The sequence below is a fragment of the Centropristis striata genome, chromosome 20, assembly GCF_030273125.1.
Source record: "Centropristis striata isolate RG_2023a ecotype Rhode Island chromosome 20, C.striata_1.0, whole genome shotgun sequence".
In the NCBI taxonomy this organism is placed as follows: domain Eukaryota; kingdom Metazoa; phylum Chordata; class Actinopteri; order Perciformes; family Serranidae; genus Centropristis; species Centropristis striata.
This window is the reverse complement of record NC_081536.1, coordinates 12868923-12929870: the sequence shown is the minus strand read 5'-3', so window position 1 is coordinate 12929870 and position 60948 is coordinate 12868923. Positions and strand designations below refer to the sequence as shown.

General features: G+C 38.7%; 5 protein-coding genes across 9 annotated transcripts; 3 read left to right on the top strand and 2 right to left on the bottom strand.

The window, feature by feature from the left end:
• Positions 1–466: 466 nt before the first annotated feature.
• On the top strand, positions 467–10820 carry hps1 (HPS1 biogenesis of lysosomal organelles complex 3 subunit 1). 2 transcript variants are annotated; one of them, XM_059359731.1, is made up of 18 exons: positions 467–666; positions 2740–2930; positions 3021–3155; positions 3603–3745; positions 3829–3937; positions 5925–6085; positions 6211–6313; positions 6427–6511; positions 6620–6672; positions 7062–7229; positions 8022–8201; positions 8519–8595; positions 8689–8826; positions 8970–9035; positions 9209–9353; positions 9764–9877; positions 10027–10109; positions 10190–10820. In XM_059359731.1, exons 2-18 carry the CDS (start codon positions 2814–2816, stop codon positions 10350–10352), a joined length of 2040 nt encoding a protein of 679 aa, XP_059215714.1. In that variant the 5' UTR covers positions 467–666; positions 2740–2813; the 3' UTR covers positions 10353–10820. The 2 variants fall into 2 exon arrangements, with proteins under 2 accessions (XP_059215714.1, XP_059215715.1); XM_059359732.1 differs by having other exon boundaries at positions 2725–2930.
• An 81-nt stretch (positions 10821–10901) lies between these two features.
• st3gal7 (ST3 beta-galactoside alpha-2,3-sialyltransferase 7) lies at positions 10902–15793 on the bottom strand. Of its 2 annotated transcripts, XM_059359734.1 has the most exons (9): positions 15656–15721; positions 14949–15050; positions 14181–14345; positions 13974–14100; positions 13305–13642; positions 12447–12633; positions 12169–12309; positions 11756–11905; positions 10902–11318 (listed from the first exon to the last, which is right to left on the bottom strand). In XM_059359734.1, exons 3-9 carry the CDS (start codon positions 14327–14329, stop codon positions 11232–11234), a joined length of 1179 nt encoding a protein of 392 aa, XP_059215717.1. In that variant the 5' UTR covers positions 14330–14345; positions 14949–15050; positions 15656–15721; the 3' UTR covers positions 10902–11231. The 2 variants fall into 2 exon arrangements, with proteins under 2 accessions (XP_059215717.1, XP_059215716.1); XM_059359733.1 differs by lacking the exon at positions 14949–15050 and having other exon boundaries at positions 15656–15793.
• A 1579-nt stretch (positions 15794–17372) lies between these two features.
• Positions 17373–22336, top strand: ankrd2 (ankyrin repeat domain 2 (stretch responsive muscle)). The gene is made up of 8 exons (XM_059359730.1): positions 17373–17662; positions 19068–19214; positions 19359–19466; positions 19557–19655; positions 19796–19894; positions 20379–20477; positions 20556–20654; positions 21881–22336. Exons 1-8 carry the CDS (start codon positions 17594–17596, stop codon positions 21995–21997), a joined length of 837 nt encoding a protein of 278 aa, XP_059215713.1. The 5' UTR covers positions 17373–17593; the 3' UTR covers positions 21998–22336.
• A 1029-nt stretch (positions 22337–23365) lies between these two features.
• On the bottom strand, positions 23366–43281 carry morn4 (MORN repeat containing 4). 2 transcript variants are annotated; one of them, XM_059358872.1, is made up of 5 exons: positions 43270–43281; positions 28622–28695; positions 26398–26512; positions 26205–26314; positions 23366–26106 (listed from the first exon to the last, which is right to left on the bottom strand). In XM_059358872.1, exons 2-5 carry the CDS (start codon positions 28686–28688, stop codon positions 25958–25960), a joined length of 441 nt encoding a protein of 146 aa, XP_059214855.1. In that variant the 5' UTR covers positions 28689–28695; positions 43270–43281; the 3' UTR covers positions 23366–25957. The 2 variants fall into 2 exon arrangements, with proteins under 2 accessions (XP_059214855.1, XP_059214854.1); XM_059358871.1 differs by lacking the exon at positions 43270–43281 and adding an exon at positions 29856–29938.
• Positions 31917–60034, top strand: wu:fc17b08 (ligand-dependent corepressor). 2 transcript variants are annotated; one of them, XM_059358868.1, is made up of 7 exons: positions 31917–32043; positions 40519–40584; positions 41773–41852; positions 42067–42199; positions 42477–42797; positions 42932–43028; positions 52405–60034. In XM_059358868.1, exons 1-7 carry the CDS (start codon positions 31947–31949, stop codon positions 57083–57085), a joined length of 5475 nt encoding a protein of 1824 aa, XP_059214851.1. In that variant the 5' UTR covers positions 31917–31946; the 3' UTR covers positions 57086–60034. The 2 variants fall into 2 exon arrangements, with proteins under 2 accessions (XP_059214851.1, XP_059214853.1); XM_059358870.1 differs by lacking the exon at positions 52405–60034 and adding an exon at positions 44960–51821.
• Positions 60035–60948: the final 914 nt, after the last annotated feature.

The following is a 60948-nucleotide window of genomic DNA, read 5'->3' as shown; positions in this document are numbered from 1 at the left end:
CCAAACCTTCGACTGGTACTTAAGGAAGAGGATTAGGGCCACACAAGAAAAAAATATTTAACTTCTGTCTTTAAAATCAGAATTCTGACTTTATTCTCAGATTTCTGACTTGAAAGTCAGAACTCAAATTTTTTTTTTCTTTTGTGGCCCTAATCCTCTTCCTTAGGTACTGTATTACAATGAATGTTTAAAAAAAATCCTATATATCTTACTGAAAGATTACTTGAATGGCCTATTTTCTTTGCTCTACATAGCAACTCGACCTCTAATCTCAATCTCAACCACTAAACTGCATTCCACAAATACCAGACTATCCTCCACCCTGCAGCCTCTCAGTCATGTGCCCCACTTCAGACACTTCAGGCAGCGGCACGTGGTTTTTTTGCTGCCTCACTGATCACCAGGCTCCTCGTGGAGGACCAGCCCATTGACAAGACCATGCACATTTACTACAAACACTCATCCAGAACAGTGCTACAGGGCGGCTCCTCAGCAGAGCTTAATATCTCTGTTTTCAGATCACCGCCAGCTTCCTGCTGCTGCTGTCACATGACTCCGCTGCTGTAGGAGGAAGCAGCAGCGATCAACACGTCCACGATCTGAGGACAGATCAAGTTTTGGACAACAGAGACAGTAGACTGAGATGCTGGGAGCAGAAAACACGCAGTGAGTTGTGACATGAGTTTATATAACTGTGAGTTGTTCTGTGCAGTGACAGTCTGTGTGCATCGAGGGAGTTACGGGTTTGTTTTGTTAAAGGAAGTAACTTCAGTTTTAGCTAAAACACGGAGCGTAGATTACGGACCGGAGCAGCTACAGATAATGTAACATCGTGAATCGTTGAGTTTAGGATGAAATAAACCACATTACCTACATACAGAAGTGTTGGAATGTAACAAAGAATGTTTACTTAAATACTGTTGCTTAGTTAGTACAATATTTTACTTGAGTATTTCCATTTTATGTAACTTTATATCTCTACTCCACTTCATTTAGTGACTTTAGTTACTTTCCAGGTCAAGATTTAACATAAAAATTTAAAGTGATTACACTCTTTTTTTTCTTCTTTAAAAAAAATCTAAACCTCATAACAGTATATTAAGTAGTTAAAATGAGCCATATCTTGAAAAGATAAAATGCTGTTACAATGCATCAATAATAATAATCCAATAATATATTTGTAATATATTAACAATATTGAGTTGGGCCATTCTGCATAATGAGTACTTTTACTTTTGATACTTTCAATACATGTTGATGCTGATACTTTTTCTTAAGTAAGGGATCTGAATAATTTCCCCACCACTGGTTAATACAGTGTTACAAATAAAAGTCCTCCTTTAAACTTTTCCTTTGATAAAAATGAAAAAGTACTAGCATCAAAAATAAACACTTAAGTACATCAAAGTGTAGAATGGCCCATTTCAGAATAATTTATATTATTGGATTATAATTATTTATGCATTAATGTGTTCATCACTTTAATGTTGCAGGGTTTTTTTTCTTACATATACTGCTGGATATCATGTAAATATCGCATATCCATCATAACTTGTATTTTTGTTTGTTTGTTTTTGTATTATTGATCTATAACTGAACCTTTAAAATAAATGGAGTGGATTAAAAAGTGCAATATTTCTCTTAGAAACGTAGAGGAGTAAAGTATAAACTGGCAAAAAATGATAATTTGATTAAATGTACTTAGTTCAATTCCATCACTGCATATAGTTACATTTGTGATTGTGGGAAAATGTTCATATCATATCTGACTGCACATTTATTTATATATCTATAGTTGATACAGCATATATATCCCACAGCACATTAACATGGTTAAATATATGTGTAACAGGGTCAGCAGGCTCTGTGCACAATTTTTATGATGGTTAGCAGCATTAAGGAAGTGTTGCAATCACATTTTGTTTGCCTTTCTGTGATGGTGATGGTATACTTAGTATTAGTATTTCACAATGATGATCATTATTTAATGACATATCTTTGCAAACAGACCTTTTGTTATGTAGGTGAAGTCCAAGACGTCACAAAGGGTTATGAAAAAGAGGGAGATTTTTACTAAATTTAAAGGATAGTAGATTTAGTTTTATGGCATTTAGTTGTCTTTTTTTGAGGATTTTTTTCTATTTTGAGTAAGACGATTTAAGAGGGAAATGAGTTTCGAAACTCCAGATACCCATTTAAAGCCTTGATACCATGAGAGTTGGTAAAACTGTAATAAAATACACATGCAATTATTTGTAAACCCTTTTGCCACCTACATTCAGTTACAGTTACAGTTTGGTTATACAGTAAAATGATAAGATATTTCACGTTCAAACTTGATAACTTTTCTCTTTTGTCCCAACTTTCTTGGAATCTGGGTTGTATGTTCAAATTAAGGCCGATCTTATTAGCTCTCCAAAGATGACCCTGTAGCACACAACACTTATAAATAATTTTAAAGATCTTTTCTTATCTATAAGAATGAGAATATGTCTGCAAACCAGTGAATAGAAGTACAGTGGACTCTTGTATGCTTCGACTGACATCATCCTGTCGCATTTTTTGCTTCTGACCTTCCTTTTTTTCTCTCCAGAGGTTGTCATTGATAAAATATCAAACACTGTTTATTTTAGATCAAAGTGCATAGGGAGTGTGGGAAAAAAAATCTCCACTGGCTAATGTGTATATACTGTGTACTTCCGCTGTACTTCTTTCCACTTCCAGTCTTTTTCTTTGCAGCATAATGCATGTGGAGTGGTCAGAGTGAATAGCACACCACAGTGAAGCAGGACAGGGGCGTGTCCGTGGACCAGATGAAGTGCCTGCTCATAGCCAGCGAGACCGCAGATATCCTCTTCCACTGGACCGACCCCGAATTTCAGCAGAAAGTCCAAGAGCAGTATGGGGCGTCTCGAGAGGAGGGCCAGGGGGTACGTAGGAATCAACACATACACTTTTTAACTTGTTTCCTGTAGCTGTTAGAATAACTCTTTCTTTCATCTCTTTGCTGTGATGATCAGCTTCCAGCCTTTGAGGACAGCATCAACACTCTGTTTGCGCCCATCATTATCTCCTGCATCACCATGGTGGACAGGCTGGGTGACAGCTACACCTCCTTCACTACAGAAAACAACCATATCTACGTCCTGCACCAGGTATCGCCCGGCTGCCTTCCAAAATAAAAGCTGTCTTCTCCTTTGCATGAAACCCCAGATCAGTTTATCCACCCATGTCCATTAATAACTAAAAGGATGTGATTTTAGTCTTAGGACTCTTTTGACCTCCTTTTGAAATCCGTTCATGTGTGAAGCAGATTCCTGCATTCTTGAACTTTGCCTTGCCAGCAGTAACCGCACTGTGACCTAAATGCAGGCCTCTCTTACAGTGAAGCGGCATGTTTGTCATGTGAGTCTTGTTAAGGAATCAAACCAGGCTTTGTCCTCCTGCAGCACATGATCTACTTCATGCAATGCCAGCGCAGCAGCCATTTGGATCTTTGTTGTGCAAATATTTTCCCCTGAGAGAACAGTTTAATATAACCATCTTTATTGAACTTTCCATTTCATTCGTGAGATAATAAGGTCATTTTGTGTCCTCTTCAGTTCGATGAGTGTCTCTACATTGCTGTGAATGGAGACGGTGAGGAGGGAGAGGGTGATCTGAGGAGGAAGATTTATGTCGTGAAGAAGATGATTGAAGTCATGTTTGGCATGGTCACCCTCAGCAGTAACCTCCTGAAGAAAGAGTAAGACTTTTTGTACATTCCCTCCTAATGCTGGGTTATTTTAACACAGCATCTGTTTATATATGGACTGTGTTTGTCACCAGGCTGCGGCCTCAGGACACGGAGCAGAGAGCGAGGCTGTGGATGCATCTCCAGAGCCTGCTGGAGACCTACAGCCGCCTCCGAGAGAACGACCAGAGCTTCTTAGTGGAGGTGCGGTGCATTGATACTTTATACAGCAGGCCCTAAAGGGAGTTCCTTTTTTATGTGTGGTCATATAAGGTACTTATCTCCAGTCCCCACCTAAAAAAAAGGCCCACTTGAAAGAAATCAGAAATCAGTAGTGGAAGCGTACGCTGTATTTAGAATATTTCCACTGTATTCCTTGCCGTCAGACAGTCCTGTTAAAGTTTACACAGGGGAAACTGGGGCTGTTATATACAGGTGCATCTCAATAAATAAGAACATCATAGACAAGTTTATTGATGTCAGTAATAGATCCATTACACACAGAATGAATCAAGTCATGTTTTAATTTATTTAATTTCTTCTAATTATAAGGATCATGGCTTACATTTAATGAAAACCTAAAATTCAGTGTGTCAAAAAAAAAGAATATTACAAAAGACCAATTTTAGAAAGTATGTTTAATATGGAAATGTTGGCCTCTGAAAAGTATGTCCATCTATATGCACTCAATACTTGGTAGGGGCTATTTGACTTGAACTACTGGAAATGGACTTTTCCATCATATTCTAATTTATTGAGATGCACCTGTATGCTTTTGTCAAAGCTACCCGGACTCCTTTGACAAAAATAGTAATTTTACCTCCAAAGACAGGAGTTACTGGTCTGCTGCTGCCTATATAGTTTAGTTTGTTTGTGTTACTGATTGACTTTGCTGTTTTCAAGGGTTAGTTCACGCTAATGATCCACACATTAAGATAAGTACTATGCCTTTTTCACACAGTAGTATATTGTAATTTTATTCTGTCTTAATTATTTTGTATTAGGTATTTTATTCTGTTTTAAGGAACATGTACCGTATGTTTATTGTCCAAGTTAGTTTTGCACTATATGTTGTTTGTTGAGCCACATCTAAGACGACTTTTTATCAAGACATACAATAAAGTTTTCTAAATCTGAATCTAGTTCAAATTCAAAGTCCACCCCTCCATCTCGTGTAGGTAATACTGACTATGGATAAGTACCTACTGCAACCTCACCTCACTAAATACAAACTATTTCTGTAACGTAAGCGTGTATTATTTTTTGTTTTCTTTCTAGTCTTGTTTCTTTTTCATACATTTGGTACAGATTTCATTCTGAATTGATTCCCTCATTAGAATGTTAATATATAGGGATGAAAACAATACTTTAGAGTGCCGACTTCTGCCACCTTAATATACATTCAAGCTTATATCTTGGTCCCAACAGGAGTCTCATATGCAATAAAGCAAAGCCAGAGGTCTTATTGAGCTGTCAGTCTTTTGATAATACACACATATTATTGTTTGGGGGTCATGTTATGATGTGTAATACATTTACTAATAATTCATATTTGTAGTGTTAGTGTCCTTATTTATTTCTTGCACAAAAATATATTATTTAATATTTATTTATTTATTATTATTACTTTTATTATTACTACTACTACTATTATTATTATTATAATATTGATATTATTATTGCTATTTAGTAATAATGATTTATTTAGTATTATTTAGTATTTATTTTATTTTGTGAGTTTAGCCTTGACTAAAAACTTGAACCACTAGATGGCAGAAACGGCTATAAAGTCCCTTTTTAATGGCTGTTTATAGGTTTTTGTATGCTTTATTTTTTAATTATTCATTGATTAAATTGTTGACAAAATATATCTATGAACCAGTTACAATTTGAGATTTAAGTTACTATTTCTAATGAGATAAATTTATGTTAGATTCCATTTAAAGACTATTATTTCAGAAGTACTTAGTCATTTTTATGTTACCTAGAAAAATGAAAAATGCACATGCCAGCTATCCTTCCATCTACTTTCTCATTAAAGAAAAAGGTAATTTCTGGTCTGTAACATTTGAGAAGCTAGTGTGCACATGTTTAAGGGCAATTAAGTGTTTTTAGTGCTCAAGTTTGGATTGAAGCAATGATTAACATCGTCATCATCACTCTCGTGCCGTCTCCTCTTTCTTTCTCTCAGGCGGTGGAGAGACTCATCCACCCCACGCTGTGTGAGCAGTGTATCGAGTTCCTGGAGCGCCGTTTGGTTCAGCAGCTCAACAGCAGCGTAGAGAGAGCAGGAGAGGAGGTGCTGCACGCCTTCATCCTGGTTCACACCAAACTGCTCGCCTTCTACTCCATGTACACATGTTTTTATATAAAGAGTTCAGATTTATCCCATAACTTTCGCTATTCAGCATTTACAACTTCTCTCAAGAGGTTTTAAGATATCCTTTGACAGTATACCATGTCTTTGCTTATTCTAGCCGCAGTGCGAGCACGCTCCCCACCTCAGACCTCCTTGCCCTCATCATCATGGCACAGAATATGTATCCTAGCAACGTGGAGCTGGATGATCAAAATCCAGAGGTATTTAATGCCAACAGCAACTCACACAGCACCACCACAAGATGTTGCTCACTTTGTTTCTGATTGTTCATCGTCTGTTTGTTTCTATACATGTTGTGTTTGTGTCTGTGAAGGACGTTGAGAGCACCTCCGGTTCTGGTCCTGAAAGTTTTTATACTCCGGAGCCTTCGCCGACAGACAGGGACTCCTGCAGCTCAGGTGGGTTGTGTTGTACAGTCTGTATAGTCGTTTTTAGTCAGTTATTTCTGTAATTACATTTCAACAACAACAGTTGTTGTTTGTGACTTCATTAATGTGTTTCAGCAGACAGGCCAGTGAGAGGAAGCACTCCTGTGTTTGAGTTTGTGGACCCAGACGAGGTGAGAGTTTACCTGAGTTAAATAATCCTGATCTCCATTATTCAATTTAAATCAAATAAAAAATAATAAACTTTATTTGTGTAGCACATTTTAATTCAAAAAACGACATAAATATACATATAATGAATATAAAAAGAGGGATAGAATGTCGTAATTAATGGAGATAAGATTGAAGATAAAATGTACTTGATTACTTTGGGAATAGTTAAAATGAAAAAATATGGGGGGGGAAAGCCCACTCAATAATAAAAAAAATGAATAAAAATTAGTGCCCAAAGTTTAAAATTTTTGGGGGGGAGGTGGGTGTTATTTATTTTCTTATAATAAACTGATTGTTTTATTTTAATAAGATCTACTAAGTGACTAACATTAAATGATGATGTCTTCAGATGGCAGAGGACAGTTTACATACTCTGGAAGTTCCTCCACCCGACCCTTCGACCCCACGCAGAGTCTTCTTAGAGGTCTCCCTCAAAGATGGGCTGTATCCCATGATGCCTCACTCCATGTACTGTTTGCCACTGTGGCCTGGCATAACACTTGTTATGCTAACGAAGGTTTGTTGGCACCAACACATCCATGTATGCAGTAATGGAATGTAACTAAGAACATTTACTCAAATACTGTACTTAAGTAGAGTTTTGAGGTACTTGTACTTTACTTGTGTATTTCCACACATTTTAGGGGCAAATATTGTATGTTTTACTCCACTACATTTAGCTGCCAGCTTCAGTTACTTTTCAGGTCGAGATTTAACATAAAAAACATGATAAAGGTAAAGTGATAAGACCTTTTTTTTATTGTTAAACCTCATTACAGTATATTTAGTAGTTAAAATGAGCCCTATCATCAAACTTAAAACTTAAAACACACATAAGTCAATTTTCAGGTCAAGATTTAACGTAAAAAATGTGATCAATTTAAAATGATTACACATGTTTATATAATATATTTGGAATAAAATAACAATCTGAGCTGGGTCATTCTGCATACTGAGTACTTTTACTTTTGATACTTTAAGTACATTTTGATGCTGATACTTTTGTACTTTTACTGAAGTAAGTTGTGAATACATGACTTTTACTTGTAGTGGAGTAATTTCACAGTGTGGTATTAGTACTTTTACTTAAGTAAGGAATTTGAATACTTTTTCCACCACTGCATGTAAGTACTTACAGTGTATCTTCATGTTTCTGTCATGTTCTTACAGTGACCAGTAGGGGGCACACTCGTGACACATTTATCTGGAGTTATTTAACTACAGATTTTTGCAGTGTTCACAGTGTCTGCACACATCGTTGCTCCTTTGTTGAACCACTTAAGCCTCTATTTTTATCTCTATCTGTCAGATTCCTACCAGTGCAGTGGCCATGTCAGTATATACGTTTTTGGAGGCCTTCGCCAAACTGGAAAAGCGTTTAAATGAAGGCCAAGAAGGTTCTGCTGCTACTAGAGGCCAGCCGACCATACACGACATCCGCAGCAAACTGGATAAATTCATTAAAGCCCTGGGGCAGAGTGAGATTCAAGTATGTGTTTATTACAGGAAACAACATTTTGTATGCAACAGTGACGGCTTTCTGGAATTCATCACGGAATAATTTACTTTAATTTAGCATTTTTTCCTCTGAAACAGTTTAGAGATAGAATTTTATTCTAAATAAGTACAAAATTGTTTTTTTTGTCCAAGGATTTGTTTTATTACCACCATCTAGATTAGAATGAATCAACTGAAAAAGTGACTTTAGCCAAAATTTGGTCACTTCCTTGCATTATTAAAAAAAAGAGTGCTTAAATCTGGACCTCTACAAGTTAAATAGCTTCTGTTCCCTTCATTTCTACCCAGTCTGGACAGTTACAACATGCCTGGACAGAGTTCAAGAACCGAGCCTTTGCCAGAGGAGGACCAGGGTTTAACAGAGAGTAAGTGTGCTGCAGCCCTCTGCTGGCCAATATGTGTCACAGCAAAGCTGTTGAGTGATCCTTGGAATGATTACATTTATGTTTTTGTTTTAGGCTCATTTCCTGCTGTAAGAACATGAAGACCCAGCTGTGTGGAGTATACCGACAGTGTTTCCTCATTGAATCTGGACCAGCAGACAACCCTCGCCGCCTCTCCCCCGGCCTGCAGGAACGAGCTCAGAGCATGGTAAGGTGGGTATCAGTCAGCCGAGCATCTTTTTCCTCTTATATTTTTTAGAAGACGGTCCACACATTATTAATTTCTGTATGTTTTGTATGTTTCTGTCTTTGTCTTTCTGTGCCGCTCTTTTTCTGTCACCATCTCCGTCCCTCAGAGAGAAACTGATGGACTGGAAGGACTTCCTGTTGGTGAAAAGCAAGCGGAATATCACCATGGTTTCATATCCTGTCAGCAAAATAATCCTGCTCGCTGTTCTGCCATGCTGAGTTTGAATTTGTGATATTTCTCAATGTCTATGCATACTTTAACAACATGCGCACACCTAGAAAACTCTTATCTAAATATAACTCACTGCTATGCCGAGCAAATTGATCTTGACCCAGTTAATCTCACTTACCTGGAGGATTTCCCGGGACTCATCCATTTTATTTGCGTGGACCGATCCACTGGCCAAATGATTGCGCCGTCGCTCAACGTCACTGAACGCAACACGTCTGAGCTGGGGAAGGGGCCAGTGGCTCAGTTCATGAAAAGCAAGGTGAGGCGTAATATAAATCCATGTCTTAAAACTAATTAATGTGGAATTAAATTGCTGATTAAAAGATCAAGAGCACACCAGACTCTGTTCATCTTATCAAGTCATTTAAGTCTCATTTAGTCTGTTGCTGCTTATAGTGCAAAGAGTATGCTTAATAATTTAATTATTAGATTTAATGAATAATTTAATATCCCTGATGTGATTTGGTTTGGTTACAACATATTCCACTTTCATCTGTAGAATTTATAAATGGCTTTTCTGCAAAGTTGCAGAATACAACCACATACAAGCCTATATGTTTTATTAATATTTATTTACTTAAAGAATATTTTTTACCAACATTTTGAATATTCCCATGAAATGCTCACTACACTAATAGCTTCATTTCTCTTTACTTATCCATTCTGAAGGTGTGGAACCTCGTCAGCACAACACGGCGATATCTCCAGAAGGGTTACTCCACAGTCACGCTGCGGGACGGAGACTTCTACTTCTGCTACTTCCTCTGGTTTGAAAATGAAACGGTAAGTTCAGAGACAAGATGAGATAAGATATAATAATAAGATATGACGTTTTAGTAACCTGATGATAAATTGATGTAAATAATGAAAATCAGTTTAGCCCCCTGTAACACTAAGAAACAATTTCATAAATTGTCTATCTGGTCAATCAGGGCTTCAAGTTAGAGGCAGGGGACATACCCACCCTCCCTGATGACTCTGCCCCCATCGGGATGCTTGCCTGGGACTACTACAGGTAAATACCACATGGCAAAAAACTGATGTGATTAACCAAAAGAGAGAGCTGCTGACTGTAGCAAGTACTGTGTCCCGTAGGAAGCTGCTGCGATATTACAGCAAGAATCACCAGGGCGAGGTGGTGAAGTGTTACGAGCTGCTGACAGTTCACCTGGGGGTCATCCCCACTGAGATCATCCTCCAGCACTGCAGACAGCTGGCGAGCAAACTGTGGGAGCCTTCGCGCAACCCTCTGCTGTAGACACACCCACACATTTGAACTGAATCACAGTAGCCAAGGTACTCACTTGTCGTACTGCCAAGGACAGAAAAAGACCTCTCACTCTCGATAAACCTATTCTGTGTTTCATGTTTCCACCATTTCACTGAATATAAGATTATATATGCTATAAGTTTATTACAGGCACTTATGTTTATGATTTGCACAGTCAAACACATTGTGCACCGTTATGTGTCTTACATGAAGCATAGTGAGAATATCTCTCCTTAATTTTTGTAATATATTTTTGACAGGCTTTCTATTTATTAGTAATTTTTGACATGTTTTTGTGTTGTTTTTGCTTTTAAAAAGTTGCAGTTTTATGAATATAGATACCGACCAATGTTGCCTTTACTACTGCAAGTGTCTATCAAACATGCAACAGCAATTACTGTATATTTCCCTTAATATAGATTATTTTTCTGGAAAAAATAAATATCGCAATTCTCACATTCACATGTTTATTGAGTCATTTTAAACATAATTTAAATAGCACTGTTTGAACCTTTGACTATTGCATGTTTTTTTTTTAACAAACAGTCAAATACTGAGCATGTTCCCGTGTGTGATGGCACAGTTACTCATCCATATGAAAATGACTGGTAACAGATTCTGATGTAATACACTCACTGAATTTAAACAAGATATGCTGAGGTTAGTCTCACCAATCATGAGCACGTCTAACCTTTAATTTGCTCACTCGTCAGTCACCCCTGCAGACTGTGAGCACTTTAAAGGTCAGTTCATGCTGTGTGGGGTTCTTCCAGCAGAGTACAGTGATGCAGGAGTCCACACAGACTCGCAGTGAGAGAGAGGAGTGCATGTAGAGTTCAGTACATTATCAGTCTCTGCACCGCTGACTCACAGAGCTCCTGTGAGGTCTGTCACAGCTCCTGCAGCCACCAGGTCCCTCAAGAAGAGTTTCTCAGCGCTGATGTCATGCACCACCTGGGTGAGGGTAAATAAAAGCAGGCATAAATGAATCAGAACATGAGGCGTGTGACCCCTAGAATGTGTTCCACTGTTAGGTAACCTCAGTGTTGGAGAGTGGTGAACAACCCAGATTCCAAAATAGTTGGGACACTGTGAAAAATATACATTGAAAAAGAATACAATGATTTGCAAATCATTTTCGAACTATATTAAATTGAAAACTATCAAAAGACAAGATGTTTGCTTTTCAAACTGATACACTCCACTGATACAACTTTTTTGTAAATATGTACAATCGGAAATCAGGGTTGCAATTAAACTTGTAGTTTAACTACATTTTGCAGTGGATTACTGGTTGTTTAACTACATTAATTTTTGCAAAGTGATAGTTCAGCTTCTTCCTGTGTGAAGAAATTGGTTGTGTTCAAAGTCTCTGGATAATCTAAACTCACCTGAGCCTTCATCGCACCCATGCGTATGCTCTCATAGTAGTGAAGCCTGGCCTCTGGGTGCTGCATGTCGTACCCAAACCCTGCCAGGCTCACCTGGTCACACAGCTGCAAAGCCATCACCACTGCACTTGCACCAAGTGTCGGCACCATCTACTTGAGGAGAGAAAGCACCATTTTAAAGGGCAGTGGGTAATAGAGTGAATGCGTAATAGTTAGCTTCTTGAACTGAGGGTTGTGTTTGCTCATCTTTCACTTCATTAATCCCAAGGCTTATAGCAAAGTCAATGCATGTCTGAGCCAGGCATATCCATATATTATTCAAGATAGGGTAGGCCACACAGGCGCACCATTGATCTTTGTTTCCTTTATGCAGTATTGTATGGAAGCCTACAACAAAGCATGTTAGAACTCACGTTTCCCTGTTTCAGAGCATATTTCTGTAGAACTTGTCCTGTCTTGTGAATAATCTCAGGATGGAGGATCCTGAAGCTCTCTGCTCTCAGGGGAATATCCTCCACCACCTCCCTCCAGAACCATATTTTGGACCAAAAGCTCTAATAAAGAAATAACACAGGAGATGTAGAGCATGTGAGGCAGTGAGTGTGAATATCGGTGTTGCTGCATGAGTTGCTGTGACGCTCATGGATTATGTAATGCACTGTTTCTGTGTGCAATAGTTCCTTCGGCTTACCAGGGGCTGTTTGGTGATGACAGAAGTGAGCCAGTCCAGGTCCAGGCTCTTAAAGACCACCAGAGCAACCATGGTGGTCTTTTTGTACTCGTTTGCAGAGTGAGGTGCTCCTTCTGGGTAAATCAGGCGGATGGTGGTGTGTGAACCAGCGTCTTTCTCAAAACCAGGCACTGGAGCGTTATTTAGCCTGGTAACAGAGATGAAAATGTGTGTGTGAAAATGATTGTGTTGCGTCAATGAACACAGACATAAAAAAAAGGCCCACCACCCCTCCTACATAGCAGCGAGACAACCAGACTGACTATTTGTTGTAATATTTCATCCTTTTGTAGCAGATTTGTATATGTTGTCGTCTTTTGTGTCTATGTGGCGATTTTGCATCTTATTGTAGTAATTTTGGGTCTATTTGTGGTCATTTTGAACATATTTTTAGTAGTTTAGTGTCCCTTTGTCTTGGCTTTGCACCTCTTTGTAGTTGTTTTTCATTTTTGTAGTGATTTTGTATCTGTGATCGTTTTGCATATTTTGTGGTTGTTTTGCAACCCTTTGTCGCTGCTCTGTGTCTCTTTGTGGTCATTTTTCATGTCTTTGTTATTGTTTTGCACCTCTTTGTAGGTGTTGAAATGATATTCCAATGAGAAATGTGGAATGTGCATGATAATAATGAACCAACTACCTGTTACCTTCTCTGGGAGCCTTTACCCCCTGCCCCACTCATGAATGCAGTTAATTTTCGATGAGCATTTTCCTTTAATCTTATTCTAATTCTGGCTTCATCAGGATGAGTTAAAAAATAGTCACTATCATCTTTAATGAGACATCCTCCCACTTTTGTCTGTCTGACACTCGTGCACATACCTGATAATGATGTCATACTGATCTATATGGGATCCAAGATGGCTCCCGTGAAGAACCCCTCCATTGCCCACCACCACACATCGCCTGCAGCTGCCTTCACCCTTCAGTGACTGAGGCAGGCCAGGCTGAGGCAGGGATGCTAGAGCCAGGGCCAGATGCTCCTCGCTGCCCTGCAGCCCCAGAGGAGGGTACAGATTCCAGGACACAGGCCTGTCATGCTGCACAAACACAGGGATGTCTAGGAGGCCTGCAGAACACGACAGGGGCTTGAGGTGCTCCAAACACCAGCGAGGCTGACAGGGGCCTGACAGCAGGGAGGCTGACCGATTGAGTAAGACCTAAAGAGAGGGGGACACATAGGAGAGGTTTCTGCCCTACAAAGCAAAAAGGCAGTAACTGCATTTTTGGTCAAAAATGAGTTATTATAATTTTCAGGACTTTCAAGGCATCCTTTGTTATGTGACAAAACATCTTATCTCAAATGTGTGTCGTTTTGGAGAAAAATGGTAATCGTTTGTACAGTAACTAAACGGCTGGATTACAGGATAACTTTAAAGTCATTTTTCTCAGTTCTGCACTCTGCGTAGTTACTGCCTTTTTGCTTTGTAGGGCAGATTTGGTAAGAGTGTAGAAATTATCCCAGATGATCAGTAAGATGTATTTCCATACCAGATCTTTGGGAAGTTGGTTGCCATCACTGAGAGGTGCTGCTTTATCTGAGGGGAGATAAGCAGGAATCAGAATAGCCGAGTAGCATCCAATCAGCAGCACCAAACTGAAGGCAAGGTTCTCACTCCTGTACAGCAAAGAAAAAACAATCATTATAGCATTAAATAACAGGCCCACTGAATAAATACAGTGCCTGCAGAGATGTACCTGCTGAGGAAGAATTCCCTGGAGACAGCGTTCGTGATCACTCTCCGTCTGTGAAAAACAGACGTATGTGTTGCAGCCTCCACAGCCTCAGGCAGCAGCGGAGAGCCATCGTCTGAGTCCTCTACACTCAAGTGATTCAGCGTCACCATGGCACCTGTATTCCACCTGAAACACATTATTAAACTCACAGTCATAATTATAATGGACAAAAACTAACACTTCTTCTCTCTAATAGGAAGTTTTCAGTGCTTTTGTGAATATATTTGGGTACCTGGAGTACCTATCAATGCACAAACTGTGAAAAAAGACAACCAAGTCAGTTTTTGAGGGGCTGTCTTGGTCAGAAAACATGGAATTTACACCCTGAGTGTCAAATCTTTGTCAGAGTTTCCAGCCACCATGCCCATGCCTGGCACCGAGAAGTTTTTTCAATTCATATAATGCCTAATTCAATATGCTTTAAACATTTTCTGGACTGAACTTCTCAGGCTTCCAAATCTGTTCTTGCTTTAAACCCTGGCCTCCCCTCCCCGTGTCATATGAAGGGTCATTAGAGCATTGATTCCCAAACTGGGGTCAGTGGACACCCAGGGGTCTTTGGCACTCTAACAAGCTTTCAAATTCATTCATTTTAATAATAACAAAAAATAATTAAAAAAAAATTCAGAGTTTGAAAAATACTTTTTTACAGTTTTAAATCAGCGATAGATTATAGTTAAGGTCTATAATCTAACTAACCTATGCCTCTTAGACTGGAGATATACTCACTTTTTAACCACGCGTTTGTGGCTGCGTCGTGAACAGAATTGTTCATATACTTATATACGATGTGTGTTACTGAAGGATTCCACTAGAGGGCACACCAGAGAACTGGTGATGTAAAACATAACATGGCAAAAATTAGGGAACTTACTATTAGTTACTATGTTGTTAATTATGCAATCACGGCGGGAAAAATTACAGCAGTGCCTTCATAGATGCTGTTTAATGTCCCTAAATCAAGCATGCATGACAGAGATGAGTTCAGCCCCATCACTGCCCCTACTGTAATCAAAAATAGAGCTGATTAAAAAAAGACAATCTCTGCATTAGTATACACTGTCCCCCATCTGAGTATCTCCACCCACGCTTGAGAGCTTCCTATAAAAAGGCACACTATATTTTTCTCTCAAGCCAGTCAGAACAAAGCAGGGTTTTTTGGGAGGCTGGCTTAAAGAGACAGGCATTAAAACAGAGTGATTCAAAAAGAGGGTGAACACAGGTATATTCAGACAGACAGTATGAGAACATTAAATCATATAAACATGTTCCAGTAGAAACCCTGCATACAAGCATGAACCTGAAAAACAAGCTTAAGACTGCCATGCTGCCTATTTACCTACCAAATGCCAACAAACCTCTCTTTTTAAATTGTGTCTAAACAGTGCAGCATTGAGAGAAACATCAGTTTGAGTAACATGCATGATATTACTCACGGCCGGCCTGGTAGAGACGTAAGCTGAGGGTTAACTGACAGTTCGCCTGTGCTCCATGCTGGAGGGGAAAGCAGTGTCCTGTGCAGATAAAATGGCTGCTGCTGCTTCCTTCTCCTCTGAACTCTGCCACTTTCCTCACCAACACTGGTTAACCATTAACACAACCCTCACTCACACGCTGGCAGGAACGCTTGCACAGTAAATAAGGAAGTGGGTGAACAATTGTCCCATTCTATAAACATCTGCATGTAAATGTCAACAAGAGAAAAGATATCACATTCACTCTGAGAAAAACGCGTTAAAAAAACACTGAATTGTTTGATCCACTAAACAAATAAGAATTGGTATTGGGTAAAGGGGTAATAGTTAGATAATATAGTGTTAATATTAACTAATATCATGTAATAATTGGGTAACAACTTGGTATTAACAATGAGTGTAATAATATTAGACTGAAATGTATGTAACAGGGTAATAAGAGACCAAAAAAACACATTTAAAGTTGGAAACAAGGCAAAACTGTTTATTAATAGTATAGTAATATTTTGATAGCAATAACGTATCCTTCTAACAATAAAGTGTTTATAAAGTGCAATGTTTTGATTAAAGTTTTTTAATATGGTGACATTAATCAGATCATAATGATATACGATATACTACCTCAATATTATATAATCATATGATTACTTTATAATAATAATGAGATTACATAGGTTGATGTTTAAACAGTATTATCAGAATCATCTATACTGGCCAGGTACGTGTGCACATACTAGGAATTTGACTCCGGTTTGCTTGCTCTTGTGAAAAATTACAGAAATGCAAATATACACATATTAAATATTTAAAATAACAAAATAGACATCACAAAAAATATGTACAAGGTCAGGTTTGTAAAAAGAACTAATTAATAAATTACTAAAAACAAATTGTAGGCTATTATCAAAGCAATAGCATCAAAGTCACATAAAATTGGGCTGAAATTGGGCTTTTTGTTCCAAACATTTCCTTTTCTTTCAAGGTAATACTGTATAAACTAAGTTTAATGATCTGACTCATTACCTAGAAACGCTTGCGCTACTTTCTGTGTAATAACAATAAATCAGGGCTGGAAAATGACAAACAACCAGTTGTCGAATTCTGTGAAACTGACTCCATAAAGCTGTGAATATACAAATTATTGCTGCTTTTTGCCTTTTTTAAAGGATTTTTTTGTCTTTAATTACACAGATATCATGATGTATTATAGAATATTGCTTCACAATATACAGAGTATTGCAGGTATCGTGGGCAGCCTATCATGATAGTATTGTATTGTGATTCCCACCCCTAGTATGTATGTGTGTATATCTATAAAATGGATGGAAAAATACCAAAGTTGAGGCTGGACAGTGATTGATTGTTGCAGTGCTATCAAACAGATATTTACAAGGTATCACTTGGCAGTAATGAAACCTTTATAAATAACATAATCCCCCAAAATGGTGTGTTTATGGGTGTTGTACTCCTGTAAAAGAGGAGCAGTTGCAGCAACAGGAGTGAGTAAAACCAGGAGCCTGTGGAATGAATGTTCCCTCCGCTCATGACCCAGGGCATGACATGCCTGAAGGGTTGGATGGACTTGTATATGAATGTGCGTGCGTGTGTGTGTGACCGAGAGGAAAAGAGGGAGAGGGAAAGAGAGAGGGAGATTGTCATTCTGGCACACAAACATACATGTATACACACACCAAAGTGCACACACACCTGTTTGATGGGGTGACACAATGTCCCACCATGAACCCGGCATTCCAGCCAGGAAGCCACTGGGCTTGCAGCGCTTCTGTATAAAGTGACACAGTCCACCAGATTTGACTCCAAATTAAAGTTTAAAAGCTTCAGCTGTTCAAAAGTACTTTATTGACCATTTTATCTTTTTTTCCTTTGTATCAAACAGAGATGGAAGAGGCCGAGGAGTGGGCCGCCAGTGTGATGGACCATAAAACAGGAATAGAAAAGAAAGCTCAGGTAGGTGTGAGTATTAATAATGTTTCTAAAGTGACATTTATGATGATTTTCCATTCATATCACAGTATTTTACATTAAGTATGGCTCATAGCATGGCACTATAGGGGGATTTATTTTCTCAGCACAGCAGATTGTATATAATACTTAATGTTAAACTAGAATATCACATACTTGAAAAGCCCGTACTTGTGGAAAAAAAATATAAAATGTAAATAGCTCTTTTATGTGAAGACGTGTGAAGTAATGAGCCGCTATATTGCAGAAAACATGTCAACATTGAAGTTAAGCCCCGGACATGAGGATAAAATGTCTGTCAGCCGGCTTCAGCATGCATTTACGGATACATTGAAAACACATACGCATGTATAAATCAAGGACCACAATGTTACTATATAAAGACACTATTGCTTAAAATTGGATATTTTTTCTTTCAGTAAAAAGTTTCAGTAAATCCTGTTTTAGTCAAGGGAAGTTTAAATCACAAATAAGGCCTATGTTCATACATTTAAATACAGGCACAGGATATTTCTGGTAGCTCACCCGGAAAGACGTATCAAGACGTTTTGTGAAAAGTTCTCAAAAATGAATGCTTTATTTACCCAAGCCATATAAATGGGACTTTTCTCAAAACAACACAGTCTTTTGTCACAAATTAAGATTCATTTTTATTTCCTTTTATTTGCATCAAACATAATAATTTACTGTCAACAAAAAAAAGTGATTATGGTCAATATATGTTTTATTTATTTATAATAAAAAATGTTTTAATATATATTATATAATGATGATAATACAAATACCATTAAAACCCTAAATAGATCAAAGAAAAGAGCCTTAATAAATAAAAAGACAAAATAAATATTTAATAAGTAGTAGACTGTTGGATATGTAGCATATTTGAAGGAATAAAAACGTGCAGCTTAGAGAGTTGTATTAAACAAGCATGGCTATTATGACTTTATAAATTACGTTATGTATAATCTAATTATTTTGGCCCGAGTAATCTCTCTGAATTCATATGTAAAAAAATAAAAAAAAAAAAAAGGATTCACTTCTCACCAGTATTATATATAATAATCTTTACTATTATTAAATAGGTCAAAAAGAATGTGGGGCAGATAAAGGGTCAATGCACACAAAGACATGCTCCTTCAAACATTATGTCCTTGATAAATAATGTAAAAACATATAATAACAGCACATGAGAGGTCGTTTATTGGGAACGTTACTTTTGTTATGGCCTAGCCTTGCTTGCACTATGCTGTGAATTTATTTTGACATTAACACTACCATTCCCAGCTCTCAACACCCCTTAGTCTACTTGGCATACACCAATACTACCTCTCTCTTGCAGGCTTTTTCATAGTGTTTTTCACACATTTACGCTGTTTCTGTAATTTTCCAGGCGGAGGAGAGAGTGAGGAGGATCTCCACAGACCTCCACTGTGAGATTCTGGACTTGAATGGAGAAGAGAATATCAAAGAGCTGTGCAAAAGGAAAAAGAAGATCAAGAAAACATTCTCACCGAGGGTGTCCGTGGAAATCCCTGTGGTGAGCTACAGATTTCAGAAACCTTATCTTCATGTGCACCACAGAGATATAAAAATTGAATCTCTATCTCTACTATGTCTTGTGTGTGTGTGCGCGTGCATTCGTGCGTGTGTGTGTGCGTGTGTGTGTGGTTCTGTGTGACAGATAGGGCCTGAGGATACTGCAGAATTCATGAATGCAGCCAGTCAAGGCAAACTAAATGTAATAGACAAGTATTTGGCTGATGGTGGCAACCCTAATGTTCATGATGAGGTATGCTCTCCCTGTGTGGCAGTGAATTATATGCATTTACAAAATAATATAACAAGTATTCTCTACTTAAAATATATTTGAATGTTCCAGTTGAAGAGGACAGCGCTGCACCGTGCCTCTCTGGAAGGACACACCACAGTCGTCCAAACGCTTTTGGAAAAAGGAGCCGATTTCAACCTGAAAGATCAAGTGAGACATGCGGGCACGTGGCCTGTTTGTAAAGATGATGATGAGATTGGTTGAGATTATCTTCACTCACTAAAGCTCCAGCCTCTTGTGGCCTGAAGTGAGCGCTATTAATAGAATGGGGCCATCCTTCTGTGTTTCAGCTGGGCTCCAGGGCCATTCACTGGGCCTGCAGAGGGGGAAGCCTGGAAGTTGTCAAAGCCCTGAAAAGCCACGGGGCCGACCTGAATGACAGAGATAAGGTGAATGTGTATTTTGTGTCAAAATCAGAATAAAAAAATACATTATTGAACCCTGGGGAAGAATTAGGTCATGTTACAGTTGCTCCAGGAATAAAAATAATATAGAGAAATCCTAAGAAAAAATGGAAAATATGGGTATGCTACTACAATATACATAAATACACAACAATAAATATAGAAAAATAAGAAATATGCAAATAAAAAAATGTAATGATCTATTTATACTCAAATATATCTAAATACATAGCAGTATAAATTTAAAAAAATGGAACTTTTTAAAACTTTTTTATTATTAGTGTTTTTTTAATGCAAGAATTAAGAATATTAGTTCAAATGTACAGAATAAATGCAACATTCAAGCCAGAGCCAGTTGTGTGTATCTCTACTGGGTTTCATACTTAAGTGTAGGTGGTACATTGATATGCAGTTGGTTCTTTTTACGTGTTTGTCACAGTCACAGTGTATATTAACATCCACATTGCAGTTGTACAGCACTCCTCTGCATGTGGCCACACGAACAGGCCACACGGCCATCGTGGAGTACCTGCTGTCCTGTGGTGCTAAGATCAACTCCAGGGACAGGGTAGGCAGCATCTCAACAGTGTCTTTCATCACCTCTATAATTCATTCCTGCCATTAATGCATTTATTTCTACTCTCAGGAAGGGGACACAGCCCTGCATGATGCCGTGCGTCTCAACAGATACAAAATAGTGAAGCTGCTCATAGCTGCCGAGGCTGACACAAAAATAAAAAATCATGTGAGTTTTTCTACCTGTTGTGCATGACTGAGTTGGCTTGAAGATGATTTTAAAGGAATAGTTTGACATTTGGGGGACACACGCTTACATAAATGACCTTTCTTCCATGCGAGTTAGATTTTAGATCAATTCCTTGCTCTTATCTATATGTCAAATATTATGGTGCAGCTTAGGTTAGTTTAGCATGAAGGTTGGAAACAGCTGAAGCTCAGTTATTCACATCATATCTCTTTTTAAAATCCATGCAAAAACCAAAGAATAATTCTTTACTTTACTGTTTCATGAGGAGTTATGTGCTAATATTTTGGCTGTGCTCATTTACTTGCTGGCATCTCTGTTACGGCATTGCCAGAAACACAATAATTATCTAATTCGTACAATAATTTAGCCCTCTGTACAATGTATGATCAATAGTGCCATAATGTACGATAATTGTACCATTTTTTGATGACGCTCACAATTAGCACTTGGCTTTAGTCTATTTTGTCTCATTTTAATTAATTTCCCGACATGATCAGGAAAGCAAAATATAGATCCTATCTGTGTTTAGATGGCTGGAAAGAGGTCGGGTGACCTCTTTCCAGCCGATCATGCTGGGTGTAGGCTATGATGAGCCAGACTCACAAGCACAACAGCCTGCTTTAAAAAACAATGTGGGTAGATTTGTAGGCCCGTCAAAAAGTTGTCTAAACTGGTGTTTTTGATTTATGTACATTCGTTCTCTTGGTTATGACTCGCATACGAGAATTTTCCTCAAAATTCAATAATGTAAGCCTCTGATATATCAGTTTAACATTTTCCATTTGCAACACTGCGTTTATTGGTGGCAGTTATCAAGAAAAAGTCTTATATAAATAGATTTATGTTGTAATAGTGAACTTTTGAGGTGTTGGAAGGCAGATTTTTTGTTGCCTTTGGACAGAGCCATTGTTGTTGTTTCTCCATGTTTGCAGTCTTTATGCTAAGCTAAGCTAATACTAAGCAATACTATTGATTAAATGAAGAGATATGGTGGTGCCTGTGGCCTCACATTAAATGTAGAAATGGACACAAGAGTGGTATCGACTTTGCCATTCACCTCTCGACAAGGAAACAAACGTATACCTTTAAAGGATATTTATTGATTGCGTATAAGAAGCAAAGATGCCGTGGCCTATATCTCAACACTGACTGTATATTCAGTTTGACCCCTCGTTTATAAACTGACTGTATAAACTGTGTTACAGGAGGGAGTGACCGCAGTGCAGCAGGTAAAACAGTGGCAGTTTGACATCATGGAGACCCTGCAGAGACTGGAGAAGCTGAAGGAGGTGGGGCCTGAAAACACATCGAGAGAGGAGTGAATAATGCAAAAAATCTGTTCACTTTCAGCACTCAAACTGTTTAATATCACCTTGTATGAATATCTGTCTCAGGTTCAAATACATTCAGTAATTCCACTCTGTTTGTGTACATCATATGTGAGTTTCTATGCATTATATGTGCTCACCAGCAAAATCTGCCTCTCCAGGGCGTAGCTGTTAAACCTCTGAGATTAGTCTGAACTCTGACACTAGAAAATGTCAGCTTGGATGTGACAGATTCAAAATGATCTGCTTATCTTTAAAAAAAAAAAAAAACCCGAGACAAAAACATACGAATGAGGAAACAAAGCTGAATTTCTGGAAAAAATGTTTTGCCAAGCTTTGGCTTATGATGTTCACTTCTAAAGCGCTTTATCAGGAGCACTCTCGTGGATGTTTCATATCTAATTTGTGATGCCTTTGGAAGTTGAATGATATTAATAGATAGTGCTGTGCAGAAGCTGCGTTTGAATATACATCAAGAGGTCCTTGTTTTATCGAGGCGACAGACAAGGCCACAGCACACAGTAGCACTGTGTTTGAGACGTCAGCTGACGATAGCAGAGATGGCTGGTATGCCCACGCTAAAGTCAGGGATTCAAGGGGAGCTCAGTGGACATATTTTCCTTCTATCATCAGTGGCTCAAATGTTCCTGAGGGAGGTTGGTCATTCACACTGGGGAAACCGACAGCTTGCTCCACTGCTCGCAATGCAGTTGTTTATGCACAGTTAGTCACTACACACATTCATTTTGTGAGCACATTTTGTTCCACAAATATTATGCTACTGCTGTATTTTTCATATGCAAATGTAAAATGCTGTTTCGAAAAAGTGTGCAGTTGCTGTTCTGTTAAAAACCAATATGTTCACTGTAGACAACTCATCAGATACATTATCAGCCACGCGCAGCATTTCCTGTCCAGGGCAAGGCTGTGCTACTGTCAGGGACTATAGTAGAGATCACGCACAATACAAGGTTATTTAAAAATATGTGACAGCGTCATTATTTACTTTGTCAGACTGACCCTAAATGAGATTTTACAGTATGTCAGTGTCAGTGTAATATAGTTCATGGATCAGAAATATTAAATCTATATGTTTTACAGTGTTGTTTTCAATGCCATGTAAGCTACAAGCAGTTTGCTGTTGTGCTGTGCTGTTGCTGAGGGCTGGAGTGGTGTAGAAGGAGAAGGGGGGGATGGGAAAACTGGAGCCTTCTGTGTCGCAGCCAAAAACCAGAGGAACCTGTTTATCCATGAAACTTCTTCCCTGCAGCTACAAATGTCGCCTTTGTGATAGAACATCAGAAATGGCTGCACAATAATAATAAAAAAATGAACACATTGCTGCATCCAATGAAGAACATGTTTTTTTTTCTCAACACAGAGCTTTATTAAACACAACACCACCTATGTGAAACATACTAGTCCAGGAGAATGAGGGCATACTGTGCAGTAAGAGCACTTAAAGCAACATTATATTGTTACTGAAAAAAAGGTAATGATATTTTCCAGGCAGGCACACTTTAAAAGCACCGTTTGTTTCCAGTTGGAAATAGATCTGGACATTTTGTGAATTCAGTTCCACTCAGGCAGGTGTGTGTAGGCAAAGAAGGCTTGAGTAGGCGACGTCGCAGAAATAGCAGAAAAGAAAAAAAACATGACATGATGTGAAATACTGAATAGTACACCTTTCACATCAGCAAACACTGAAATGTTGTGTGTCTGTAGATAGTGACGCATGCAGTTGTCTTTTCTGTTTCTACTGTAACCCTCAATCTTTCTGATTGTACTTTGCAGCACACTGATGCACCAAAGCAAGCAGCAGTATGGGTTTATGTTATTGAGTATTGATTTTGTTTTGTCCCCATATAATATAACAATAAAAATCAGTAACTGCAATAACCCAGACAAGAGAATTCAAGAATATTTACAATATTTCTCATATCAATTCCCTGTTTAATCTTCGGTCCTTTTGTTTTCTTGCGCATTAAAGCCCCAGGTGGATTTGTCCTTATTGATCGTGTCTTTATTGTCCATCTGTAAGCAGTAACACACGTGACTCCTGTTGACTGTTACAGGCTTCCTTACCTACAATATCATTTGATTGTCTTTGGTTGAATTTCTATGTAGGCAACCCTAGACAAGCCACATCTACAAATGCTTTGTAAGGCCTATTAACTGTTCAAGTACACTGAATTTATCTGTAATCACAGAATAGCTGTGATTGCCTATAATGCTTGAAAAAGTCCTCAAAACACTCAACCACACTGTCTTAAATAAGTCAGTAACACCATTTCCTTTTTGTTGTACAAACACAATCACAATTATTATATATACACCTCACAGAAAAACACAAAATTACATATTCTTAAATCCTAAATATATATATCTAGTTTATAAATGATGTCATTCAGCTGCCTCAATTAAGATCTAGGTCCCTAATTCAATGCATTAATTATGACTATTTAACAAATTTGAGGATGTCCACTCCTCCCTGTCTTTCAGGTTACATAGGGGAAAACATGAGAGAATTATCCAGCAAAGTTAAATCTCCTCTTCTGTGATTTCCACTGGGAGAGGGAGGTTTATTGAAGAGAGGAGAGCTGCTGGACTTGTGAGTGATGGGAGCTGAGACTTAGCACCAGCTTAGCAACGTGTCCCTCAGAGTGAAGGCAATCTTCAAACAGCCCTCAAATTCATTAGGATGACAGACACCTTAGGGCAGATGATGCAGAGGAGAAGGGGAGGAGAGGGAACTGTGCGTCATCTTATTTTCAGAGGAAAACCCTGGAACTACACGCTTGTACCAAAAACGTCTTTAAGGCAAATGTGAATACTGATCTTCCAAAACACCAGCAACAACATGCATTCCTTGAAAGATAAAGTTTGCAGCAGCACTTTACTTAAACTGAGATGGGATTTTAAAGGTGCCCTGCAGAGGGTAGATTTTATGTTTACACTGACCAGTTTTCACAAGAATGTATCTTTGAGGCCGAGTGCATTTCCATCCTCATAAAACATTTGTTAAGCCGTTTTTTTAAATTATTTTTAAATTGAACATTGTTTAGTTTGCCAGCTTGCAGTAGGGCAAAAACTCCACAGGGGACCTTTAAGTATCACTCTGTTGTGATGGATTGCAGCATTTTTTGAGATGAATTGATCTAATAGTGGATGAAGTCTTCACCGTACAGACTCATGGTGTGTTCACACCAAACGCGAAGCAAATTTTTTGCACTACCCGATTGCATACAAAGTCAATGCAAAAACTTTAATGCACAAATGACTAATAGTTGCGTCAATTCGGGTTATTTTCATGCGAGTTGAAATGTTTCAGCTCAAGCTGTAAATTTATGTGACGCTGTGTAGCAAAAGCCAATCAGCTTACTGCATAGCATACCCCTGATCAATCCAAACTCCATTCCGAAAACAAGCACCTTTTAAACTTGCTTGATTTTTATATTGCATACAAACAAGTAACCCAAATAAACACTAACAATCATGCAGTAAAACTCACGCGAGTTACAGGAGGCAAAAATTTGCTTCGCATTTACAGCATTACTTTACACACAGAATGTCTTTAAAAGGTCCAGATGTGCAATAACATGGTATATGAAAGCAAACTATTCTAACCCACTAAGACACTGTTTATGTATAAGAACAAGGGGAAACCAGCAGCATTTGGTGTTTACACGACTTGTGTGATGTTAAAGGTGTGCTTCATTGTGTTGTCCATTTCAAGTCAGTCATTCAGAAAGCCATTGTTGGGTTAGATTGTGTGTGTATTCCAAGCTACGGTGAAGGCTAAGCAAGGAAGATGCAAAAAAAAGAGAAAGACGTTAAAAAAAGGGAGAAAGACACAGATAGAAGAGCTGGAGGGGAGTATACAAGTACACATCCCTGAGGCCCTCTTGGGAGGTGCTGGAACCCTGACTGTGTCTCCTTCAGGGTCCATGACAGTTAAAGTGCCAGACTGCGAGCATTAGAGGCTGAAGCCTGCGCACGATGCACCACTCCTGGACACTTTTCTCTCTTCTGCAGCTTGTGGTTTTGAAACAGGCCCTCATTTCGTGGAACACCATGAGCTCCATCTGGGAAAGTCAATAACCCTGGAGGCACAGACAGACAGAGGACACTATGACCAACCGCAGAGAGACACTGCTGACATCATGATGGACAAAGTGTTCCAGTGGTGTGACAGACTTACCATATCCCTCAACACGTCCATCTTTGAATTCTCCTTCAAACTTCATGCCGTCGTATCGGCTGAAGATTCCTGCACCTTGGAACTTTCCATGTGCAAATTCTCCTTCGTACCTGACACGGTGAAAAGAGAGAGCAGGGTGTCATTTGTGACTTTTGATTGAGGACACAACTTGCTTTCTTTTTGGCTCACACACCTGGATCCATCTGTAAAGAGAAGTACACCCGAGCCATGGAAGAGTCCATTCTCAAACTGGCCAGAGTAACAGGTTCCATCCTGAAACTTGAGCTGGCCAACACCATGCCTCCGACCTGGAAAATCACACATCAGAGTGAGTAAAGGCTCAAACTTCAAACAGATGATGGAAACACAAGAAATCCTGTCAGGGCAAACGACCTTGATACCATTTGTCGATTAACATTTTATCTACGTGGGTATCGTCATGCCTCATGTAACGACTTAGCCTCTTATGGATTACTTTTTCGTAATAGCGCGTAACATACTGTAAGAGACGATCAACCGAGCATGACATTTGAACTTGCAATGCAGCTCAAGGTTTTATTTTCATTTGGTATCGGAGAGCCACTACATATGTCACAAGTCAGTATATGCTTGGATTTAAGAGTCCTCCCCCCTCTCCGTCAGCTAAAGGTTTACTACTGAATTAGGAGTCCCATCTGCCTCCTGCGTGGTGGGAATTACAGCTCTCTAATCCATCAGATTTTTTAGCAGGGATTTCCACTTTAGGAACCAGACTGTGAAAACAGTCAAGGAATGTACTGGTATTCCCTTCCTGGTAGCACATGATCCACTACTGAAGCTTATAATCATGTCAGAGGGCACACACCTACAACTGTCTTATGTCCGCTTTTGCAAACTGGAAAAGTGGGCCAAATTGCCTTTGAAGGGTTTTGTGAGCCCACCAGTTAAAATGTTGTGGACAACATTCGCGTTGACCTAAAAGAAGCTGAAAATCAACATAGAACCAGATGCCAGGATAGAATAAATCCACTCTGGATGATCTACCTCATATTTTGTTTGATTTGGTTTCTCAGTAGCAGCTGACGGAGGACTCACAGATTTCCCAAACAGGTCCAAAGTCTAATCCAGAAGATCTGACGGAGCAAGAGCAGGTAAATCTGGCTCTGTTCGTCATGGGTTTCCAACGCTAGCTAATTGGGATTTGATTAAACAGCTTGAGCTTGCATGCCACTAACATTGCTGTCTGTGTGTGTGGAAAAGAGTTTAAGCAGTGCAAGCATCCTTATAATCTTTGCCCCAGATACAATTTGACAGAAAGATTTCACATTTTGGTGTGCACAAATCCATGCAGATTCATGGACTGAAAACCTGAGATATTTGCCTCCACTGGTACTTGGAGTTGTTTCTGCTAGCTTCTTCATGATATAACAACACTTACATGTCAATGATTTAATGAGCATCAAGCCCATGCTGAGGCAGAGAGGGTTGTTACCTGAGCTAATGATGCTCAAAAGGGTAATCAACAGCACTCTGTTATTCCATCTGCATTTTGTCATTAGTAATAGCTTTGTTAGGACCACAATAAATACTGAATCTAGACTAACACATGGAGAGCGCAGACCTCTGCTAAGGCCAATGGTGCATTTACATGCTCCTTGGATGGTCCCATGCTGTTCTTCTAATTTAGGTGTGTTAACAAGCTTTAAGCTGGAATGTGAAAACAACATGGACAAAGAAAATGTGCTGTATGCTGATAGCCGTTTCCAGTATTTGTGTGACAATAAAGAGCAAAGAAAACATATCAGACAAGCTAGAAATGTGTACCAAAAGTTTTTCTGACCCAGTCAGAAACTCTTTTTTCCCCCTGATTATTCCAACACCACATAAATGCAGCAAATACCCTATCTCGCAATGTTAACTGAAGAGAAAAATGTATCTGCCCCTGATTTGTATCCTCTCCAACATGTAATGGGTCCTCCTTCTGCCCACGCTACACCCTTCAACCAAGTTTCATGAAAATCGGGATGATCCTTTTTCTTCTGCTGACATTCAGACAAACAAACCGAGGCAAAAGGATAACCTCCTTGGCAGAGGTAACTTTAGTGTATGAGTCGAGCTGAACTTTAGCAGGGGAACGTATGGAAGAGATTAGATGCTTTAGAAAATATATAAAAACAACCAACAACTACTGACATTAATATTTTGAGGGTATGTAGACAATGTGTTCAGCTTTTGCAATGAGGCACCTGCATATCAGGTTGTTAATTTCAAACTTGCATCTGCAGTCTGTCAGTGTCTCACATTTCCCTTACACTCAACTAACAAAATGAAGCCTTGGGGAGACATTATGAGGACTAGATGTACAGTACAGAAGGTGCAAGTTAAAACTTGTCTCATCATTAAGTTGTTGATGAAACTGAGAAGCAGGGCTGTCTTGCCTTCTTTCCACTCGCCGTGGTACTCTTCCCCACTGGCATAGGTGAAAGATCCTCGGGTCAGAGTCATGTCACCCCTGTTCAACACACAAATACACTCATTGGCAACACAGCTTAGGAACACATCTATAATGGTGAGATTTACATTTAAAAGAAAAGCACTCTGCTATGAAAGATTTTCATGTGAGTAAGAGACAGCTCTGAGAGGTCGTTCTGTAGCCGACCATGACCTCTGACTTCATTGTGAAGGCAGGAAAGCGAAAAAGAAATTTTCCCTAATGAGATTTTTATTCCCTCTGTACATGAAGCAGAGGGAATAACTGTCTCTTGGGGACATTCAATTGTTTCAGGTGTTAATATTCTGCTCACGTCATTCTCACATCCAGCTGGAAGTTTGTGTTATAGTAATGGAAGCAGATATCCTAAGCTTCCCAAACATACTGTAATTTGACAATATCTTGAATAAGTTAAAAATGAGTAAAGACATACAAAATTATGCATTGAATGCCATACAGCCTTGTGTCGCTGAAATGTGTTATTTCTTACAGTGCAACATTAGTTTGAAGACTGTTTAAGCAGCTTTCATAATTAAATAAAAAAAAATTTCTGTCCTCAGATGTTTAAACTGAGTGGAAATCTTTGTAAGAATTGCTGCGGTGGAAAAGCCCTATTGTAAGTGCATGTTCCTGTAGTTGAACTTTAAGTGTGTGTGGGATCAAAGGATAAAGACAGGTTACACCAAATCCTGTAACTGTCAACCTAAGAGTCTACTTAATGCACAGTGCATGCTGGTGGTGGTGATGGTGCTGGTGTGAGTCGTGTTTAATAGCACACTTTGGGGGCGAAACGCCTTCTGTAAAGAAAGAGGCTGGAAAACGTGACTGTAGCATGACTGCAGATATTAACAAAAGCTTATAGCATGGTGACCATTTCAAAAAATATTGTTTATAACAAATGACAGTGTGTGACAGAATGGCAGTCAGGTGTAGTTTTACACATGCGGTCGCCATTGAATAAATAATTAATCAGCTTACACACCAAGACTGAAGCACTCTAACGTTATTGTTAATATCAAATTTAGGCTACCAATATGTTTCAACCAGTGCAGCTTTTGCATACATATTGCTAAACAGGCTATCGCTTGTAAGGACAAGCCTTTTTAAATAAACCATAACGTATGGCAACACAACAAGGCAATAAGCGAAAAGCGACAACACCTATTAACGCTATCATTTACCTGTACGCTACGTTTGTCGTCTCTGAAGCATGGAACCACCGTACAACACCGGAGGGGCGTTAAATTATGAAAACACCGGCTGAGAAACGTATGCTATGTTCAAGTGCTCCTCGAAAGCTCCTACATTTGAGAACAATAGTTTTAAATGGCACCAATATAGCTAAAAATAGAGAACAATCTTCAGAAAAGCCTTTTTATTTGCCGTATTTTAAATTTAATAAAATGAGGAGAATTGTTGTGTAATGGCAGCAGCAATACAATTGCAAAATGTCTTCCTATATAATAAATGAACCACATCACATACTTTGAAATGCTTCATATACTCTTTAATCCATAGTGACTAAACTAAGCAACTTTTATATGAATATATTCCCTCTTTACTAGCCGTTTTTACTTTTGTTTTTGTCATCGTGCTGACGTTGTTGTGCCGCTCAGCTCAAAGTTGCAATCACACCGTCAGCACTTGAAGGCAGCATCACAACAGCATCATTGCAGCCTGACCGCCGCGCTGTTTCACTGCATGGCTGTTGTTGGCTCTCATTGAAAACTTTCTCTGATTGGCCTAATCTAATACAGTTTATAGACTTTGACAATGCTTTTGGTCATTTTTCTGAAACTATCGCAGTTTACTTGGCTGTAGGATACAGCACGTGTAATATGTATCTCATAGACTGTGTATAAAATACATAGTGAGGTATAAGTGAAGATTACAATTATATCATCTTTATCAATACTACTACCACCACCACAATTACTACAACTAATATTATTATATTCCACAGAAAACACCATATACTTATGCAGTTTGTGTGGGGATATAGCTAATTTTCCTCATACAAACTGTGATGCTATAAACTGTATAGCATTACATCCCCCAAGTCAGACAAAGTGTCTTAAATAGCATACTTGCAAGGATTATTGTTTAAATACCAATCTTTGAAAAGGTATTATAGATTATTTCTGTTCCTGAGTAGAATAAGGCATCATAGATCTACCAGTAAGCAAACTTCAAGTAAAAAACATATTTTGATAAGTAGATTAAACACAACTTTGGTATTTAAGGTATTACAAATTTACACAAAGCCCCTTTACAACTCAGGGCATTAACAATAGAAGGGGACTAAGAATTTCTTGCGGGTAGGCCTTAAAGGTTCATATTCACCATCTTAGTTTAACATGCTAACCTTTGCTAATCAGCACTATACAAAGTGCAGCTGAGGTAGATGGGAATATCATTAGTTTAGAAGACATTTGGTCACAGTTTTGGAAAACATGACGTTTTGAACAGATGATGATTAGGGGATCAAAAATGACAACTCATCCTATGGTGAACATGAATGTTTGTAGGCTACCACATTTCACAGCAATCCATTCAAAAGTTATAAGTGAAAACTTTGATTGCTGGTGGCATATAAGTCACAGAATCACCAAATGTTTGGAGGATTCATCCTTTGGGATCATAAAGATCTGTACAAATAATAGCAATCTGTCTGGTAGTTATACATATATATCAGTCTGGACCAAACCGGTGGAGCTACCATTTCTATAGCCACACTGAAGGCATTGGTTAAAAATGCAGGATTTGTCTCGAGGCCAAACCATTTCAGTTTATTTTACCCAATTAATATAACTACCACATACTATTTGCCACATGGTAAATTAGGAGCCTTGGGGCCTTGGGGTGGGTTGGGCCCAAGGGTAGTTGCCTGCTTTTTCTTGTTGTTAATCTAGCCTTTGATAAATCCCAGAATATGTTCCCTAGTTAGTGACCTTTTAAGCAAAAAATACCTCAGCCACATTTGATTTAATATAAACTTTAAAGTATCAACATACAAACCCCACATTAACCTTTATTTTTAAGGGTAAATACCATTGTTGTTTACATTCTTGGATAGAATTCAATCTATTGCTTGTTTATTTGTATATGTGTTAATTTAATTGCTGACTTGCTGATTTAATTACAGTTTTTGTTTTGTTTACTCTGAGTGAAACCTTCATTTCCCTCCAGTGATTTCCTCTTCAGGGGCGCGCGCGTTCACATAGCAGAGCACTTCCTTTACCCGTGCTCGTGCCCGCCAAACGAAATAGAAAATGGCGAGTCAGTGCAAAAGGCAGCAATGCACAATCGACAGGCGCGGCTTTCGGCAGGAACTTGACTCTTGGCGACATAAACTCATTCACTGTGTAGGTAAGGATGGTGCTAGTTCCACGGTGTACAAATTCACCGGTTGAATTTCGCCTCTGTGTGACCGTTATCGATGTAAATAACCATCTATTACCGGACTCACTCGGGGCATCTCCGAGCGACTTTTTGTCCTCAACTCTTTCCTTCTCAAGGTAGCCTTAGCACTTGCTTCAGTGTTGCAGTTTTGAGACAGTGTTGCACTACTTCTTGGGTTTCCTTTCTGCTTTTTATTGTTCTTAAAGCTTAACTGTAGACTTTGTTTTTTCTAACAAGCGTTTCTGGCGTAACGTTAGTTTGTTTAAAGGGCACCGTGCTTGTTTTAAAGGGAGTGTCTCTATGCGTTGCGTCGGCTAAAAAAGACCCCGTTTGCTAAGATGCGCGTTCCCGTGTGGTGATACTGTATTTTGGATGGATGGGGGAGGGCGACACATGCCCGTGGTGGATGTTTTCACTTAACATTTAGCTTATTTGCTTTATACGAACCACCTCCTGTGGGCGCGCATCAGTTACTGCATTGAGGAAGTGGTGGAGACCCCACTGCTGGGCCAGTTTCCATTTTCGACGACGTTATCCTGCTAAACTTATCTGTCGTCAGTTACTTTTGTCAGACCTCCTGAAACAAATAATTAAAAAGCCATTGTTGACTTTTTTTTGAAGCTCGTTTGTGTATATCTGTGTGAGCATGGGCGTTGAAGCTAATCTATAATGTGGTAGTAGTTTAGCTAAAGCAATGCTATTAGTAGGAGCCAGCAGAACAGGAATAAGGGCTTGGCAAGAAGGCTTAGCTGGTAGCCTGTGTTTATTATCTGTCTGTTGATTGATCCACCACTTTGATCCACACGGAAATATCTCCCTCTAGCGCCACCAGCAGGTTGACATTTTTAGCTCTTTAAGTGTTTTCACATCTACATTATTGATTGAGGCATTCATTGGTGATGTATTCTAGAAAAATCATAATTTCACTCTCTCTAACCTCTCTTGTTTACAAACAATTGATCTGCATAAGCATTGAATGTGTTGGTAGTGTGTATCAATTAAAGGGATGCCATGATTTAAATTATACATCGATCAAAATGAGCTTTCAATGTCGATTGTAAAAATCAAAAGCAGGATTGGCTGAATGGAAAAATTTGAGCATAATGGCCTTAGTGGGCTAAGACAAATGTGGCAGTCACATCACACTGAACACCATATAGTCTACCTTTTTAAAGAAGAATTGGAAAATATGAATGACAGTTGTCAGGGCATGTCTGCATTTCTGCTCCACACATATTGGCAGATGGCTTACATTTACATTTACTTTTCCCCCGTTGACAGAAGGCCTTGAAGAAGAGGGAGAGGCCATATTTAAATCCGTGCTTTGCCAACCTCTTCCTTTTGGTAACATAGCAACAGCCAATGTGGACACTCGGCACCATCTAACACAGATTACATACACAAATGAGGAGCAGAGAGTTGGCTCCAATGTTCAGATCAGATCAGCTCCTAAGTTATTTTTTTGTTTTAATCATAATTCATAGGAAAATATGAAACAAATTATTTCTTGCACTGACTCATTAATAAATCACATTTCCACATTACACAGGACTACCAGCTTTTGGATGGATATTAAAGATCTTGCAAACTTTAATCATGAGGATAAAATTCTGTATGTCCACAGATAAAACTGTCCGCTCCTTTTTTAGTGTGTGTCTCTGTGATATTTCATGCAATATATTTTACAAATTTTATGCCAAAACATGAATGTATGGAGTGTTTTTTGTGTAATTTTGGCAGAATATAAAGATAATTTTTAAATGGCATTTAAGCCACTGTATGCAAAGACTAATATAATATCCAGAGCACTACTTCTGACGCTGCTGATCTCAAAATGTCACAATGAATCAATCTCACTTAAAGTGGCCGCTCTGTATTGGTCTTATTGAAATGTGTAATGTAAGTACAAGGCGTGCACTGTGTGTATGTGTACAATATTCTTGACACGACTTAAATCAGTAGATAAGCTGCTAAATACTAGATTTGACAGCAATGTCTATGAAGTTTTGTAGTGTTGCATGTTAAACATGTTCAGCTATTGGTATATTTAGGGCAGGTTAGATGCTGACTTCATAAGTACAGCAAAACAATTTAAATAGACCACTTAAAGCTGTCAGCCTGCTGTGATGTCTGTCATAATAATACTAATAATAATAATAGAGCAGTTTAATCAAAGTTTAGGTCTAAAATTATGTATGATGTTTTAGGCATAATTTCTGAATGCACATCCCATTCTTTGTTGAAACAGTAGGGCTATAACTGTACTGCCTTTTTTTTATTCTTGTGCCTATTTTCACTGCCTCTTACAGCTCTGCTTACTTTTGGTTTGAGGTCCTTTTCACAATTTAATTTTTCACTGCAGACCAAAGTACCCAACATGGCACTTGCTGAATCCTTTCATCAGCAGCCAAACAGGAACATCTGCACTTAGCCCATCAGCATCAATTTGGTCGAGTGAATAATTGTAAATTGCAGCCACTACTGTTGTTAGCATGGCTATTTAAAATTTTGCATAGTTTTGACTCCACTTTCAAGTGTCGGCTCAGCTTGCTTGAATCTTCGACTGAGGTCGTATTACAAAGACTACCAGGTGCTATCCACAACTTTTGCAAAAGCAAAACTAAAAAGAGAATGAATCGAATAGATAGTTAAGCCGTATCATGTAGTGGTAAAATGTTATTACTGTGTACTAACCGTTTTAATATTGACAAGGCTAGCAATATGTGTGGCCCAATGGAGAACAAACTTATTGCAGTTCAGATGATACAAAACTAGGTGAGCTGTGTGCTCATTATTGAAAAGACAATGGAGAGAGAATAATAGCTTTTGACTGGTCACTTGCTTCAGACCCAGGCTCAGTTAGTCAGTTCCCCTTTTATGATTGACAAATGTCCCTTGTGTTTGGGCTATAATTGAAAAGCTGCAGAGTACATGACAACAGCATCAGTCTGCTTGCAGCAGAATGGCATATTCTGTCCATGACAACAAGGGCATACTTTTGTTTGGCTTTTTGGTGGAGAGGGCTGCACGCCACCACCACTCTGCTGACGCTGAAATGGACATTTTGTCTTTGTGTATATAATGTGAGCAGTAAAACTGCAGGGCAGAGACAAGAGCAATTGTCCCATGGAACAGCAGCAACAATTGTCTGTATGTTTGCCTATACATGTGTTCATGGTCCATCAGCCCCCAGATGAAAACTGAAAGCTGTGGCTGAAATGTGTGTTCTGTCTTGATTTGGGAAAATTTGGACTGGAACAGCACCAGCTAAGATTTAAAAATGCCAGGAATGCCAGTTATTCATTCTTCCATTGGACATGTGGATGAGTGGGATTAAGGATGTGCTCAAACAAATAACAAGCAAATATTGACACCAGGCAGATTGTCTTGTTTATTATTTAAACTTGAGCATGGCCCATTTTCTGCTCCAGCTCTGATGGGCTCTTGGCCTACATTTTCCTTATTTGCAAAAAGAGCTGGTTGAGGTTTGTTGACATTTTGCAAAACATGACCACCAGCCTTTAATGGTTTCTTATGGAATGCACTCTTTTTTTTTTTTCTTTTTTTTTTTCTTCTTGTCTTATGTGTTGCACCCTTTTTTCATATTTGCCTAAAATCCCGGTGGTCTCATATTTGTTATTCAAAGTTATGTTATGTGCAGCATTACACCATTTGACTGTCAGCTTGCATCATATCATGTTAAGCATTCATGGAGGGTTTTTTTCTCTTTTTACTGTAGATGTTGCTCAAAGCTGCCACCTCATTGGCTTCTTTATAGCCTGATCCAAGCACTGTATATTGCTTGTAATGAACACAATGTGTAGCCAAATGACATTTCAAGCACTTCTTTGCTCATGGCCATGTAATGTCTAAACTTGTCTGTTGACCTACAGTGAGTTCCTTTTTTGTGCGTAGCATAGCAGGCAACAGTGAATGCTTTTAAGATGGTTGGGCATTAGGCTTGGTCGCTACGTGATGGGCTGACTTGGGATGAAAATAGTCATGTACTATAGCCTGACTAATTTGTGCAACTTTGTCATCTCTGCTCTCATCCTCAGCCCCCAGCCCAATCTTACATCTTCACAGAACATTGCTCAGGGATATCAGTGACCCTCTTTATACAAAATGACACTCTCGTGAGCGTTGGTATCGTTTTAAAGCATAATGCAGTCCTAAATGATAAAATAATTCATGAATGCTCAGTACCTCTTGTGTTTCAAAGGCTGCAGCCAAAGATTTAGTGAGGTTTGTTTTGGATGCATCTGAGCTTAGGGAAGCTCCTGTTCTGCGAGCTCGTGGTCACTCCTTCTGAGATAGCATGTGTACAGTAGTTTTGGTGGGGGATGGGCTGAGTGGGGGTTGATGCAGCACTGTACAACCTCAGCAGCAGTAGAGCGGCAGAGAGAAGGGTGGGTCATCCATTGGAAGGAGCACTGCAGTCCCATAATAAGGCAAAATGTTAGTATTTTAATAACAGTTATGTGTCTTGTTATATGTAAATCATAAATAAGTAACTTTAGATTTTAAATTTCGGTGGTTGATTGAGGGAATAACCGGTATAGAAAGAGCTGATCTTGATCTTGATCAAGCTGGAAAAATGTTTTTGGTTCTTCAGGTAGAAAAATTTGACATGTTTTTATGAATGCTACTCGTAAGTGACAGGTGCAACATGGGTAGCAGAACCCGTTACCTGTGGTAGCCAGGATGTGGAAGTAAAAGTATCTATTTATTTCCTTAGACAATGTTGCATAGCTTATTGTTTGAGATTTCTCAGAAATTAGTTGAACAATTAAGCCATTACATAAATAATGGCTCAACTCAACCGCACACACTGTCGGAAGCTGTCTCAGCGAAGCTCATCTGAATGCTCATGGTCATGGGTCATCCAAAGTGTTTATATATTTTGTGCAAGAGTATAAACTGTAGCTCTGTTAAATGTTCTCAGTATTAGTAAATAGGCTTTGTTTTGCTGTCTGCATGTGTGAGTCCTTAAGTAGTGTCATTGTTTCAAGCACCACCTGCTATTGCCACATGCATGCATGTAACACAGCACAATTGGCATGTCTCTTTTTAATTGTTACTATGCCATGTTGGGTCATTCAATTTGAAGGACTACGGACTGGAAATTGTGTTTAAGAAGATGTGGTGGCCCCATATTGTGTCATTAGCACTGACAAGGAAATTAGGTTACATGTTTATGAATGAATAAATGAATGAAATTATTTTGTTTTGCATCACATTTGTTTGATTTATTTGTCTCACATGAATTAAACGCATTGTAATGAACATGCACTGTGAAACGTACTTGTACTCTACTGCAAAATGACAAGAGAGTTACTCATTGCTCAATGATTTTGTGCATAAGCTGAAAATTGACCTTTTGGCTACTCTACCCACATAGCACCAGCAGCAGTAAAGAGGGGTTTTATCATGCTTAATGTTTACTTCACAGGGATGTAAAATATAGGTTAAGGTTAGGATTTATGGAGGTCAAACTGTTTGTAGATCTGTGGGATTTCTATTTCTGTGTGCTAGTGGAAAGGGTGTCACACACTTTGTTCTTCTGTCTTTCTCTGATTGGTGATGTAGATCAGAAGAAGGCTTCAGACCAATGCAGGGTTTCTGTGTCCATGTGACAAATTTTAGTATCTTCACATGGCCTTGGCTGCGGTCTGCGCCCTTCTAGTACTTTTGGTCAGAATGTAGCAGCATCCGAAATTGTGATGGTCTGCAAAATCAAAATGAAATTTGAAAAGTGCAAGTAAGTCTAAAAATCTCACTTAGCCAAGTAGAATTGACATGGTCATGACTTATGGCTTGGTTGAAAGATTTCCATATTATAAATACATAGAGGTAACTATTAACTTTTCAATTATAATAGAGAGGATAATGGTAATAATTAAAAATGGACCAATAATGAAATTATAGTCTGCGTGGTGTCAGCCATTTCAGCTTCTTCTATTATTTCCTATTTCATGGGTAAAGGGGAAATGTATTTTGAGTAATAATTTGTAGTTTGAAGCTAAAATGTTGTTGCTCTCATCTCCAGAACAAAGTTGATTTAATTTGTCATTTAAGCAAAGACTCTTGGCCTGTTATTTCATTTTTCGTCTCAGTATACCTCTGTGAGAACTAAGCTTTATCTTCGCTCATACTTGCCTGGAGGCGCACAGTATGTATTTGGAGTAAATAAAAAAAACAACCCAACCAGGCATGGAAATAGCAAAATGTTCTTGAATCACCATTCTCCTCATTTAAATTATTGACATGCATGAGTGACTCTATCCTACAGTTTAAAAATAATATACAAAAGATATGCACTAACAATTCTGGACAAAAGAGATCTTCTAATGAGATGAAATGCCCCTGCCACACAGGCACTTTTGCAATGGATGTCCTGACTGTCATTTTCATTAGTCCTTGATAAGTTTTGATATAATTAGGTTTTTAGCCTGGTGGCAAATAATATCAGGTTCCTTTTTTCTTTTTCTCATTACCAATTTGCACCTCTATACACCATGCATATTATTGCATCTGGGGGGTGATCACTGTACACCAAACCAGATATGTGTAGAAGTAGCTCAATGGTGGCCTAATTCCCTCTTCAGTTAATTAATTGCTGTATGTTCCTTCAAACAGGAAATACGCCAAAAAAAGCTGAGCATTACTGTGTTATTTGTGCATCCAAAAGTAAAACATATTGCAGTTGTAGATAATTGTAGGGCACGCAATAGAACTTTTGTGTTGGTCTTTCTATTCTGTTTTTGGTGCATTTTAGCTGTGGCCATTCAGTTTTTATACACTCATTCATTTTGTACATACATTTGAGCATGCATGACAGCTATTCAGGCTATCAATATTTTATCCTTTGCACATGCAGGCAGCTTACTCGTCTAAATTTAAGTTACTGATTTTGTTTCTCATCAGTCACTACATCACTCTATGTTTCGCCACTAGTAATGTGTTAATATTGCCTCAAAGTCATGGTTTACAGTATGACTCATTTTTAAATGCCCTAAACTGAATTCCTGAAGAGTAGTTTGATGTCATGCCGCTGCTCTGTCAAACGAAAGTGGATGACCTACTTTTCTCCCCTGCCTCTGAAATATTTCAGAAATAGGATTGGATAGCTCCAGCTGAAGTCCTGTGCACTAACCCAGAAACAGACTCACGCTGCAGCTATAGGCAAGGCTGTGTTTCACCACTTCTTCTCCCCCTCCCCTCTTTATGTTTGGCTGTTGAAAAGTGGGTGGGAATTTGTAGGGAAGCAGAGCGAGGGCATTTTAACAGATGACAGCTTTTATTGAATTCACTGTGAGTTTAGGAAGAGAGTGGACGGAAAGGGCTGATCATTTTCTCACTTTTTATCTGTGAAGACATACTGTAAGTAGGTCTTTATTGTAATGTGTTAGATGACCAATTCAACACCTTTGGCTAATTGAACTTGTGATATTTATTTTAATATGGGTTTAAATATGTATAATTTTAAATGCTGCACACAAATATGTGTTTTACATCGCTTTCTTACTGCCATCTGTTATGTTTTTGGGTTCATAATGGTTTGATTCATGAGTTTTGGCCTGTTAGTGCCTGGCACATTTAGAATAGCACTCTCATTTAAGATCCAGTTCAGCAGACAGATGTTACCTCTGACCTCTTTAGCGCTTGATTTAATGCATGTAGTGGTTTTGGATTTGTTACGCTGACCCTGCGGCAGTAAGCAGACATTGCATATTGTGTTAATGCACTGTTAAGCGAAAGTCCCATGCATCACAACACACTATGTTTTTCAAACAGCTGGGACTGTAGGACACCACCATCTCATCAGTAATGCATATAAGATGTTTCCTCAGCCTGTATATGTGATAAAGGATGTTTTGTTTTTTGTTGCTTAACTATGTAGACTGTGAAGATTTAGCTGTGGTCGATCTGCAGCATTATATAGGATACTTTGACATCATCACATAGCCGTCTTCATTCTGGCTGTTTCTTTTTAATGTTACAGCATGCAGTCACTCCCAACTCTAGGTGCTTTAGTTGCTTGGCAACAGGAGGATGGAGTGCATGTATTTACTGTTGAAGTAAAAACCTGGGGTGAAAGCTTATAATGTGTGTTTTAACTGAAGCAGTAGGTTGCATACAGGGGTTGTCAAGATGAAATGGAACGGCAAAGACAAGCCAGTGTGAATTAATTAGACATTACCTGTTAGTGATGTACAGTAGATCAGGCTCTGACTATTTCCTGTTTTTTTTTGTGTGTGCTTGAGTTCTTCAAATTAATTTGGGCCCTTGGGCGGTTAAGGCCATCTTTAACAGTGATTCATTTTGATTCTATGTTGTGCTGCTTTTGGTTTCAGCACGAAGCCTCAATTTGTAGCATATGTTACGTCAAAATGTGAATGCTCAACCGCATACTTATTTAATGTTGATGTCTTTTCACAGGTTTTGAGAGCATTGTCGAAGGTCTGTTTGGTCCAGAGCTGGTAGAAGACCTGAAATTATTTAATGGTAAGAATCTCAAACCATTTACATTATCATAATAGTTGCCATAATCATGCAAGTGTATGAATGACATGAATGAGAATTTTGTTTTTCAAGCATAATCTGTTATCCGCTCATTATGACAATGCTGTTGCATTGTACCATCTGGTACCCCTCTACATTCACTCTACAGACAGCCACTCTGGCTGCAGAAGAGAAGATGCCTTGTGTTCCTACAAAGTTGGTGTTTTGGATGGCGTGGGGCCAGTGTAAAAGTCTACAGTGTTTAGCAGACATTTTTACAATGCATGATGTTAGTGAGACAATAGAGGGCATTATTTAGGTTTTCATTACATCTGCAGTGAGAGGACTGTCAAAGTCTAGTTTTTCTACAATATCAGTTTGGGAAGGCTGCAGAAAATGTTGAACTGAATCACTGTACTCCTGATTTGGTCACTCACTCATAGCCCAATTATTTCCATTTCTGTCATCATTAAGTTGTGGTCCGAAGAATATTGCATACTAAATATAGGACACTGTAGGTTTCAAACAGAACCCGTTTCATGATTTACCATTTTTTTGTATGAGAACCATTTTATGCAAGCTGAACAATGTGGTTGTTATATTGTGAATCATGCAGAAAGAAAACATTAACTATATGCAGGTCAGTCAGGCATCAGATGAACTTATGTAGGATTTTTTTTGGTCAATTTTATTTGAAATAAACAGATCAGATTCATTCTGACAAATAACTGTCAGATCATTGTTGAAATTACTTGCCAAGTAAAAATACACATTGTAGAAAGATTATTTAGAAGAAGCAGTGTTGGTTTAGGTGTTTTAAATCCCTGCATCCAGATAAGTGTCTCTCATTGAATAGACGGAATGTTCTGGAAGTTTAGCCAGTATCATATTATTGTCACATCATAATTGCAAACAGTGGATTGGCCTCTACCCTAAAATTAAAAGATTTTCTCATCCCCTAGAGGAGAGTCCATGTTGCCTTTATACACTGAACACTTCTGAATCTCATGGTTTAAATGAGTAAATGTATTTATCTTGCTTTCTATGAATGTTCTAAGAAATTAATTCATGATATGTTTTATGGTTGTTTTTATGATGTTTGAAGAAATGATGAAGACATGTTTCATGTCAAAACATTTTGTCACATAATTGTCATAATTGAATTGCCTGTCGTCTGTTTTGTGTCCATAGACTTTGAGCCTACGGCAGTGTCTGACTGGTCATTTGATGAAAACTGTCTATTCTGCTGTTTGAGACGAGACAAAGTAAAGGTAAGAGTTCTTGTTTTCTCATCTGTTTTTCAGAATCTCATTTCGTCGTAGGAAGAAAAACTATAAGTAGACGATGGACAGTTGAATGTTAGGAGTGCATTAAAAGTGCCTATGCTTTGTTATTTGTTATATCCCATGTATTGTTTAGTATATACAGTATTTATCCTGTTTAAGTGTGAAGACCGGTGATTTAAACAGTTTTGTCATTTGACAGGAACACCTAATTGGTTTAAGCAACGACGGGCTCGAAGATACACCCAAACCTCTCCTGGTAAAAGATCAGACCACAATCAACAGACTAGAAAGACAAGCCGAGGAATTTCTCAATGCAGTCCTCTGCAGAAAAGGTGAGTCTTGATGTCTCAGGGCTTAAGGCAACAGTACTTTGCATTGTTATAACACTAATGTGCGCACAAGAGAATCAGCATGCAGAGAAGATGGTTTATGCCACAGCCTAGTAAGCTTTTATTGTTAATTATAAATGTTAATGTTCTATGCGTGACTACAGCTACACTGTCCTTTGGAAAATTACTTTAGCAGGAATGTTGTTTTCCAGACCTGGTACTGAACCTGCATCCATTCTGAAAATATTATTATAACGTGTTTGTGAATCTTTTCTTCCAGATGTGCCAAATTTCTCTGACCCACACATTCCAATAGTGGCTCGAGAGATCCTTCAGAAAATGATCAGACAGTTTGCTGCCGAATATACCTCAAAAACCAGCCCCCCTCAGGACAGCGGCTCTGATTCCCAGCCTTGCTCTGACCAAAGCCTGCCGACCCCACCCTTGCTCTCAGGGGCCTCTCCTCCTACCAGCCCTGCTGCCACCTCGGCTGGGCCTGCACACAACCAGAACCCCGTCCTCAGCAAGCTCCTCATGGCCGACCAGGATGCTCCTCTTGACCTCACTGTCAAGAGGCCCCCGGCTGTGCCTAGTGAACAAGGTAGTGTGAACTCAAACACTTCAGTAACAGAGCAGCTTATTCATCACTCAGCCAGTGCACTGGTTTTCTGAACAGTCTGAAATTCACATTGAATCTAAATTGATTTTTTTTCCTGCTTTTTTTGTTTTTAACAGATGGAGTTCTTGACTTATCTATCAAAAAGAATCGCTACAGCAGCAGCCTGCCTGTCCATAGTCCCTGCCTTTCTCCAGCCACATCCACACTCAAAGGGTAAGATAAGTTTCCATTTCCATCTGTCTTTAGTCCTTAAGCAGTACTGTTTTTGAATATGTTACATTGTAGTTTAGGATGACTCACAAAATTACTTTGAGTACATGTACTGTAGTGGCATCAATGCATGTGACATTAGCTGTGGCCTGAAATTTGAGTCCTGAAATTTAAGATCACACAACCAGTTGATGGCTTGATGAAAATGAACAGCTTTTTTGCCACAAAGAAAGGTTTTACCAACCTCAACAGATGGAAACTTCCATCAGCTTCTGTTGCTGGATTTTCTGCTTTTACGAAGCTTTAAAACTCCAGTGTGTTCTTGGTTGCAGCTTGTATCATGGTGCCATTAAAAAATAAAAGAACCAGCAGACTTAAAGTTAATGCAGCTGCCTGGTCCTTATTTGTCTGACAGGCTAATAAGTATCGTCAGCTTGGGACTGAATGAGCAGCATCTTGTAAGCTACTGTGGCTTAAAAGTGTTTTGTTAGCTCTGCCTCGTTTTTATTCATTATTGTCTGGCAAGGCACCAACTGGCCTGGAGATGATGATGATTCACTACAGGACTTGCAGCCTGGCTAATATTCTTGCATCTTGCAACACAAATTTGCCCTGCAAAAATGCAGTAGTTACAGAATCCTGAGAGACTCAAGCAATTCTCAGTGATCTAGTAGAGGTTTTTAAATTGATCCTTTCACATTTTCATGCCATTTTCTTCTCCAAGAAAGACTGTTTTCAGTTAATGTAATATCAAAAAGTAGGCATTTCTTGTACATCTCTTACTATGCTGGTAACACTTTATATCTAACATGCTTCAGATAAAAGTGATGCCACCTTTTTCTGCAGAGCCTAGTCACTGATACCAAGTATTAGAGAATATACACTTCCTCCAATGTCATTCATCCAAATCAGAGGGCTGTATTTTAAATGGCATTATTTTATGGTATTCTTAGCTGAATCGAACATTTCAGTCAATTTATCTGAATAGGATTTTTATTTATTTTATAGTTTTGTTCTGTTTTGTTTTTCTTGAGACCAACACCTCTTATTCTGTTATACCCAACTGACAGTGAACATGCCTATAATTAAAATTTTATTATATGGATTAATTAAGTACCAGGGGCTTCCTCTACTGCTGCTTTGAGGGCTGATGTGATCTAAAAGTCATGATCATTCACAGCAGAATAAAGCTGGCTCTGATTTTCATCTTACTTTGAAAATAATATATAGCATTACGCTTTCCTTAGTTTGAAGGTAGTCCTTCAAAAAACACAAAAAACACTATCCCTTTTAAGAATCTTTTTAATTAATCTTGATCTGACTACCGAATAAGTTATTCTTCCTAATGAGTAGTGCTTTTATTCCTTTATGTGATCACAGTTGAGTTAGGTTTTGACTTTGATACTCACAACCCTCTGCTGGCTTACTCTTTTATATCTGCGCTTGTTCAGTGGTAACGTCACACACAAAATGTCAAGATCTTCATTTGCATTCATTTTGTATGACATAGCTAGCGAGCCCTGCTTAACAGCTACATGCCAAGCTGCCCTACTGCAATGACAAATAATGCCTCCTTCTGGCTATGCTTTTTGAGCCAAGACCTTTTATGTACTCCTTTATATGCCTTTTTCATTGCTTTTGTTTTTATTGTTTCTTTTTCTTATCTTTTTGTTTCTTATGTTTATGCAAATTTGTAAACAATCATCACAGCAAGTGAATAAAATATTGTCAAACTTGAGCCTTTTTTGTTCTTAAAAGTCACACCCACACACCCACAGTCTATTTTTTTTTAAAGATAGTGATGTTACCAAAGCAAGGTCATATAATAAAGGAGTGGCCAACATCCTCCCCTCCCCAACCCATCCTCCTTTTAGAAAAGAGAAAAAGGCACTGTGCAAGCTCTGCTTACACCCAATTTCCTTCCATCCAATCAGGCGATCCTTGAGGGCGGACGGGGAAGTCGGGCTGTTTATGAGGAGCCTACAGGATGGGAGGAGGAGGGAGAATATCGGCCACTCCACCCGTTATAAGCCTTCCTCAGCTCTTGCATACTCGCTGCACATCAAAGAGGAGCCCGATCTGGAGAGCGACCCAGAGTCACCTCTCAGCCACAGCTCCAGACCTACTGACCTTTTCAAAAATGGATCTGCTTCCTGGAATTCTAAAAGTAATTTTGGGGCGCTCCTCAAACTCAAAACCAACAGTGAGGCTAGCGAGCACCTTAAAGACATACCAAGGTTGCTGGAAGCTGCCGGACTCTGGACAAAGTCTCTCGCCTTGGAAAAGGGAAATCTCCAGGAGGCCTGCAGGGACCACAGCCTCTCCCTTTCTCATTCATCATCGTTTGACCTTAAGATTCCTCAGGTGCGAGTTTTGGCAACAGCAGCAGACCGGTCTTGGGATTCCTTGTCCTCAGTGTATTCGGGATCTGCCTGTGAGAACGGTCTGGGAAAGGCGCTTCGATCCATTCTGCCCAGGCAGATCCAGAAGAAAAGCAATGGAGGTTTTAGTAGCTCAGGTTCAGAGAAGGACTACTGGCCTTATGACACTGACCGCAAAGCTTCACGGGGAAGCTATCCTCTGGAATCAGAGTCAGACCTCGGCAACAAGCAGCCACGGAAGAAACGTGGGCGATATCGGCAGTACAACACTGACCTGCTGGAAGAGGCGATCGAGGTGGTGATGGGCGGGAAAATGAGTGTGTCTAAAGCCCAAACGATCTATGGCATTCCACACAGCACCCTGGAATACAAAGTTAAAGAGCGATTGGGGACCTTGAAACATCCACCTAAAAAGAAGCTGAAGCTGATAAAGATGGAGAAACAGGATGTTTCACAGTCCCCAGAGAGGAAAGAAGTCTCAAACTCCCAGCACATTGTTTCTGAGAGAAGAGAGAGTGCATCTGACGAGAACGGAATTGATTTCCATGATGGAAGCCTCTCATCAAATGAGTGATATAACCGTAAAGTACTAATAATGATGTGCTTTTAGTCAGACAGATGTTGCATTTGCCAGACAGTGATAGAAGCTGACTTGTTGTTCCATGAAACCATTATAGTTGTGTGTAACGTTTAAATCTAAATACCCATATTTATTATTAACTAAAATTAAATTTACCCCTCACTTTTGGTCAGTAATGCATAAAAATGCTATGGCCATCTATTTTAAACACTCAGTGTCTCCTAGTTGTACATATTTGGAAGGCATACCTGCTTCTTAAGAATAATATATTGCTAATTAACTTCAGGTTGTTTAAGTTGATGTTTTGAAAATAAGCACTCCTGGCTCTATAAATGCATTCTATACATATAGAGCCAAATTGAATCATGTGTAAGGAAGTGGCGCCCCTCAGTGTCTTCTCTCAGTACTGTTCAGAGCATTTGGTCATATGTTCAAAGTGAACATATAGTTTATTCTACTGTGTACGTAGGCTCTTTTGGATGGCAGTGGAAGCCTCTGTCACTGTTTGCAAATGCACTTCTAAGACAGAAATGGACTTTGGAGATGTAAGAAAAAAACCTCCAATCACTATTATATGAAGAGTATGTATAATTCCAAACACTATCCAAAATATTTATTTATGTTATGTCTGTTTGAATAGCATGACATGCTGTCTAAAATTTCACTTTCTCTCAAATCCAAATTAAGTTCATCTCCACGAGCATGACAACTTTTGCCACCAATAATTTATTTTTCTGTATGTTCATCTGTCCTATATGAATGGTATTATTTTTTTTATTGCCTTCACTGCGCTCAGGATAGCTTCAGATTGGTATGCAGTACTTGTCAGTCAGAAAATGTCTATCAGATAAAGGATCACTGTACACACATAAATATACCTCAACTACAGATATGCTTAACTAAAACATTGCCTCACGTTGGTCACCTCTAACAGGGAAGGATAACTTACCCAAATCCCCCTTCTGAAGTAACATTTCAGGATGTCTTACTGACAAGTATGTGTGTCCTTCTCTCAGATGACTTCACAACCTACCTTAACTAGTTATCAGTAGCATAATAGTGCCAGTGCAAGCCTTCAGAATATTTCTGTTATTTGTGATTCAGGGTTCGTCTTTTTCAGATTTCAGGTATTATCTCTGGGAATGTCTTTCTCTAAGACACGAGAAGGGCAGAATTTTTCTTTTACTTTTTACGATGTTTGAACGTATTATACATATACTAAACATAGATACACATCTTGCTTGTCACCTGATGGAGAATTGTTTCTTCAGGTCAATTTACAACACTCACTTGGTGATTATACTCTGTTATGGTAACCTAATTATTCAGTTACAAATTGTGCATTAACTAAGCTCTTGATTTTAAATAACTCTTAAATCTCTTAAATACATTCAGGTATGTTTTCAAATGTTCTCTTCAGGTAAACAAGAAAATTAGCTCAGTCCTATGTTCAAGTGAGTCTAAAATCTAGGAGCTGTACTGTCATTTTTAGAAGCTCTTAGCTTATAAAATCATTTCATAAGAAACACAACTTTTATCAAGCAATATTAAGCCTAACATCTAACAGTCTTAAACCTAGACTGTGCTAGCTCGCTAGCCAAGTTAGTTAACTCGTTAGCTAAAGTTGCAATCATGCCTCAATACACACCAAGCTATTTTTGAAGTTACCAAGGAAAAAATTCAATGAAAATGAATTTCTCATCTATGAGGAGATGAATATGATAATGCATCTCCTGGCTGTCATGTTCATACTTGGCTTGAATTATTCAATAGAAAATATCACCTCTGGCTGCATTGCATTTTAGGGTCCAGTTCGATTTGATTAACATTAATTCAGTTCAAGCCCCAAATTATTACTTATATTTTTTCAAACCGTTTGTATGATCGTTTGTCATGGCTGCATCCATGACTGGTTTATGGAGCATGAGGCTTTTTTTTTTTAGTTTGGGGAAAGAAAAAGTTCATCTTGATGTCAACCATGGGTGGGTTAACACTCTTTCTGCCATCACCTTGAGATATTTTTTTGTCAAGCGGCTGTACCAAAGCTCAGGTTGATGCCATTTCCTTAAAATTATTACTATATACAGTAGTGTTCAAAATAATAGCAGTCCAATGTGACTAACCAGATTAATGCAGGTTTTTAGTATATTTTTTTATTGCTACATGGCAAACAAGGTACTAGTAGGTGCAGTAGATTACCAACAAGACCCAGCATTCGTGATATGCACGCTCTTAAGGCTGTGCAATTGGGCAATTAGTTGAAAGGGGTGAGGGTTAGAACGCTCGAATGTTGGGTCTTGTTGGTTTTCTGAGAATCTACGGCACCTTACTGGTACCTTGTTTGCCATGTAGCAAAAAAAAATATACTAAAAACCTGGATTAATCTGGTTAGTCACATTGGACTGCTATTATTTTGAACACTACTGTAAATGTTTGGGTCATGGTGCTTTGAAAACCCTCCAATAATAGCCTGTCCTCTTTTGCCATTACATGCCATTTTCATTGAATTTTTCCATGGTGAACTCGCAATTATTTTGCTCTATCAGGACACCTCATTGTGCATTATCACTAATACCTCAGGACATTCCAGAATATGGGATCATAGCCCATTATTCTTTTCAGGTTGATATGTAGGCTCTAGCAAATAATATTATTTTTTGCAAACTGCAGGCTTAAGATGTAAACATTGTTGCTTAGATGAACTTGGATGTTTTGGAAAAAAGAAATGATTTCTTCACTGCAAGCATTTGATATTATATTTGCAGGCATTTATCACATTCTACAATTGTGGATCTGGATTGTAAACATTTAAGTGACAGTTGGGTCAGCAGCAACATAATTATAGTTCAGGGACTTGGACTCTTTTATGTTCATAGCACTGTAACAATAACAATAACTGTATGATAGGTGATGAACTTAACACTAACTTTGATTTCTCTTGTTCTTGGTTTTATTTGTATTCATGTGGTTAAATGCAGGTATTCATTTTAGTTTGATTTATAAGACTTACATTTCTCTCACTTTAAAGTAATTATCTTTGTTTGTAACGTGATTAACCACTTTAAATTGCATACAATTTTGTACTAAATGTCTGTTTAACATTGCATGGTTGACAACAACACAAAGCAGTTGCTTTAAGCACATGTACCATTTATAAGAATTAAGTAAGATCTAGTTGGCAATGTGCTTTCATTAATTCAATTATTCCTGCATTGACAATCATCCACATTACTCATAAACTACACTGTTAAATCAATTTTCTTTTATTTATTAAGGGTTTATTGACCGTTAAAAATATTTTTATTTTCTATTGTAGCAAATCTAATGGTTGACTACCTCATCTGGAAAACCCATATCATAGTCTACTGTTCTCATAACTGTTTATGTAGCAATTTCTCCTGTACAAAACACAAAACACAGTTTATTTTAAAATGCTTTGGGTGAAGGCGACAAGTTTACAGAAAGAGCTGTCATAAAGTTATAAGAGACGGTAGAAAATCTGTCAAAATTCAACTGTATGTAAATATTTCAGTGTATCCTTGTAGTTCATTTTTTTGTCTCGATACCTTTTCTTTCTTTTTTTGGGGGGGGGGGGGGGGGAGTTGACAAAAGCATGTTTGATGATCTCCTGTTTCTGAGAAATCTTTTGTTCCCAAAGTGGGGGAAGTGTTTATGTCCCCTTGCATACCTACTCAAATGATGATATGTTTGGACTTATTTTGTTAAAGCAGTATATATTAATCAATATGTATTAATTAATGATTTTATCATCACTTAAGTAACCATGAATGTAAATGGCTTTAATCAAACAAAATGTTGTTCACATAAGTGTTTATAGACATAAATTAGATAATGCTTAAAGGTATATTTAATTGTCTTACATAATAGATGTGAAGGGATACCATTTAAGATTGTCCCACTTTATTCTGACACAAGTTGGTAAATATAATGTATGAGGACAAAAGGTTCAAAATGACTTAAGAGTATCCCTGTCCATAAATTATGTACAGATTTTGTATATTTGATTTATTAACAATGTATACAGGAATGACACTGGGTATATTTTGCATGGTTGGACTAAATCATATGTGTCAGTGGGAAGTTAGTTGTATATGGTGAAGTTTATCTTTGAGGATGTTTTATTGAAAATACTGGAGTGTTGGTGTGTTTACCGTCAAGTCAACAATGTATCAAATAGATTAACTGTGAAGGTGAAATCTCCCTAATCCAGTTCAAGATCTGGGTAATTGTTCACTGCAGATTAGAGCTGGGTATTGTTCATCAGATACTTTGATACAAATTACACAACATTACATTTAACAAAAATAAATAATACAATAAATATAATTGTAATTGATGATGAGATTTACTCCTTTAGCCATGGAAATTTGGTATCAAACGACAATACTTTGAATGCTCAATAGTGTTGAAGCAATTCGTTTGGTGCCTAAAAGTATCGAAGTTCGGTACCCAGACCTACTGAAGATGTATAATTAAACATAGTAGTTTGTTATTGCCAGATTATTTATACTCCTAATGTGCAGTATATGAACATTGTGATGAGTTAACACATCCAAGTTTGTGCGCTTGTGATATATTGTGTAAATGGATTAAGTTTGCTTCTGCTTTTTAGATTGGTTGTTTTATTCCTCTGGAAGAAAAAGGCATGTGTTTTGTGTTAGTTCCTTACTGCAATGCTAAGTGAAACAGAGAGCGAAACCCTCAGGGATGAAACACTTACCACTTGTTATTCAGGTACTCCACTTTACTCCACAGGGGAGTGAAGTTAATGAGTTAAGCAAAAAAAATTGGTCAGGTTCCAGTTCCAGCAAATGTTATTTTTTTTACTCTCTAAAATTTATTTTCTAATCCCTAAAAGCTACATTTCAGATATTTTGGCATGCTGTACAAATCATTTTGTGGTTGGAGCCAAAAATCCCCATAGTGCATCTTTTAACTTATTATTTTTATACTGAATGTCAATATAACCTCAGTGCAGGTAAGATGTTGACCGATGGCATTTATAATTAATAAAAAAACACTTAATGAACGATCCTTAAACCGCATTTCTGAAGATTTCAACAAAATTTTTGAATATTTTTCTTGCATATTGCAACATTCACGTCACCACTGTCAAAGATTGCATTGTTAACTTTACATTTAAAGCGGAAATCTGTCATGTTTTTAACCACTACTATGTTTGTTTGTCTATGCATCTATTGAATTATACTAACACTAAAACAGACACATTTGTTTGACAATTCAACAATAAATACATAGCAAGCCACACGCCTAACACTAGATATCCCACCATTAGTGCTATAGCTCAAAGGGGACAGTGTGAAATGTTTAAGATTTCAGCTTTATTCAGCTTTATAAGTAGCATGTAGGTTTTTTTCTTCTTTTTAGCAATGCAGCACTTATAATTCTATTCAAATACAATTTTAGTTTTGAAACAAAAATTTGATTTTTTTTTCCTGACTATATGTTCATTTTGCAGTTGCCAGCACCTCTTTCTCAGCAGTACATGCTGTGGGTAAAGCTATTTCTCTTTTTCATTACATAGTCTTGTGACATGTCACCTCAGGAATCCAGTTGTGGTTTCATTTATCTGTTTATTTTCTTGTTATAACACCACAGTGTAGCTTCGAAAGGACTTTTTTTTAAAAAAGAAAATAATCTTTTCAAAGTTGAAAACATTATATATTTTTGGCATAATGTGATGGTATAAATGCTCGGGCAGTTTTGGAGGATTTGTATTACACCTACCTCACTAAAAAAAAAAACTATTGCCAGACATATAGGCATGTAGCCTCCCCTTCCTCCCCCAGTTGACTGATTATGTTAGATTTGCATTGGCACAAACAAAACCTCACAGATTTTAGAATAACTAACCTTGCAAATGTTCAGTCATGCTTGATTTTCTTTTACTATTTAATTTTGTGGAGCACTTGTATCTTAATGTCACCCTTTGCACTAGTTATTAAATGCATAGAAACTTGACAAAAATGATGTACTCTATATTTCTCCCTAATGTATTTGCTCTTTCATGTGATAAACGTGTTTGACTTGTTTTAATCAAAGTGGGTTGCCATTACTAAATGTGTTGTGCATGTGTAAGATTTTCTTGATGTATACTGTAATAAAAGGCACCACTGTGCAAAGAAGAAAAATGTAATAGCTGTAACAATGTAATTGGTCAAGTTCACTGGATGAAAGATTCACTTTTAAAATCACCTATTCTTCTAATAAATATGCAATGACAAACAGTATTGTACATTTGTGAATTATTTCACACAATCGGTTAGCTCCACCATTTTTTGATACATTTTTGTGCGAGTGTAATGATCACATACTATGAACCAATGTTTTCTCTTGTTGATGTGCAATTACACCTATTTTGTTCTTTTTTTTTCAGTGAGTCTCCAGACTTGAGTGTTGCAAAGGCTAAAGACCTGCAGTCCACCTCCACGCTGGAACAGTTCATGGCCAAACTCTGTCGCCACCATCAGAGACAGATAGTCAATGCCATTGGTTTTCTACAGACGGAGGTCAAAGCACTAGCATCTTCCAGTGCACAGCAAGCTTCTAACTCTACCTCTGGTATCTTGGAAACTGCTTGTTCCAGTGCAGTCACACCTGAAAAGTCATGCCCTGAGCTGAAGTTTACCAGTGAATCCACTCCAAAGTCAGAAGTCCAGGATATGTCCAATTCTTTCCCAAGCAGCTGTGCAACTAAAAAAGATCCAGAGAATGGAGTGTCGCTGAAAACATCTGCTGACCCTGCTTTGGATCTTCGCAGCCCTGGGTCGGGGAGTAACCAAGCTGTGGCCAGTCCCACCAGTAACCCAGTGGACGCAGAGACCAACCGTCATGGTGATCATGCTCCTCTTAAGTTGAAAATTATGACCAGCAACGTTGCTGCTGGTAAGAAGTTGTCGTGTGTGCTCAACGCCTCTCTTTCATCTCACTCTGACAATTTGGAGGACAGACTGGTTAACTCAAATTCATCCAACAGAACAGAGACTCATAGTGCCAGACTCAGCTCCTCTGTGAAAAGACACAATCAGACTAGTCACACACATCAAGCTAGGCAGAGAGAGACTCTAGGGCATTCGAAAGATTCACCAGAAAAACTATTTTCAATCCATATGACGATTCCTTCAGACACTCCGCGGACTGCCAGAAAAACCATCAGGTCTTCGTCTGATCATCTGATTCGGGACTCTACTTGTAGGGGAATGCCTGACCCTGATCTCGGCCACTGTGACATTGTTTTTATTGATAAACCAATTACAGAGTGTTTTAAGGAAAAGCGGCGCAGCATGCTCCCTCGCCGCAATGCCAGGAAAAGCACCAGAGGACATATGTATTCAGATGAAATCTGGGAGTTAAAAACTGTCCGTACATTGGCTGGGAGGGGAAACTGTCCTAATCCAATGCCAGAGTTGGTCACGTTGGTCACCCCAAGACAAATACTTTCAAAGCCTGACGGTGTGCCACCAGTGGATATGCCTTTTGCTGGAGCATGCAGGGAGACAATGAATCAACAAATGACCACAGAAGAGTCAGATGATGGTGTGATACTAGGTACAGGAGATATAGTGGAGGAAGCAGCCAGTGAAGCAGACGTTATAGTTGAAACTAGTCAGACAGATCAATGTCAGAGTAAAGGATGGTCTGCTCCTTCTCCGATAAGGTCCCCAACAGAAAACAATGAAACAGACATGAGCACAGATGTAGAACAGGACACAACTGCAAATTCAGGGACAACAGGAAGTGAAGAACGTGTTGCACAGGCTCCATTTGAAGCAGAAAAAGATAAGGAGCCTGAGCCTCAAGAGAACATATGTGAAAATACTGAGCAAGTAGTCACAGAAACTGTAGCAGAAACATTAGCAGAACCGTTAGAGGATACTACCATAGGAGAAGATGTGCCCGAACTTTCCTCAGATAACATGCACAACAGTGAGCCTGTTCTCCAGGAGAATCGCACCCCATCACCGGTGGCTCAAATTGAGGAAGAAACTAAGGAAAATAAAAGGGAGGAAATACAAGATGAACAACCTCAGGAACTTCAACAAGAGACACAGATACACTATGACAACTTTGAAGTGACAGAAAAGTCCAACACCTCAAGTTCAGCAGAAGAGCCGATTGAGAAAGCGCAAGATATTCAAACATCTGATGCAGTTGAAAGTGTTATGCCTTCAGAGACTGAAGGTGACGAAGATGAAGACTTGTCCTCAAAGACGCTTGATGCACTCTTGAAGGAATTACCCCCTTGGCGTAGAAAAAGAGGTACTGTCGTATCACTGCCAAAGCGGTTGAGAAAAAATGAAGAGGTGGTTGTTGGTTTCGTCAATGGTAGACCCGTAGCAGCCTCTGACAGAAGTCTGCGCCGTAGATCAAGTAACAGCAGCACATCACCTTGTAAAACCCCAGTGAAATCTAGTCAGAATGTCCCTAACAAGAGTTCTGTTGATTCAACTGTTGCAAACAAAAATTTGGAGAAAATTCTACCTGAACCAGAGAAAGCTGTAGACTCGATTGAGCAGGTGAAGGAACCATCGCCTGCCACGCCATCAACCCCAACAACTAAATTTCCCCCAAGGACCAACAAAATCCAGAAACAAAAGAGACTTCAGAGAGATCAGGATAGTTTGCCTGCCCTCGTTGATCAGCGACAACTTAGATCAGGCAGCCAGAGGCCAGCTGGGACTCCAGTATCACCGCCCAAATCAAATGCTGTCGCTATCATTTCATCTCTAAAACCTTCTGAAACCAATGATCTTCCATCTACAGAGCACCTCCCCTCTGCCCCCCTTAATTCTTCACTTCCTGTTACTCCTCCAATCAATTCATCTTCCCCTTCAGCCTCTGAACAATCCCAACAGAACACAGCCCCAGCGACGACTGTGGAATTAAACACTGAAAACACTCAGCCAGCAGGGACAACCTCTGAAGAAATAGAAAAAAACAAAGAAGACAATAGACCGCAGGCCACACAGGAAAGCCCTTCGATGAAGGCTGTAGTAGACGACAGTAAGAATGAGAAACAGCAGCTAAGCGGTGAGGAAACAAGTCCTGTAGAAAATCCTGTAAAGACTGAAATGCAATCACAGATTATGCCATTAAGAAGTAAGCGCGTTCTCCGAAAGGAGGCGGAAGCAAGTGATGTTGCTTTGCCGCAGAAGCCGAATGTAGCATATGTAAAAGACAGGTCTGTAAGTGGAGATGATAGCAGTTCTTCTATGTCAGACAAACCTACAAGAATGCCACTACGGAGTGAGAGCAGTAAGGTTGAGATGTCCAGCCAGTCTGTTACTCAGTCATCACCAGTGGACAACAAAAAATTGGCTTTGAGATCACAAAGATTGGCTGTACCCTCGAGCAATGCTCTTACTGCAACTGGAAGACAGAGTGATGTCGCTTCCCCTGTCAGAATAAAGGCAGAAAGAGTAACCAAAGCTCAGGTGAGGCCCCCTCCAGTGTCTGTTGCATCTGTGTTGCCCCATAGCTCAGCCGTCCATGTCTTTCCCCCAAGACTTGAGCCCCCAAAACAAACAAATAAATTCTTTGAGACTATGACTTCAGAGGAAAACCAACACCTTATTTCAAATCTGAACATTAAGTATGATAAAATGCAAAAAGGCTGGGTGCAAATGGACAAAGAGGGTCAGCCAATAACAAAATACAAAAACAAAGCAGACAGACAGGCAGCTATATGGAAAAGTAAACGTAGGGCACGAAAATCCAAGTCTTCAGACCACCAGAAATACTCACCGGTCCAAATGCTCTTCATGAAAGGGTTTAATCTCACCAGTATTTGCCGCTGGTTCCTTGAAACAACAGAAACAAAGTCCCTTGTCATCGTCAAGAAGGTAAATACACGTCTTCCGTCAGAAACTCAGCTGTGCTTCCACAGCTCATCTAGTGCTTCAGGGAGCTCTCAGGGGGTATTTCCAAGCCTACAGGCAGAACGCTTAAAGAAACATTTGAAAAAGTTTGCCATCGCCTCTCCTGTAAAGAGCAACCCCAAGAGTCAAAAACTGATTGCTAGAGCACTGGAGCAAGAGGCAAATGCAGTCAAAGGAAGGGAGAAAAGAGAACCTCCCAGTGCTACTCAGACTCTGTCTAAGTTACACTCCTCTGCTGAAGTACAGATAGGTGAATCCCAGAAGTCCTCTGGCAAATCGAAAAATCCAGCTAGTGCAAGGATCTTGAGAAAATACTCTAACATCCGAGAGAAGATGCAAGTACAGCAAACCAATGTTCGACTCAAAAAGGCGTCAAAAACCTTGAAAGCAAACAATATCAAAAGACTTACCAACAAAAAGTCTGCCTCCAAATCAAATCTGAAACCATCTCTGAAGGCACAGAAATCCGCCATACCTGTCGGTAAACAAATGAAAGCATCTGCAGCAAAAATGGAAAAAAGGAAAACATTGGCTGGCAAAAGAACTACAAAGCATCCAGTTCAACAGAGGGCAGTCAGGGCTCAGAGCAGTACCAGAGCTTCAAGAGATACAACTAAAAAAGACAAATTGCCAAAGAGATGTTCTCAACGTCTAGGGCCTCCTAAAATATCTGAACATAACCCTGTCGACACATCTAAAAGCAAAGTAGACAAAAAGCATATTGAAGCCGTGAAAGTAGAGGTGGAAAAACCTGCTGTGAATAAAGTGATTGCTACAAAAACCCAAACAAAGGAATCATCACAAAGTACTGTTGCAGAGATCAAAGGTACAGAGAACGCTGTTGAGACCCTGCAGCAGAGTGCGGATGTCAAGGCTCCGACCTCACATGACCAGGTACTAACAAGATCCCAGAGAAAAATGGAGGTGGCTGTCCCTGTTTGTGTCAGTCGTGTTTTAAAGAAGGCCGCCAAGGTAATGAAAAAACAAAATGCATCTCCAAAACCAGGCAGGAAAGCTGAGGGACCAACACTGACAAGAAGAGGGGCTCCCTTAAAGCTCCCTGCTAAGAGAAAACAAGCAACCTTGTTGCCACGAAGTGGAACAAAATCAGCAACCAAGAGAGCTCAGGAGCTTTTAGAGACCCCAGCTAAGCGCACCAGGACATCACTCGCAAAGTGAAATGCACCCGTAGATAGAGAGATCATCTTTATTAAGAGGATTTTGTGATGTTCTTTCATCTGGAACATATTCAGGACCAGAAGTATCTATTTTCTAACCTTGTTTTCAGTAGGAAAATGTGTGAAGAACAGGTTTTGAGTCATTTATGCTTTTGTAAAGCTTAAGTGTGAAAATACAAATGTGATGCTGAGCATTTGCTCTATGTTCAGGGACTACTGACAAGTCCTACATGATGTCTAGCAGATGGAGTCGCTGTTTGGCTTTCTGTTCAGCGCTCTGTGACACGGCTGGAGATAACTATAGCCTATCAAACCTTATTTTAAAAGTTGAGATAACAAACATCAGACTTTGATGCAGTTATCAAGTTGACATTTAATTCACTCACCATCTTGTTTTTGTTTCTTTTTTGCCATTTTGTATATAATTCTTGTTTTAGATGATAGCATGCACTGCATTTACAGTTAAGAGAGCTTGTTATGAGAGGGGAGATGATCTTTTGAATAAGATTTTTACTTACAGGAATTAGACAGTTTGTATCTTCAGCCTGTCTTCCAATCACAACATTGTGAAAATGTGACTGTTGTGACCCGGTGCCTTATTTATGAAGTGTAAAGTAATAGAATGTGTTGCTAAATGTGAAAAGTCCTGTCCTTTAAACAACTTTCAATTCCTGGAAAGACGGTCAACATTCATTTGCTTCACATAATGTGTGCAAATATACTTTCTGTTCCACACAGTATGTGCCTCGTGCGTCACCTGTAAACTCTTGTGTTGACTGAGGCATTCAGATTTTCTGATTGACTATTTCCTGACAGGTTTATTTTTATATTCCCATATTCCCAGAGCATTAACTTAATATCGTTCTCACTATAGTTGTATTAGATGTTAATGCAAATACGATTGAATTGTTAAAACAGACAGGTGTGCTCTGTATGTGTCATGACAAACGTTTGTATTTCCTATGTTTTGGGTCAGTTTTCATCACTGTGTACCTCTGCAGTCACTGCTGACCATTGCACCTATTGTTATCTACTCATAATAGTGACTCCACTTTGAGTATTTTACCTGCTTCTGCATGTGCTAAGTCTTGTCAATGTGGAGACAGTTTTAGCAACTCCTGCAGTAGAGCTGTTGCATTCCTACAAGTGAAACCTACAACTATATTTATGCCCCTGAGCTTTGAAAATGCTAACCTCATTCAAGACTTTGTGTGAACACTTGGTGCTCATCAAAAAGCTGTACTGAAATACTATCGGAGATGACTTTGCGATACTGCCTTGTGTATCACTTTGGCAACCACATTTCCCAAGAAAAAGGCCTGAAAATTATGTATATTTGATTTGTTGATATGAATGTTTTAAAAAAAAAAAAAAAGAAAATTTCAGCCCTCTTTAGCATTAATGGCACATTGCAGGATGATAAAGTCCTTCCCCTATTAAACACAAGTTGGAGATGACATTTTTGGGGTAGTCTAGTCACACTTCTGAGTTGTGTATCCATGTATGTTGCAGTTTTATGTTATTTTTTATTATTGTCAGGCCGATGTTCTCATAATGTGAAGTTTCTGAACTTCCGCAGTAGTAACTTACATTAGTGTATTGTCATTTGTCATTTTAAGCACAGTGTTATTATTTTTTATTCTGGTCATTTCTCTTTAGAGCGTAAATCATCTGTAAATGCAAAACATGTTCGTCATGTTTTTATTGTTATTTAAGAACTCCATGTAGGCTAATGACTTTAGCAAATCTAAAACAGCCCACCAAATATCAGACTTGAACATGTTTATTCTTTACAGTTGCTATTTAAATATTTTGATTTTGTATATTAGAAAGAAATACCTGCTTTATTTGTGGTAATCCCAAGAATGAAACATCTTTATGTTAAGAGCTTTGTATTTTTGCTGGAGTTGATATAAAGATGTTGGAATTTTATCTGTCTCTCGGCTCATTTATACCATTGTTTTGGAGGAGACTCATGCTGAATTTTCAGTTTCTTACTTGTATTTTGGGGGATTAGTAGAACATGTTTACATGACTTTAATGTTCAAAAACCTTTTTTTTTTTCTTATACGGCCCGCGGCTCATTCACCTCTATTACAGGTTTCCTTGAAGTTATCATTTACCTACAAATCGCAATATTTGTAATATAAACACTGTAGTAGCATGCATGGAGCAGATGACCGTATAAAGATATCCTTTAAGAGCTCATGTCAGCATGAGCGGAGAGTAGAATAAACGGAACAGGTCAGGAAACGGTTTTGCTCACATGGATTACTTTTACATACATGCACAGCATTTGGCATTTTGGCCGCATTTAATATGACCATCTAAAATTCTGTAATATACAGTAGTGTTCAAAGTAATAGCAGTCCAATGTGACTAACCAGATTAATCCAGGTTTTTAGTATATTTTTTTATTGCTACATGGCAAACAAGGTACCAGTAGGTGCAGTAGATTCTCAGAAAACCAACAAGACCCAGCATTCGTGATATGCACGCTCGTAAGGCTGTGCAATTGGGCAATTAGTTGAAAGGGGTGTGTTCAAAAAAATAGTGTCTGCCATTGACTTTACAAACTCAAACTTTTTTGTTTCTAGGAATTAGCAATCCTGTGAATCATGAAACTAATATTAAGTTGTATGACCACAGTTTTTTATAACTGCTTCACATCTGTGTGCCATGGAGTCAACCAACTTGTGGCACCTTTCAGCTGTTATTCCACTCCAAGATTCTTTAACAACATTCCACAATTAATTTACATTTCTTGGTTTTGCTTCAGAAACAACATTTTTTGATGTCACCCCACAAGTTCTCAATTGGATTAAGGTCCGGGGATTGGGCTGGCCACTCCATAACATCAATGTTGTTGGTTTGGAACCAAGATTTTGCTCATTTACTAGTGTGTTTGGGGTCATTGTCTTGTTGAAACACCCATTTCAAGGCCATGTCCTCTTCAGCATAAGGCAACATGAGCTCTTCAAGTATTTTGACATGCAAACTGATCCATAATCCCTGGTATGCGATAAATAGGCCCAACACCATAGTAGGAGAAACATGCCCATATCATGATGCTGCACCACCATGCTTCACTGTCTTCACTGTGTACTGTGGCTTGAATTCAGAGTTTGGGGGTCGTCTCACAAACTGTCTGCGGCCCTTGGACCCAAAAAGAACAATTTTACTCTCATCAGTCCACAAAATGGTCCTCCATTTCTCTTAAAGCCAGTTGATGTGTTCTTTGGCAAATTGTAACCTCTTCTGCACATGCCTTTTTTTAACAGAGGGACTTTGCGGGGGATTCTTGTAAATAGATATCACCTGATTTTGCTCTCCATTTTAAAGCATTGGAGATCACTTTAGCTAAACAGCCTATACTTGTTTGCACCTCTTTATAAGTTTTCCCCTCTCCAATCAACTTTTTAATCAAAATACGCTGTTCTTCTGAACAATGTCTTGAATGACCCATTTTCCTCAGGCTTTCGAGGAGAAATGCATGTTCAACAAGTGCTGGCTTAATCCTTAAACAGAGGCCACCTGATTCACACCTGACCTCACTGATTGAATGCCACACTGCTTTTTTTTTTTCACAAATGCTGGATCTTGTTGGTTTTCTGAGAATCTACTGCACCAGCAATAAAAATATACTAAAAACCTGGATTAATCTGCTTAGTCACATTGAACTGCTATTATTTTGAACACTACTTTACAATTAAGTATATATACGACAGAATACAAGGAAAAGCATAATAGGTCCTGTTTAATGTTTTTCAACCAGACAAAGTTGAATAAGAAAGTGGCAAGGAGAAAATCATTTTAAACACCTCATTTGAAGCATACTGACCCTTTTACCCTACTCATTCATGA

Coding starts and splice junctions, on each gene's coding strand:
- hps1 (XM_059359731.1), top strand. CDS start 2,814: ATGAAGTGCCTGCTCATAGCCAGCGAGACCGCAGATATCCTCTTCCAC. Junction 2,931..3,020: donor CTCGAGAGGAGGGCCAGGGG/GTACGTAGGAAT, acceptor TGTGATGATCAG/CTTCCAGCCTTTGAGGACAG. Junction 9,036..9,208: donor CGGAATATCACCATGGTTTC/ATATCCTGTCAG, acceptor AGTTAATCTCAC/TTACCTGGAGGATTTCCCGG.
- st3gal7 (XM_059359733.1), bottom strand. CDS start 14,329: ATGGTGACGCTGAATCACTTGAGTGTAGAGGACTCAGACGATGGCTCT. Junction 12,310..12,446: donor TCATCACCAAACAGCCCCTG/GTAAGCCGAAGG, acceptor TTTCTTTATTAG/AGCTTTTGGTCCAAAATATG. Junction 11,319..11,755: donor TGGGTGCGATGAAGGCTCAG/GTGAGTTTAGAT, acceptor ACCCTCACCCAG/GTGGTGCATGACATCAGCGC.
- ankrd2 (XM_059359730.1), top strand. CDS start 17,594: ATGGAAGAGGCCGAGGAGTGGGCCGCCAGTGTGATGGACCATAAAACA. Junction 20,478..20,555: donor AGATCAACTCCAGGGACAGG/GTAGGCAGCATC, acceptor TTCTACTCTCAG/GAAGGGGACACAGCCCTGCA. Junction 20,655..21,880: donor ACACAAAAATAAAAAATCAT/GTGAGTTTTTCT, acceptor ACTGTGTTACAG/GAGGGAGTGACCGCAGTGCA.
- morn4 (XM_059358872.1), bottom strand. CDS start 28,688: ATGACTCTGACCCGAGGATCTTTCACCTATGCCAGTGGGGAAGAGTAC. Junction 26,513..28,621: donor CCACGGCGAGTGGAAAGAAG/GCAAGACAGCCC, acceptor GTGATTTTCCAG/GTCGGAGGCATGGTGTTGGC. Junction 26,315..26,397: donor CTCTTTACAGATGGATCCAG/GTGTGTGAGCCA, acceptor TCACCGTGTCAG/GTACGAAGGAGAATTTGCAC.
- wu:fc17b08 (XM_059358868.1), top strand. CDS start 31,947: ATGGCGAGTCAGTGCAAAAGGCAGCAATGCACAATCGACAGGCGCGGC. Junction 41,853..42,066: donor TGAGACGAGACAAAGTAAAG/GTAAGAGTTCTT, acceptor GTCATTTGACAG/GAACACCTAATTGGTTTAAG. Junction 43,029..52,404: donor GCCACATCCACACTCAAAGG/GTAAGATAAGTT, acceptor TTTTTTTTTCAG/TGAGTCTCCAGACTTGAGTG.